The sequence below is a fragment of the Macaca fascicularis genome, chromosome 19, assembly GCF_037993035.2.
Source record: "Macaca fascicularis isolate 582-1 chromosome 19, T2T-MFA8v1.1".
NCBI lineage: Eukaryota > Metazoa > Chordata > Mammalia > Primates > Cercopithecidae > Macaca > Macaca fascicularis.
Window position 1 is genome coordinate 64,661,733 of NC_088393.1, and position 72,089 is coordinate 64,733,821.

The 72,089-nt window shown below is 43.7% G+C and overlaps 1 protein-coding gene across 45 annotated transcripts; it reads right to left on the reverse strand.

Annotated features, from left to right (window-relative positions):
• Nucleotides 1-3,594: 3,594 nt before the first annotated feature.
• On the reverse strand, nt 3,595-35,470 carry PEG3 (paternally expressed 3). Of its 45 annotated transcripts, XM_074024893.1 has the most exons (15): nt 35,332-35,470; nt 31,248-31,271; nt 30,324-30,410; nt 28,251-28,285; nt 27,589-27,719; nt 24,084-24,221; nt 22,244-22,309; nt 20,497-20,572; nt 18,383-18,545; nt 17,713-17,802; nt 16,878-16,961; nt 15,456-15,559; nt 12,398-12,500; nt 11,233-11,325; nt 3,595-11,065 (listed from the first exon to the last, which is right to left on the reverse strand). In XM_074024893.1, the coding sequence occupies exons 9-15, from the start codon at nt 18,396-18,398 to the stop codon at nt 7,158-7,160; spliced, it is 4,398 nt and encodes a 1,465-aa protein (XP_073880994.1). In that variant the 5' UTR covers nt 18,399-18,545; nt 20,497-20,572; nt 22,244-22,309; nt 24,084-24,221; nt 27,589-27,719; nt 28,251-28,285; nt 30,324-30,410; nt 31,248-31,271; nt 35,332-35,470; the 3' UTR covers nt 3,595-7,157. The 45 variants fall into 45 exon arrangements, with proteins under 45 accessions (XP_073880994.1, XP_073880988.1, XP_065391109.1 ...); XM_074024887.1 differs by lacking the exon at nt 31,248-31,271; XM_065535037.1 differs by lacking the exon at nt 31,248-31,271 and having other exon boundaries at nt 35,327-35,470.
• Nucleotides 35,471-72,089: the final 36,619 nt, after the last annotated feature.

The window sequence follows — 72,089 nt, forward strand, 5'->3', positions numbered from 1 at the left end:
CATGGACCAGACATTACTCACACACCTACATCTAGCTGCAAGGGAAGCTGAGAAAATATTTACTTCTTCTAAATAGCCACATAACCAGTCAACATTTAGTAAGAGCAGGAGAATGTATATTAGGAGATATATTGCTACTGCCTTCCTCCCCATACATACTTCTGTGGTCGGAATGTTTGTGTCCCCACAAAATTCATACGTTGATGTTCAAACCCCAATCCAATAGTATTAAGATGTGGGCCCTTTAGGGGGAGATTAGGTCATGAGGACTAAGCCCTCATGAATGAGATTAGTGCCCTTATAAAAGATGTGCAAGGGAGCTACCTAGCCTCTTTTGCCATGTGAGGATGCAGCAAGAAGTCATCATCTTTGAAGCAGAAAGCAAGCCCTCATCAGACTCCATATTTGCTGGCACCTTGATCTTGGACTTCCCAGCCTCCAGAACTGTAAGCAATAAATTTCTGTTGTTTATAAATTCCCCAGTCTAAGAAATTTTGTTATGGCAGCCCAAATATACACATATTCTTGGTTCCATGAGGGCAGGGACCATGTCTGATTTGCCCCCCACAGAATCCCAAATGCCCCAAACAGTACCTGACACTTACAAATGGCCCATCAATTATTGAGTGAATGAAGGTGGCTTGAGAGTTCAGAGTCAGAGAAATTTTAGGAAGACCTTGCATGGAGATGAGACCTCATGGTTCTTGAATAAAGGCAAAATATGGTTATAAACCAAAATGAAAGTTGACCTCTCTCACAGTGATCCCTGAAGACTAATTCAGGATGACAGGCAAATGACCGATGTATTTCTTTATGTGCTTCCCTATGATGGGATGGGGGAAAAAAGAGAATAAAGAACTTAAATCAGAATTTTTTGAGAAAGTGAGTTCCCATTTGTATCATGTTATGATTATACAGATAGAAACTTTCCATCTGTTCAGCTGTGATAGGACAGATTCCCTTGAAAAGAAGTATTCTTGAGTATGGAATGGTCATCAATATCTCTGACAGGGCAACAGCAACAAAAAACATCTAGGCCAGGCACGGTGGCCCATGCCTGTAATCCCAGGATTTTGGGAGACCAGGGCAAGAGGGTCACTTGAGCCCTGGGAACCATATTGAGCTCCTGTCTCTACAAAAAATTAAAAAATTGGCTGGGTGTGGTGGCAACTGCCTGTGGATCCCAGCTGCATAGGAAGGTGAGGCCAGAGGATCACTCAAGCCCAGGAGGTCGAGGCTGCAGTGAGCTGTGTTTGTGCCACTGCACTTCAGGCTGGGCAACAGAGTGAGACCCGGTCTCAAGAAATAAATAAGAAAGAATGAAAATTAAAAAGAAACCACATCTGTGCTAGGATTCTCTGCTTGCAAGCAACATAAATTCATTCAAGTTAATTTAAGGGGGAAACTGAATCTTACTGGAATAATATTGTATGGCTTAAAATAGTGAGTAAAGAGTTAATAATCAGTCCTTCTAGTAGGACAGCAATCAGAGAAGACTCGTTAATCTCATTGGGGGAAATAATAGACTGTCTCTTCTCAGTGTGGCCATAAGAATGACTGGGCTTTGAACACCTTCAATCCATGTATTGCTCTGCTGAAGATTCAAATTCTTGGGTAAGGAAGTCTGATTGGTCTACCCCAAACCACATAATTATCCCTTTGCTGGCATGAGGGAGGGGCAGAGATGGTGATCAGAAGGAATGGGGTCAGGATAGTTCACCAAAACCATGCAGTGTGCTGTTATTTAGTGGGTGCTGGGCATACAGAAGAGCTATCCTGGACAATTCACCCTTTGGCTTTGTGGAAGAAACAATGCAATTATCCTGGGGAATCTTCTTGAACTACTTTGGTTCGAGAGTAGTCTCCCCAGATTTTTTCTGTACTCCTTGCTGCTGTATATGGTATGTAAGTGGTACGAGGCATGCAGTAAGTTGGCAGACATTCGTGAGAGGCTGGCGGGCAGGAAAAGAAAAATCTAAGCCCAGGATGAATCTCTATTCCATAAGGCTAGAAAACTGCCCTCTCTGTGGTTAAAAGGGACTGGTATGATCAATCTGCTGTCTGGCTGGTGGGGAGATATGGTACCAGTCCTGGCTTCTTTCTCACTCCTGCCTTTCTAGGGGAGGAGTGACTTAAACTCGAGAGCTGGCTAGCCTGCAGACAGCATATATTCATTGCTCTTCACCCTGCAATGTTCTGATCCCCAACAATTAGTGTTTAGATTCAACATCCATTAATCCTTGAGAGGTTTGTCAAAAAGTGGATTAACCATGTAAAAGAAACCCAAGGGCAGGCAGTTCAGCCAGACTCCATAAGGCACTGGGGTGGGTGAGGCACCAGGAACCAGGATTCCCTTTGGCTTTATGGCCTATTTCCTTCTAGGTCTGTTTGTTCATGAGTATACCCAGCCCCAACCCGTATGACCACCTAGGTAGCCCTCACTCTCTTTTGAGTCTGACTGAACACCAGGAACCTATGGGCACCAATCAACTGACACGAGGGAGAGGTCAAGTCTAACAGAATAAGCATAGCAGTAGGGAAGTTAGTTACCCCTTCAACTGGGTGTGGGGTGGAGGAAGGAATTGCCCCAGAGTATAAGGACTGGTCAAACAACCCCTAACGACACCTACTTCATTCCCTTCCTTTACAGCCTTTTGTAACACATTATTTAGGGAATCCATCCTTAAAAAGTCCCGACCCTCCCACCCTGACCTATGCTGATGCCCCTTGTCACAGAATGACCATGGAAGCTGTGACCAAAATAGTCAGATGCCACAAGAGATAAAGTTCTAAGAACATGAAAGAATGCAGGACTCTGTCAAACCCTAGTTAGAATTAGTGGCAAGTACATTTTTATATCTTAAGAGCATAATCCAATCATGTGACATGAAGGACATGAATACAGTCATCTCCTCTGACTTATGAAATCGGGGACACAGCAGTCGCAAATTGGGTATGGTGCCACCCACTGTGGTCGTCAACAGCGTTCCAGTTAGCAAGTTGGTTGAAAAGCTCTGATCACTATGGAATCACAGCCATGTTTAAAAATTACTATCAGGGATGACAACCTGCTGAATTGCATGGGATGTTTCTGGTGGGGAAGTCAGGTTAAAGTATGGTTAATGAACTTGGGGGAAAACCGGTACCGAGATGACCCACTCAGGATAATTACCTTTTAACCTCAGGCAAGAGTCAGGAATAAACACCTGAGATTATATAATATAGTATTAACACTTTTATGTTAAGGGTTTATTATTTTCTGTGATTTTTTTTATGTTTGAGACAATCTCACATTTCCAATTAAAAATGCCCACTCAAGTAACTAAGATGTACTTGTGCTCATTATCAAGTTTAAAAACATTGTTGGAACGTATGTTTTAGTTTCATAAGGGCAGTTACAAATGTGACATCAGACAGTATTTTTAAATCCCTTAGAAGTAATCATTGAAATAGATAATACTTAAAAATAGAATAAGATTTGTAAACCAAAACTTTTAGGCTTAAGGAGGGACTAAGTTTTTGGATTTATAACTCTAACAAAAGAACATATTTAACAACCCCAAACACAAAACAGACAAAAGAGACTGGCAAATATTTATTTTTAACTTTATTTTTATTGTTGACACTATTACAGATAGATAGAACGACCACAACCATATTAACAAACCAAAAACCTGTGCACAGAAACAAGATGAAGAAAATATATCAAGATGTTAACCACAGTCTTTGGATGGTGAAATCATGGGTGAGGTTCTCTTCTACATTTCTGTAACTTCGAAGTTTCTATAATGAACACATATTTCATATATAATGGAAATATATGTAATAAAGGCGGACTACCAAAACACTAGAATGACGAAGACCTTTCAAGAAAACCGAGACAAAATAACCATAATCCCACAACAACTACACAACTATTTCTTGTTTTCCATCTTTCTTCCCATCTTTGACACTTATGCATACTTATCATTAACACCCTAATAATCACAGACTAGTGCACAGATCAAGATGTTAACAGTAATTGTTGTTGGGTGTTGGGAATATGAGTGAATTTTCTTTACTGAATTTCCAAACTTTTCTATGAGTATGTATTATATTTGTAATGGAAAAATACATACATAAAATTTATTACCACAACACCAAAGATTATTTAAGGAATTTGAGACAAAATATTTAACCAAGTTCCCACAACGACAACACTATTTTAGCTATTTTCCACATCTTTTCATTTTAGACTTTATGCACACATATTTAACAGTGTTATAATCACAAACTTGTGCACTGAAACAAGACGGAGGAAATAGATCAAGATGTTAGCAGTAGTTGTTGGGTGTTGGGAATATAGGTAATTTTTTAAAATAATTTACTGTATTTTCTAATTTTTCCTCTGGGTATGTATTATGCACACAATGGAGACATACATAATACACTGTTATCAGAACATTATTATAGGGAACATTTGAAAAAATTAAGGTGAAAGTATTTAACCATAATTCCACAAAGGTAACGTAACAAGCTATTTTGAATATACATTTTGACACAGTTATAATCATAAACCTGTGCACAGAAACAAGCATAAACAAGATAGAGGAGACTATATCTGTCTTTGGATGGTGGGAATATGATTTTTTTTCCTCCACTTTTCTGTAATTTCCAAGTGTGTGATAATGAGTTCAAATTATGTTCACAATGGAAATGTGATCATAAACTTTTTAGTAACACTACCATAAAGAACATTCAAGAAATTTAAGAAAATAATGCTCAACTATAAGCCTACAACACCACCACAACAGCTTTTGACTATAAGCATATATTTTTAAACAGTTATAACTGTAGTATAAATATACTTTCATGTCCTGCTCTCTCCACTTAATATTCTGTAAATATATTTCCACGTTGCTACATAACTCGTGATTATCATTTTTAAACAGCTGCATTAAGTGTCCACAGATAAGTTGAAGCAATCATTCTCTTGTTTACCATTTGTTACTACCTTTTCACTAACTTAAGGTTGGAACGGACACCCTTACTTATGGCAAGGTGCTTTCTGAAAAGGGTCTACCACTGCCAACAATGTTAACACCAAGTAACGAACCCACAAAGTTCACCCCGACATCAACATTGATTCTCGTTTCAAGAGTCCTCTTCCCATGTAGTACACCTCACTGCCCCTCAGCTTTCCCGATGTCCGTTCCAACCTCAGGTCTTCCTATGCAGCTAGCTCTCACCTATACCATACCATCAAAGGCTCCTTTTCCAAACTGCTCAGGACACCCCACTCAATTCCTTCTCAGCAACCTGGACTTCCACAGTTCTTGCCTCTGGTGTTTTCTTCTGTCTGTCTCCTCTCCCCTCCTAGATCTGGTGATATATTAGGACTCCCTTCTTTGGCTTACTCATTTCTGCTTCTAGCTCTCTGCTCTACAATCTTCCTAAATGTTGACACTCTCTGCATCTTTGACATACTTCCAAGCCCTAATCCTGCAGATCCAGAAGAGTAAGATTCAGACACATTTCCCCCAGTGGGTATTTTAATTTTGCTTGTTCAAATGATCTACACTTACATTTTGCAAATCTTTTTTTTTTAAATTTTTTAAATTTTAAATTTTTTTTTCCAGCCAACTCAAGGCCAAAAAAAAAAAAAAAAATCTCTTAATATAGTTATTATGCAAGGGTAGGGGAAGCAAAGGAGCACAGGTAGTCCACAGAATAGGACACAGGAAACCTCAAGCTGTGAGGTCAATTTGTGATTAAAAGGAATACTAAGATTAGATGAACGCGACACTCAGAAATACTCTAGGAGAGCTGAAAAAGAAGGAACAGATGTTAACAAAACAAATTAAGGCTGCTGGGGAACCTGAGTCCATGTTAAGCTTGGGTTGACTGTAAAGAAAGCAATTTTTTTTTTTTTTAATGCAAGTTAGACATGGAGTTAGAGGGTCAGATAAATAACGAAGAGAATTAAGTTAGCGATAGAAAGATCTAAGGATACTAGCTCCTGGGCACCTAGGGTGCAAACTGACTTGTGGCAGCATAGGCTGGTGCTGCAAAGGGGACCCAAGCCATGTTGCTACTTGTCACTTAAGGCAGCAAGCGCACAAAGGAAGTGATGAAAGGTCATTAGCCTGCATCATTATTTACAGCATGAGAGCCTCTCCTACGGTTCTCAACCTTCATTAGGCACTACTGTGATCTAGTGATGGTTGTAACCCATTCTTTAAAGGCAAAGATGTAAGATTTACAGGGAAAAGCTTCGGGTTTTATCAATTCACTATCATCAAACACATACTGAGTTGGTTTAAAAAAAAAAAAAAAAAATCCAGAAAACAAACTTGTAATATTTTTGCATGACAACCACTTCAACAAACGTAACGATGTGGGAACCAATCAATTTGGGTCACAAAAAGTCAATCCGTATATTGTAAAGCCTTACACAGTATTAGGTTCCAAAGTGATGGTGCAGATGAAATGGCTGCAGAAAGAAGCTAAAGTACTTCTCTTTTCAAACAGCAAAGAGTAAAAGACATGTTATCTATCATGCCCACACCTTCACAAGACTGTTCAAGGGTAAGAAACAAAACAATTACTTGAAAAAGATACTGACAGGGTTCAAATAATGCACAATAAATCTTTCTTGGGATCTAAGACACTTACAAATATATTCAAATTTGTTGCTCTCTTCCTCCTCCAAAAAAAAAAAAAAAAATTCAGAGTACCAGGTAAGGTACCTCTGTAAACTGTAACTGTATATCATATTAAATCCAAATCTATGTGATCACTGTTCTGCCATAATTTGCTATTTTATATACACCTCAGGAAACACTATATATACATTACACAAGTGTCATTTACAGTTGGTTTGGGCAACCTTTGTAGTATGGAATACTCATAGGGTTTTCTCAATCTGGTTACTTGGAAAGGTAAGATGTGTGCTGTGGCTTTCCCACATGCAGACACTGTCATCTGAAGGGGAAAGCTTAAGACTGGAATCTCCACATTCATTCTCTTTTCAATATGAGTTTGGAGATGTTAAGTCAGGTGTGTAACACACTAAGGTTAAGTCTCCTACTGACATTATCATGGATTGGTTTGAATTCTCTGTGGTTTGGTAAGGGTCAAGTCCTAGGTGAAGGTTTTCTAACCTTTACCCCATGCCCTCAGCCAGTGTGGGTATTCTGGTGTCTGGCGAGGGACAGGCGGTCACTAAAGAGCTGCCCACAGACGTCACATTTGAAGTACTTCTCATCAGCTTGATTGGCACCACCTGTGCTGGTGCTGGCATGTTCGATGTAGCCTGAGCACTCCCCAAAGGCATTTGCAGGCTCAAATATGATCATGCTGGCATGAGTTTTCAGGTGCTCACCGAATGCTGTGCTGGAAGTGAAGGTTTCTGTGCATTCATGGCAATCATAGTATGGTTCTTCTACCTGAATCTCTTCATCTTCAGCTTCTTCTGGGTCTTCAATTCCCACACCGTCAGGCTCGTCGGCATCTCCCTCTGGCTCTTCAGCTCTTTCTTCTGGGTCTTCAATCCCTGCACCATCTGGTTCATCGGCATCCCCATTTGGCTGCTCGGCCTCTCCATTCGGCTGTTCAGCCTCTCCATTGGGCTCTGCAGCCTCTCCATCTGGCCCTTCAGCCTCTCCGTTTGGCTCAGCCGCCTCCACCTCTGGCTCGGCAGCCTCCACTTCCGGCTCGGCAGCCTCCACTTCTGGCTCGGCAGCCTCTACATTTGACCCCTGAATCCTCAGAACTACTTGTGGAACGTGGACATTGGCTTCAACTTCCTGGGCTGCTGCTGCTGCAGCTGCAGCTGCTGCTTCATCATCATCATCATCATCTTCCAGATGAAGCTCCTTATGTTTAGTGAGGACTGTGCTATGAATAAAGGACTTTCCACAATCCTTGCATTCATAGAATGGTATAGCTCCTTTGAGGGGCTCAGTAAGAAATGAGGTGTGAGTATAGGTGGACCCATACTCATAAGGCTCATTCTTATGAACAGTTACATGATCTGCAAGTTCTGCTGGGTTGATGAAAGCCTCTCCACAGATTGCACATTCAAAGACTCTCTCTTCGGTCTGACTTCTCTGAAACTCAGTGAGGGCTAAGCCTGGAATGATAGCTTCCTCAGCCATCTGGCTCTGCTCCAGTAAATCATCTTCCCTGTGAAGTCTCATATGCTCATTAAGGGCAGAGCTATGAATGAAGCCTTGTCCACACAAAAGGCATCGAATGGCCGACCCAGCAAGAGCAGGATTCCTCTCTGCAGCACGATTCCTCCGTGGCTTCATGGGCAAGAGGGCAATAAAACCATCATCACACCCCTTCATGGAATACAACTGGTCTTGTTCATGGATTCTCTGATGCTCGAAAAGGAATGAGCTATGAATAAAAGATTCCCCACACTTTGGACATTCATACAGCTGCTCTCCAGTGTAATCTCTCTGATACTCGCTGACGGAATGGGTGTGAATTACAGAATGTGTGTACTCCCGACTGTCAACCAGGCACTTCCTGCTGTGGACTTTCTGATGGTCTGTGAGGTCTGTGAGATCCACAAAGCCCAGGCCACAGTCCTCACATTCATAGATTGCGTTATCAGGGTCATCCTTCTGCAGGTCTTCCATGTCTGAGCCTTGAATGACAGGGTCTTCAATTGTCTCCTGACCATGGGTCTCCTCGCCGTAGGTCTCCTCGCCGTGGGTCTCCTCGCTATAGGTCTCCTCCCCACGGATCTTCTCACCTTGAGACTCCTTACCATGAGACTTCTCTTGGTCATAGATTTTCTGGTATGTGTTCAGGTCTTTGCTGGTAGCAAAAAATTGTCTGAATTCCTTAAATTTGTTCCACGCTTGCTGTTTAGCATACTGCTCTTGGGCATAACTTGTTTGAGGGTCAGTAGGGGCCAGGCTGCGAATGACAGACCATTCGTAGTTTCTGCTTCCAGAGGGCTTCTCTCTATCATGAATCTTCTGGTGCTCAGTGAGGTCAGAGATACGCCCAAAGCACTCCCCACACTCCTGACATTCATAGAGCATCCCTCGAGGGCGAAATGTTTGTTCACCAAAAGGTAGAGAGTGAATTACAGAGGTCTCATTGCTCCTATGCTCAATGTATTTCTTTTTAGCACGAGCCTTCTGGTATTCACGGACATTTGAGCTGGGAACAGAGAATTCACCATCCTTCTTAAATTCACCAGATCCCTCTCCAGGAACACTTTTCTGAGGTCTGGCATGGGATACACTCTGTATGACAGAGTCTCCATAGTTGTGATCCTTACTGCCCCCTTCACAAGGGTTCTCTCTGGCAGGAATCTTCTGTCGCTTATCATTAAGGTCTGAGATATAAATGGAGCATTCTCCCTTCTCATTAGATTCCACCAATTCATTTCCACTGTGACTTCTTGGAGGTTTGGAAGTCACTAAGCTATGGATAACAGACCTACTGTATTCCCTTCCTTCAGACGTGTTCCCTCCAGCACGAACTCTCTGATGGTTGATAGCATCGAAGCTCTGAATAGTAGACTCTGCCGTTACTTTTGGTTTACTGGGCCCCGCTACACTGTGACTTTTCTGAGCTTCCACAGAGGCTAAGCTATGAATAACAGACCTCTCATATGATTTCCTTTCATAGACATTTTCCTTAGTGGGAATCTTCTGGTTTTCATAGGGGTTAGAGCTAATGGTGAATGCCTTCTCATCCTCATCACTTTCAGGAGGTCGTGTTATAGTATGACTCTTCTGAGATTCAGTGAAGGGTCCACTATGAATGACAGATTTCTCGTACCCTCTGCCTTCAAAGAGGTTCTTTCGAGAATGAATTTTCTGATGCTCACTGAGCTCTGAGCTTTGCATGAAGGCATCCCGGCTATCTGTAAAGTCATAGAGCTTCTCCTTATTGTAAGTCTTCTGACGCCTTTTAAGGGACTGACCAGGAATAAAGGTTTCCTCACATACCTTACCCTTATTTTCAAATGGGTTCCCTCTAGTATGGATTTTCTGATGTTCTTTCAGGGATGAGCTATGAAGGAAAGTCTCCCCACACACCTTACATTCGTACATTTTCTCTTTACCGTACATTTTCTGAAACTCATTAAGGGTTGGGCTGGGCCTAAAGGTTTCCCCGCGCTCACGATCACGTTCACGCTCATTATCTTTGTCATCCCCAAAGTGGATTTTCTGGTGCTCAATCAGGGCAGAACTATGAAGGAAGGTTTCCTTACACACCCTGCACTCATAGAATTTGTCTTTGCCATATATTTTCTGAAGCTCACTAAAGGTTGGGCTAGGCATGAAGGCCTCCTCACACTCCTGATTCTTACATTCCACAGGATATTCTCTAGCATGAATTTTCCGATGTTCAGCCAAGGCGGCACTCTTATTGAAGGTCTCTCCACAGTCCTTACATTCAAAACGTTTCCCTCCAACCTGACTTTTCTGAACTTCACTGACAGCCACACTGTGAATAAAGGACTCACCATACTCATAGAGGTTCTCTCTAGTATGCATGATCTGGTGCTCAACAAATTCTGAGATGACACTGAACGACCTCCCACACTCATCACATACATATGGCATTGCCCCAAAATCAATTGGCTGCGACTCACTAAACGACGGGGAGCTGAGGCTGCTCAGGTTGCTCATGCTCACGGCTTTTCTCATCTCACTACCACATTCAAAGGGCTTCTTCCTGGGACAGCCTTTTTGATCATGAATCGAGCCCTTCCCATCCGTGTCAAAATGATAGCGCCTCTTTCTTTCCAGAACTCTCTTTCTGGAAACAAGGGTTGAATTAAACCTAAAGCCTCCCCTAAATGCATTCCCTTCATAAACCCTCTGCTGGATCACTGACTCCCTCTTGTGCAATGAAACGTCCTTCCAGTTAGCATCTGACATTCTGGGGAATCTCTGTGACTGGTCGCTTGACTCCCTTGCTCTTCCCGATTTGGAACTGCGCGACACATCCTTGATGAATTTTTCCATTATCACTCCGTGGGAAGACTCATCTTCACAAATCCCCCGCCGGTGGGTTGATTTTTTGGCTTCAGGCATAGTTTTTAGACCTGGAAAGAAACCCTAAATGTAAATACTCCCTAGTCCCCACAGGAAGGACAGTGGGACTTGGAGGGGTGCACCCTTCTGTGATGTTTACGAATGCAAAGTGTAGAAGGTTCCTTGATAGCATCTTACTGGCTGTGTGGCTCCTCTGTGGGATGTGCCTCCTGCTTACCTCGACTGGTGCTTGGGTAGGCACTTCTCTTGGATCTTGATGAGTGGCCCTGCGTCATGTGGGAGTGGCCATCGTCTTCAGCAAGCTGCACTCCTGGTCACAAGGACAATATGGTGCCTCAAATTCAAGTTGAGGACCAAGACTCATCCCCATAAATTGATCTTCATCTTTCACTGAGCCTCTAAATATGAGGTGGCCCACATCTGATTCCTTGGATGTCAGAAGACATTTGCTGTCTCATTTTCCTACTATCTATTCCCTAATCCATTGTAATCTGCAAGTAATTCTTCTGACTCCACTCAGAAATGTGCACAAAGACCTCACATGTCCCTGAAATCAGTGCATTGTCTTTTAGTCTTCACCTTCTTGTAACCACTTTTTTTTTTTTTTTTTGAGACGGAGTCTCGCTCTGTCACCCAGGCTGGGGTGCAGTGGCCAGATCTCAGCTCACTGCAAGCTCCACCTCCCAGGTTTACGCCATTCTCCTGCCTCAGCCTCCCAAGTAGCTGGGACCACAGGCGCCCGCCACCTCGCCCGGCTAGTATTTTGTATTTTTTAGTAGAGACGGGGTTTCACCATGTTAGCCAGGATGGTCTCAATCTCCTGACCTCGTGATCCGCCCGTCTCAGCCTCCCAAAGTGCTGGGATTACAGGCTTGAGCCACCGTGCCCGGCCCTTGTAACCACTTTTTAAGTCCTCTTTTTCACTGGCCTTCTTCCTCTTACCTCACGACTGCTCTTCCTCCACCCGCTCCCTCGAGGCCCCATGGCCTTATAGACCTGCAGGACAGCCAACTGCCCACTACCAACTTAGGCTAGATGTCTTCCAGGAAAGTCCACATGGGAACTCAGGATTCCATCCTGAATGTCTACTTAAAAACCTCCAGTGCTACCGCTCTGGAAAAAGGTATCAACTCTTGTGGCAAGAAGCATCTCCCTGCTTGTCCCCACCCTGTACAATATATCTTTACCCAAAGCCAGAGGCATTTCTTAAAAATACACATTTCATCATTTACTCCCTCATTTGAAATCTTTCATAGATTTCTTACTACCCTTGAAGTCCAAATATATTAATGTGTCGGACTCTAACATCCAGCTTAAAAAGGAGCAAGATGACAAAATGCTCCAATGACTGGACTGGGAGTGACTGAGAAGCAGCTGCTTACCCAGGGAGAGCAGCTTCCTGTAGTTTTCCATGTTGTCCTGGATTGTGTTGTGAGGTTTCCTGTCCTCAGTGAGGTCTACCACATTTTGGTATGATTCAGCATCCTAAAACAGCAAACACAGACCTCTCAATGGAGTCTGTCCCCACCGATATCCAAAGACAGAATAATGTTGGCGACATGGGAGCTACATATATGAAGTTATATAGTAAGTGCTCACGGTATTGGGGTTCTGAGTGATCCAAGTCAAGTGTTACTAGGGGCCTACGTCGTACCTACCTTGGTGCTACACTCTGAGGCAGATCCCAAAGACGCATGACACATATTCCTTGCCCTCATGCAGCTTATAATTTGGTTGGAGAGAAAAGACTCATGAAACAATTAGAGAACAATAAACAATAAATTGGGGTACAGATAATAAGTGCTAAACGGGTTTTGTAGAGGGACAGTTCAGGATGGGCCTGAACAGTGTGCAAAGGTTTGTGGAGGGCAGGTGGGGCCTTAAGTGGCGGGTAAGGTTATGATACATAGAGAAAGGGATTGGTGGGAAAACTTAAACAGACTAAATCTCAAACAGGCATGGAGTACTCAGGGAACAGAAAGAAGACACACACATTCAGGCAGACGTCTGGTCAGGATGTGACTTAAACCTCCCTCCTGGTTTCTCCATGGCATAGCACGGCTATACTGAGGGAGTTTCCAGTTTGCAGAATTTCCAAATAACCCAGGAATAACTGTAAGCCCTGAGGGCATTTTTATAATTGCCTTTTCTGTTTTAATGGACATTTACCTAAAAAGGAATTTAAAAATTCCTCGAATTACTCAGGAGAACCTTCTACCAGGATCCTAAAGGACCTTTGCTTATTGCCAGAGGGCCGACTAGAACACTACTGGTTTCAGGGAGTCATGGTTCCAGGAAGAATGGCACTGAGGCTGGAGAGAGACTTGAGGAGGGAGACGGTGCTATGGGAAGCCCACAGGCTTTGGAGCTGGACAGAGATCTGGGTCAAAGGAGGATCGCACCAATTATGAGCTGTGCAACCTTGGGAACAGAAATCTTTCTGAACCTTTCTTTCAGGTTCTTCACCTGTAAAATGGGGAGAAGTGCATTTATCTGCTTTGCAATACCGTGGGTGAGGATTTTCGGCAATGTGATGCGTTGCTTAAATATTAAGAAAAATTATGTAAAGGAAATACATATGTTTTGATATTAAATCCACCATAGTTCTATTGCTGGGAAAAGGCATGGAGCAACATGAAAAATGTAGCAAAAAAGAAGGTTTGCTGAATAAGGTATATATCAAGAAAACAAAGAGGTACGGGCATCTGGGTTTAAGAGGGAAGCCTTATTTATGCACTGCCTGTGTCCTGCCACAAAAAAGCAAAAACAACGACAAAAACTAAGTAGGGCAAGGAAACAAAGCAGAGCTTCACAGATAAAATTCTTTTCTCACATGAAAGAAAAAGCACACTTTGATTTGAAATTAAAATCTAGGCAAGTAGGCAGCCCTACATTGGTTGTTCACTTTGTGTTTGTAATCAACAATGACATCTTAATGTATACAAACTGCAATCAAGTTCAACGGAAGAGATGCTGTTCTGAAAACAATGCTAGTATGGCACAATGTAATTTTCACAACATGATCCATACATGTGAACAATTAAGAGATTTACACATGATGCTAAAAGATGAGAGAATTTTCTGTTTTGTACACCTCCAAAACGTAATTTGTCATTTGCTGCTGGGGTTACTACTATACTGCATCAGTAGGAATCAGTAGCTTCCAGACTTTTGATTATGCAGACATGGGGCTTGGATGCCAATTCTTCACAGATTGTCAAGGAAGGGCATTTAAAAAGCAAAACAAGACAAAGCCCAACTACCAGGATACCAATGGCCAGGCCCACACATGCCTGCAGCCTTCTTCCTGTATCCCAGTCACTTGGCCCTTTGTTTAGTTCCTATCCCACAACTTTAGCTGAGCTCTCCCTAATGCCTGGGGTCCCCTCCCACAACACCTGACCCAGTCTGCTCCTTGCTCTAGACGGCAACTGTTAATGCCTCCAAGACATTTCCCTTCAATCCAAATCAAGGCCCTTGTTACAATTTCTTGTTAACTCTCTATTTTTCCTTGAGGGCACTGAGAACGATTAGCAGTTATATACAACATTTATGTCAATATTTATTTGTGCAACTGTCAAAAGCTTCTCAGGGCAGGGCCCCTCTCTGTGTTGCTCACTGCTGTGCCCCCCAGGGCCTAGGCCTGCTATCTGACATGGGGTAGGCACTGATACATAAAGGAAAGCAAGGTTCAGCCCAATGGCTCCTCCCTTCTTTGAGTCCAGTCAGTGCTGGGGTCTTCCTCCACACTCCACCATGTCTAAGTGACCCCTTTCCTCCTTCCTAAAAAACAAGCTCAAGTCCCACCTTTTTTTTCCCTTCATGAATCTCCCTGGCACATGCTGCCTCTTCAACCACAACTGCCATAACATTTAATGGTATGCCTACCATGTGCCAGGTACTTTATGTATGTGTATGAGTGACTTTTCACAGCAGCTCTGGGAGCAATCACCATACTCATTTTACAGATGAGGAAACGGAAATTCAGCTTAGTTGAGTAAATGGCCCAAGGCCAGCTAGCAAGTGGCAGAGCCAGGCTTTGAACCCAGCTCTTGTCAGCTCCAGAGCCTTTGCTCTCCCTGGCCAGTCTACTCTGCAGACCCACAGCTTTCCTGGCTCCCTCTTGAGGACCAGAAACATCTCCAGAGTCACTCTGCTTCCCCGGCCCTGTAGGGAACGGCAATGTGACCAACCTACCAAGTGACACACATGCTGAGGGGCAGTAGCTCCTCTGACCACATGAACGACACCGACAGCCAGCAGCAGCCTGGGCTACTTGTCACCTATGGGATGGGCCTGGGCTCTTCCTGGAGGGCTGGGGCTGTCACCCCAGGTGGGACTCTAGGGGCAGATAAACAAACACACCATCCGAGGAAAGAAAGGCATCTCTGCCACGAAATGAAGATGGCCTTTCTAGAAAGAGAGGAAACCTGAGCATACCTGAGATCGGGACTCGTAAGCCCTGGAGTCCCTGTCATCATCTCTTTCCATTTCAAAGCTTGTTTTCGCCATCACAGGAAGGGAAAGATCCCGCTGAGGCATCCCTGGGAAGACAAAAGGCATCAACAAGAAGCAGGGCCCAGTCCATCCTGCAGGTCCCAGGTTTGTCCTACTCAACTGTGAAGCCGGCTGGGGTGTGAGTGTATAACAGCAAGTGCCTTTCTCTTCTCTGTACTCTGTGGCAGCCTCTGAGGAGTCCCATAAAACCAGTGGCCCTACAAAAACACAGACCCAGAGCAGGGCCAGGGACCCTGCCTCATCCTTCTGCTCCCAGTCTCGCAGGTGGTTCAGATTGTGACCAAGCTGTGTGGGTCCAGTGCAGTGTCCACTAGCCTCATCCTTCGGGCACAACCTCTGGGTCTCCCCAGCTGCAATGTGTGACAGGGAGATGGCATCAAGAGACCGTCCCACAGGGTCATGTCTCTGAACAATGCCTAATGTGTTGTGAACCATCACTAAATGTCACTCACTCCTGATATCCTTCTCCTGATCAATTTTAGGGGTGCCCTGCTGCCCAGAGCAGTGCTCTCCAAGTCCAGGAAGAAGAGGAAATGATTTCCAGCAGTATGGACACCAACACCACATTGGTGTGATGATTGATTCCCTTTCAAATCTCAGGCCTGGTGCTCAGATGTGGCACTGCACTTTCCTAACACTGCAAGAAGTCATTGCAGACATTCCTAGTTAACAACATTGTTAAAATGTGTTTTTCATTCTGCTTTCTGCCTATGGCACTTTATACTAGTTTTCAATTTTTTTTTTTTTTTTTTTTTTGGAGACGGAGTCTCGCTCTATTGCTCAGGCTGGAGTGCAGTGGTGTGATCTCGGCTCACTGCAAACTCCACCTCCTGGGTTCACGCCATTCTCCTGCCTCAGCCTCCTGGGTAGCTGGGACTACAGGGGCCCGCCACTGCGCCCAGCTAATTTTTTTGTATTTTTTGTAGAGACGGCGTTTCACCATGTTAGCCAGGATGGTCTCGATCTCCTGACCTCGTGATCTGCCTGCCTCAGCCTCCCAAAGTGCTGGGATTACAGGCGTGAGCCACTGCGCCTGGCCTAGTTTTCAATTTTTAGAGTAGCATAATCTTTCATGTAGAAACTTCTAGCTTTTTTAAAAAAATGCACCAGCTTAAGAACACTGAGCAAATAGTTCAGATGGCAACAGGTCTATGTGGTGAAACCTGTGCTGGTGGCACTGAGTGGAACTTCACAAATAGGAGGCTCAGACTAAACTTTTGGGGAAGCAGAATATAGTCCAAATGGAGCAGCAGAAACTTTTGAGGCCCTGGCACTTTCCCCTTCAACCTATGCACAGCACATGCTCTATATCTCCTACTGAGAAAGAAAGTGGTTAAGACTCACTGCTTCTTGGGTTCCTGGTGTAGGACCAGCGGTCTCGTGGCTCCATGTCTCTGCTTCTGCCCCTCCGGTCCCAGTCCCGGTCACCTGAGCGGGTGAGACATTCCAGTGGTTAACAAAGCACTTCGACACACCTGTTTTCCCTGCATGTGCACAAACACCCCTCTGGAAAGAGATGCCACCCTCTTCCCACAAGGAATGTATCCAAAACAGAGAGCTCCAGATTCCCAGGCTCATCTGGCCCCTTCTTTATCATATACCCACAACATGGTTTCTGCAGGCTTTGCGAAAGTGGGGCTTGCTTCCAAGCAAGTTCCAAAGCTCAGTCCAGTAGCTAACCCCCACTTCAAATTCTTTGCTGGCTTCCCACTTCCTAAGGGGCTGAGTCCACATTCAGGAGAATGGATTGCAGACCGTCTACTGTCTGGCAGCCAATCTTAAAGTGCATGTCATTCTACCACAAAAAAACACAAAACCCAAGAAAACAACACACACACCCTCCCTGAAAGCAGTGCTCCCTATAAAAGCTCACTGAAGCATCTTTAATGAACCTTCCTGGGGAGGCTGGGGTACAGTTGGAAGCAGCCTGTTGCAAATTCCAAATAGCTTTAAATATTTTATCGTTGAATAAAATGAAACTAAGTATTTAAGGTGTCTGTTTAGATATAAAAATATCTCATTATGCCATCAATTACTTTACCCTCTCCTCAGATCTCTGAGTGAAGCTGACCACCTGGGGATGGCGGGGCATCTTCGTGGAGGCCCCGACCCACCGTGTCTCCACCTGGAAGCATCTGGCAGCGCCTGCCCACAGCTGACCCAGGGGATGAGTACTCACCACTGAAAGAACGGACTGAGTGAGGTGGTGAGGACTCTCCTCTGTCCCGGGCCATGTCGTCGTCACTGGTCATGTCACTGCTGTTGTCGTCTGAGAGGACACCCATCACCTGGTTACTATCGACCTGGTTACTATCTCTGGCCCATATTCTCACAGTAGTTCCCCCCAATCCCTGAGCTGCATCTCCCTGTCACACACACACATGGTTGGAGTGACCTGATCCTAACATTGTTGAGCTCAAAACCCTTTAGTGGCTTCCAACCACTCCTGACATACTAAAAACTGTGGGCTGTGAGCACCCCGACCTCACCCCCAGACACAAAAAGCCAGAAGGCAATCTCCTAGCACGCCACACCAAAAGGGCAGGAGCCGTAAGACGTTTTCTCCCTTCCACAGAGGTGTCTCCTTTCCCTCTCCTGACTCAGGATGGTGGTTCTGCGCCAGGGAAGTTTTGGCTGCCAGGGGATACCTGGGCATGTGCGGGGACAATTGTGGTGGTCACACCCAGAAAATCATGATGCGGCTCAATTCCACAGTACACGGGACACCCCCACCGCTGCCCAGGACAGAGAACAATCCAGCCCAGACCATGTTGGAAGTGTGGAGGCTGAGAGCCGCAGGGCGCGCCTGAGGCCTGCACTGACCACCATCACCCCATGGAGACTCTTACCTTCCGGTTGGTACATCTCCTTGTAATTCTCCAGCAGAGTGATGAGTTTCTCACAGTTCTCTGGCTTTTTTGCTCGCACCCAAGGCTTGAGCTTTTCAGGGATGATGGTCAGGCACTGCTCAAGGACCAAGGGCTCGATGGTCTCCTTAGTGCGAGTCTCCGGCTGCAACCAATCAAGGCAGAGGTTTCGGAGTTTGACCAGGGTCTTCCGAGGCCCAACAAATTCCACGTAGATTATGTTCCGAAACCTCTGATGAAAAAACTGAGAGTCAGTTGGACCTTCTCCTATGACGACATCCGGCTCCTTAGTCAAGTCACTGTCTAGCTCATACAGATTTGGGGCCCAGGACTTCTTAGGTGTGGTGGCAGACAAGTGCTTTGGAGGCAGCGTTTCTCTAAGTAAAATTTTCACTGGAGGAACCAAACATGAGTCAACGGGAAAGACGCGGCAGCCCCTGACCGTCAGTACTCAGGGACCTGTAGATCGTAAGGAGATATACACATGTCCCAGAAGTTGAGGACCAGGCAGCAGTGAAGGCCACCCTACCAGGGGCATCAACAATGCTTTGGGATATGGGAGTCGCCAGGAAATAGACAAACAACTGCACAAAGTTGGCCTCAGCACAGCAGTTACAAGCACGACCCCTGGGCTTCACATAGACCTACTCTTGAGGAGTTAGGTCTGCTACTAACTTGTTAGGTGACTGTGGGCAACTTGTCTAATGCCCTAGAGTCTGTCTCTGTAATCTGAGAAATGAGAATAACAGCACCTCCATCCCTTTCAGAATTGTGAAGCTGAAATAAACTAAGATACCTAAAAAGACTTAACTGCCCAATGCAAGGCACAAGAGAAGTGTTCAAGGCCCTAGCCAGTACTACAATCAGATGTCAGCACATTTATTAGCAAAAATGAAAAGGGAAGTAGGAGCTGGGGCAAATCCTCCCCTAACATTTCTTCCCTTAACACAATCATTAAAACACAGTATACAACATGTAAAAAATGGAAGACCACTCAAAAATATTAAAAGTACTCAACTCTAAGTAACATGACATTATTCCCTCAGACAGTGACAAGTGACCACTGAGCCTCTTGATGCTACTGCATGTTCTTTTGCCCTTCATCAATCTCATCAAAGATCTCATCTGTCTAAAAGAATCGGCTTTCTGTTTTGACATCCCTTTCTTACTGTTTCTTTACCTAGTTCATTTATTTCCTTGTCTTTATTTTATTATCTGCCCCCTTCCATTTTTTAAACTTTTGAGATTGGATATAAACGTAAAGATTTTCAATCTCTCCTCTTTTTTACGTAACCAAGTAAAGCTATACGTTTCCCTTAAAGCATTTTTGCTATCATTTACGTTTTATTACGTATTTTTATGACTTGTCAGCACAACTGGTGCAACTAAGTAGGGCAATATGGGAAAGAAATCGAGGTCTGGGAGCATAAACTACCTACTGGCTTTACTTCCAGAGAAGAAAAAAAAAACATATGCAACAAAAATTTTCTCCCTTTGTTTTAAAAGGAAAGCAAGTTTAAATTTTTTAATTTAAAAAAGTCTAAAGGAAAACGGAAGGTGTTTCCATTATTCAGAGTCTCAATTAGACATTATCACTTGGAAATTAATGTGATAACTGCGGTAAACTCATGTTTACTCGTCTCAGTGATGGGCTCCCACTTCCCTCACTATGCAAACTGCCTTCCCGCGCTCTCTCTTGTAAGTTATCCCATGGAGCTTGGGCACCATCCAGTGCAAATGCCTCGATCCTGAAGACCTTAGCGACTGGACTATTCCCTTGCTGCCCTTCTCCATAGGACTGAGACACCACAGACAGCACAACATAGATAATGCTCTGCTGGGCAGAAGAATCCCAAAGCAAGGGAAGGCAGCAGGCCAGAGAGTCCAGGCTCCAGATGATTGGTGTGACATTTCAGACATGGTCTCTCTAACCCAGGAAAGGCCAAGAGCAGAGGTCTGTGCCTGTGAGGGAGACAGGCAAGGACACACGGCCCAACTCTGCTACGTGGCAGACAGGCTCAGGAGAACACTCTGGTACCTGAGATGATACTAGCCCTCATCCTCAGGCAACAAAACAGCCTCAGATATGTAATCACCTGTCTGGGAACAGGATCCTTTCTGGAACTTCAGACCAAGCAGTTATCCACAGGAAGAGAGTCAAAACACAGGTACCTGCAGACGTTTTAAAGGAAGAAATACATAGACTAAGAATATGAAAGACATATAGAAGGAGTGTCAGAGAATTAACTCCCCAGATGACTGGGGACTCAAATAGCACTGGGGTGATGCCTTCTATACCTTCAGGGAAAGGTCATTCCCATGCTATACAAACCATGCCAGACAGGAGAAATAAAACGCTTTCAAACTGTCTTTATGAAACCAGAACAAGTCAAAAACGCAAGGCAAAGATATCACTAAGAAACCACGAACCAAACTCACGAAAGCAGAAATAAAAGTCTTAATGCTGCTATTTTTGAACATTATTCTATGGAGTTCTACCCAATTACAATAAGACAAGAAAAACACATCTGAGGCACAAAGAGATAAAACTAACATTCCCTTACGTAAGATCTATATACGTATATATGCTTCTATATTATGTGAATTTCTCTCCCCAAAAGACATGAATTGAAGCATAAAGTATCCTAGGTAAAAGCTATATATCAGAATGGTAGACTTATAGAGTTCAACAGGAAATCAACATTTTTTTTTTTGAAGAAAATACAAATAGCCGAATCTGACTCAAGAAGCAGAGAAAAATATGACCACTAGGGAAAAAATCTAAAAAGCTGAAATAATGTAAAGAGCAACTTCCCAAATAAACTTTCTGTGAATAAAATATTTACCATGCTATAAAAACCATTCTAGAGCACAGAAAAGAGATGGAAGACTTCCTACAATTAATTATGTGACCACTTGAATGCCCACATGAATCTTGTCACAAGGTGGATGCCAACTTCTGTGCCAAAACAACAACAACAACAACAAAAAAAACACATTGCTTTTCCTCAAGAAATTCAGGATTAGAGTAAACATACACAATCTTCATTTAACATGCTCAAGATTTTCAGACCAGGCCAATAGAACTTGGCCCTCGGTTAACAGAGCCATTGAAAAATTGAAGTTATCTTTTTAACAGAAAAACTTAAAAAAAAAAAAAAAATCAGACCTGAGCAACTTCCCACCATGGCAGCAGAAATTCATTTGGGAGTAAAGAAAGGGCTTTGGAAACAAAACAATCAATCATAAAGCTGGGCAACATATGTTTGTATGCGCGGGAAGACATAGGCACTCATATACTGCTTGTGGCAATGCAGATGTTAACAAAATTAGAAGTGCACATATCCTTCCTCTCCTATAAATTCTACTTCTACGCATTTACCTCAGAGATATGTAATGGCCTATGTGCAAGAATATATTCACTGAAGTGTTGTTAATAGACAAGATACGTTATGTTCATACAATGAATTACTGTAAAACCCTTTAAAACAAGGCAACCTTAAATAAATGAATATGAGATGATCTCTAACATAGTTAAGTGCAAAACCGGACACAGTGCTGTATATAGCATTCCAGGAAACTAAAAACAGATGTGCTTACACAGACGGTTTCTAGAAGGATATATAAGATGTATATAGCATTCTAAGAAACTAAAAACAGATGTGCTTACACAGATGGTTTCTAGAAGGATATATAAGATGTATATAGCATTCCAAGAAACTAAAAACAGATGTGCTTACACAGACGGTTTCTAGAAGGATATATAAGAGACTATTAATGATGACTAATAGCAGTTGCCTCTGGGTAAGGGAACTAGGGGCCAGGAAAGGGAGGGCAACTTACTTTTTCACTGTATATTCTCCCTTTGTTTTTCGTTTTTATTTTTATTTTACCATGAGCATGTATTACCTAGTCAAAAAAATAAATTCAAAGTTAAAACAATAAACAAAACTATTAGTAGAGGCCTTTAGAGGTTGTGCTACCCACGGAGTGGGTGCAGGCAGCCGTAACATCTTTACACTGGTGCCGAGCCCAGGCTCTTCTCCCCTCCCCTCCCCTTCACCATCCATCCGCAGCTTGAATCCATGGTCATACCCTAACCTGGCCATTTGCAGGGGACATGAGAAAGTCAATTTAGAAAACCCCAAAGAATCAACTTTGAAACCTCTTAGATCCAATAAATACTTATGATATTGCAGTTGCAATCTGAATATACCCCTCAATTATACCCATCAACTGTCAGTACATAAATACAATGCCATCCCCTATCTTGGCAATTCCACTTCTGAAATCTAACTCACAGACCCATCTGCCCATGTGCACAAAGACATACGGTTCAAAAGTGTGTTCACAGAAGCACTGTTTACAACAGCAGAGAACAGGAACAGTCAGGTAAATGCTCAAGCATAATTCCAGTGGCAGAGACCACTGAAAGGCCACCACGTGGGACACAGGAAAATAAAGATGGGCCCAACTTTTCTGCACTATAAAAACCAACCAAAGTAAAAACAAAGCAAAAAGTGAGGGGGAAAGTATTTTATAACATAGATGACAGTTAATATTTGAAATGTAAAAGGTTTTTGGCATTAGGAAAAATAGCCCAATATGAAAATAAACAACACTAATACACAGAGTTCATAAAATTAGTGATAATAAAGGCCGCTTACTTAACATCAGAAATCAAAGAAATGTAAATATTACAATAAACATTTTCTTGACCTGTCGAATGGGCACATGTTTAAAAGATGAAAATTTTTGCTAGTGAGGGTGTAGAGAAGCTGGCTGGTGCAGGCATGAACCACATTTCTGGACCCCATTTTGGCCACTGTTTAAAGCTACTAAAAAAACCACCTACTTCTTTTGAACCAGCAATTCTCCATTTAAGAACAAATATAGCCAAGTAGATAAAATGTTAATAAGAAAAAAAAAAAAGCTAAAACGTCAGCTGCAGCTGGGTGCGGTGGCTCACGCCTGTAATCCCAGCACTTTGGGAGGCTGAGGCGGGTGGATCACCTGAGGTCAGGAGTTCGAGACCAGCCTGGCCAACATGGTGAAACCCCGTCTCTACTAAAAATACAAAAATTAGCTGGGCGTGGTGGCAGTAATCCCAGCTACTCGGGAGGCTGAGGCAGGAGAATCACTTGGACCCAGGAGGTGGAGGTTGCAGTGAGCCAAAATTGCACCATTGCGCTCCAGCCTGCACAACAGAGCTAGACTCCATCTCAAAAAACAACAACAACAACAACAACAAAAAACAAAGTCAGCTGCACACTATGTTTTAACCTTTGTATGTACAGCTAATTTCTGGTTTGTAAAAGGTAAAACCTCGAGCACAAAATAATGGCAGGTAACACATTTTATACATGGAATGGTGGGAAGGGACGAGCACGACTGACAGGGAAACAAACGTGTTCTGTTGTGTTACTGCTATGTAACCACAGTCCTAACACAAGTCACATTAGAGCAACCCAGAGCCAAAGGCAGGAAGAGGAAGTGCTAGTCAGCCTTCTCCTGCAGGGCCACCTGACACAAGGTGGGCCATATGCAATTAGGTTAGCTGCCTTCCTGGCCGCGTGACCCAACCCTTAGCTTTGGATTCACCCCATCCTCTACTTGCCGCCCAAAGGGCAACTAACAATGGGGCCAGATGCTGAATTTGCACCTGCCAGGGCCACATACTTACCTTACCCTGCCTGGGGAAGATCAGATCCCAGGTGACCTTCTGTGACAGCGAGTCTGGCCATCAAAAGCATAACTGCTCTACCCACTCGGCCCCCACTTCCCCAGGCCAGCTTCTCCATGGCAACAGCCACGCCTACCACTGAAGAAAACAGAAGATATGTGTTTGCAGGTGCTGAGAGGAAGAAAGGTCTAAAGGCTTGTCTGATGCTATCAAATGAAACATTAAGGCTGAGGAGTTAGTCTGCCCGAGGATGGCCTAAACGGGCCATCAGTAAAAATGTAGCCTATTAATCAGAGCTGTGCTTGAAAATGTATGAATCCAACAGAACAACAGAGTACCTGTATTTATACCCCACTGCAAGGCCCCATGGGCAAGGACTCTGCTACCTTTTTCATCTCTGTATTTTTATAGGTGTTCAATAAACATTTGCACATAGATGCAAAAACATTTGATAAACCCAATCTAACAAAGTCCAAATAATAGCCCATGATCTTGAAAGGCTATTCCAGGAATACAAGGAGGATGTCCCATAAGGGTAAACTGTTATACAAAGGATGAAAGGGGAAGGGGAGCCCATGAGCAGTATTTCAAGTTAAAAAAATTTGCAAACTTCAACAGCCTTTCCTCATAAGTTCTTAGCAGAGTAAACGCAGGAGACCATCTAAGCATAATACTTATCTCAAAGAAATGCAAACAAGCATGTTATTAAACCCTAAAGGTGTTCCTCTGGAAGTGGGGACAAGGAAGGGACAGCTACATCACAACTACAATTTAACATGACTCTGGAAGTCCTAGCTAGTGCAACTGAAGAAAAAAGTATAAATATGGGGACAGCATTATTTTGAACTACAAAACCTTATGAGTAAATACAGCAAGAGAAATAATTCCCATTAATAGCAAAACAAATAAATAAATCTCCATAAATCAGTTTAACAAAGTTATCTGCAACTTCAAACAAAATTTCAAAAGTTTACAGAGGAACACAAAAATTAGCCAGGGGTGGTGGCATGCGCCTGTAATCCAAACTACTCGAGAGGTTGATGCAGGGGGAGCCCTGGGAGCAGGAGGGTGCAGTGGGCTAAGATCATGCCCCTGCATTCCAGCCTGGGTGACAGAACTAGACCACATCACCAAAAAAAAAAAAAAAAAAATTACAGAAGGGCAATAAGTCTGAAATAAATACATGAAGACATGTGTATCACATTTTAAAAGTTCCTTTTTATTTTGAGATGGGGAGTTTTGACAAACCGATAATCCAGTTCTTCTGGAAGAATAAATGTACAAGAATATCAAGACAACCGTGCATAAGGCCTATATGGAGTGGGAGGTGGTTTGTCTGTAAAATGACTCCAACACATGAAAATAAAGTGTTTTTTCCCATAAGGATATAAGCACAAGGACAAATATACCACTGGGACATAACAGAGTCCAGAATTCAACTGTGTGAAAGTCTATAGACACATGGGGACTTAATGTATAATAAAGGACTGGAAAATGACTCCTTATTTAAATACAAACTAGGAACTTTCTTACAACTACATGGCAAAGGGTAACTTTAACAAAAAGGCCATGACAGGACCGCTGACACTTCAGTGTTTGGTTACTCAAGCATGCATTTCTAGAATTAGAGTTGGCCTTTGACGTTAGGAAAGGCCAATATAACCACTGCTGGCACAGAGCATCCCCTAAGAAATTAGGTATTTCAACTACACATTTCTGGAAAGCTAAGGCCACTAGGGCCAATGACAAACATACTTTGTTCTAAGTAAGTTACTGCACCCAAAAAACCAGCATCCCTCCTGAGTTTTCATTAAACAAGGAATGAAAACAAAGTATTTAGCAAAATGTTACATAACCATTAAGTCGTGTTGTCAAGAAATGTTACAGCTTTATTTTCTGATTATAAAAATAAAACACAGCACTACATTCAGGTTTTGACAAACCTGAATTGCAAATATGGTGAATTGCAAAACATTCACCATAGAAACTGCAAGCCACACCTACTGATTAAGTTTGTTGCTATTAATAAATCTTAAAATCTATACATATGTTGTTCTTACTGCAAATATTCCCACTTATGTGTACACAGAGAATGATAGTGTCCACACAATGGAATATAATGCAATTTTCAGAAAGCAAAGCTATAGATGGAGACCTTGAGTGTGAAATGTTTGATAAATGGCATGATCTCATGTATGTAAAAAATAGTTAAACATATGGTAGTACATACAAATTAAACTACATACAAACTAAACTGGAAGAAAACTCACATACACTTGTACTGACTATTTATAAAATAGGGGAAATCTATTGGAATAAATGATTAACAATAACAAGTCTGTTTCTTTTTCCAGCTCTATTTAAAATGTTATTTTAACTTCCCAATCAGGAAAAAAACTAAATATAAAAATGAAGTAAATTCAATGACTGTTTCCTAGGGGGTTTGTTTTCCTTCCTGCCCAGCTTGTTGCAGCACATCAGGCCCTCCCCTTTCCCTGCTGGGGTCCCCATAATACAATCTCCCTCTGACCCTTAAGCACTCCCACCGAGGGTACCCTGTGGTCACCATCTGTACCTCCCCTCTCCAGTGACTGTACCATGGAGGGGCTAGTAGGCATTAGGCTCCACACCCAAATCCTCACTTCACTGACAGCTGTCTAGCCATCATATGGCTCAAGACTGAACTCTGGCCACAGGGCAAATCCATCTCCTTCCTGACTTGAAGGTGGGCTCCCACACACCCCTCATTACTAAAGCTTCCACATCTCCCTCTGCTCTCTCTTCAGAGCAGGACTCAGTGTTAAGTAGTAGCCAACTGCAGTTAGCAGCACAAAAGGGCTAGCTGACTCTGGGCCAGGGGACAAAGAAAGGTCACCAACTTCAAGGGGAGGGAGGAGAGGCGCCAAGTGATGGGGCCACTGATAGAGGATCCCTCTACACAGCCAGGCAGGAAGAGTGCTTCTGGGAATCTCGCATTCTTTGATCTCCAAAGGATCTGTTCTTTAGATATCTACACATGAAACCTCTCTGTATACAGAATAAGCTTGGCGCTGCCTGCTGTAAGACAGCACTGCCAATTGAAGTCTGGATGGTGGTACTGATGCCATTCTTTGGATATTTTATGACACTTTACTTCTATTCCATTAAAATGAGTAGAAATTAAAAGCATGGATCTCACAATTAATATAATACATAATAAAGATGAAACTCATCAGGCATCCTTGCCATTAAGTCGGGGAAGATCTATGGCTTTAATCAGAGAAATGATGGGTCAGTGTTCAACTGAGCAGGGAAGAGCTTAATTAAAGAACACATCATGCACTAGAAAGCATCTGGGACCATGTGTGAGAAGAAATCCTGTGACTCCAGTTTGGCCTCAGGCTCCCACATCCCATCTGACGCAGGAGAAAATCCACCAAGTCTCCTTCAGTCTCATTTCCATTTACTTACTTTGGTCCCTCACCATAGTGCACCTAGATTCAGCCCCCTAACTCGTTCTACCTACCTCATTAAAAGGGGGCTGGAATTGAGAACTTTAAAGTCAGGAACCGAGGAGGTTACTCTCTTCGTCTCTCAGGGACAGCGTGGTGTGTGGTCGCCTCTCTCTTCTTGTTTGCTCCATTCTCCTGCCTCTCTCTGCAGACCGACATTCTCTACTTCAGCATGCACATGGAGTAAGATGCTATCCCAGCCCAGGCCTACCTCACCTCCCAGTTTAAATGCCTGACACGCAAGTGTCTTTTCATCCAAATTCTCAGTATGAAAGTGCATGCTACAGCCTGATTCCTTCTAGGGCAGTGGTTCTCAAACTCAGACGTGCAGAAGAGTTGCCTAGGGTGCTTATGAAACACGAAGCTACGTTTCCAGGTGGGATGACTCAGGAGGTCTGTGGTTCCCCAGGAAAGAAGCATTCCTACCACCACTCCAGGAGCTGTTCTTTGAGAACCACTGCTCTAAGGTATCCAGTCTGGTCCCATCACCTATGAATAAGGTACATGTGGGACACAGGGGCTTTAGAGGGAACAATTTTATATGGGAGCAAGGAGTAAATGACCACCAACTCCATCTCAAAGGCCACAACCTCCACCCTCTGGTCTGTTGGCTGGCTTCTCTCAGATAATCTCAACATCCTGGGCTTACTTCTACCACATTAAGCTTAGCACTTACCACACTGCAGCAAAATCTCCTTGTCGTTGTCCATCCTTGAGAGATTTCCCCAAAAGTTTAGAAAAAGAGGAAATAATATCTAAGAGTTCAGTCTTACGACCAGCACAAAATGGTTCGAGACAAATAAAGCTACTTTAAAGAGACAAAATGTCTTCCAGAACAGTATGAAATTATTTGACTATATTCTAATAACAATAATTGGCTGATCTTATTTTTTTTAAGGGGAGGGAGTACTAAAAAGTAGGCCACAAAGCATGGTCCATCCAACCATCCACAGGATAGTGAACAACTCTCATCAGACCTAACTCGAATGGAGTTTGGGGAGGGCAAGGATGTTAGATAAGGGGCTTGTGGTGTCTTGGTAACCCTAAGCAAGGGTTTCACTGTGACTACATGGCTGCACCAGGCTGTGTTACAAACCAGTGCTATGAAAGCTCACCCACATCCTCTTGGTTCTGATTCCACACTCACCAAGCAACCTTCTCACTATGGCTGTGTTTCCCATGTAGGTCTGCCCACAGGGAGAGAATCTGCTGATCATACACACTGCTGAGTACCTGGGTCCCTGCTACTGTTGATCTCCTACCATAAATTAATAAACCAGAATTGTGGGAAAAAGAACCTCCTGTTATAAGCCATGTTAGTACGGGTTTAAGTCTCTCGAGCTTAGTTAAATGTGGATCTACCAACACGAGCTCTCAGGCAAAGTAGGTTTCCAAGTCTCCACAGGGTTAAGCACCATAATGGATATCTTGAGCATTCACTGAGGCCAGGAATACACCAACCCATCCCAAGGGCCCACCTGGTCATGTTAGCTTCTCCCCAAGCAGTATTCCACCACCACCTTAGCCACCTATTTTGGTAAACACATCCTTACTCTTCTTGTGATGGGAGTAGTTTCCACTCAGTAGACACTGAGGCCAGGGATTATGCCTCTCACTTCTAGAGACTCCAAGCCTGGCATGATCCTGTCCTGGATCAGGCCCAGCATCAATGCTTGCTAACAAATAAATAGACAACCCCTGGCTATGTGCTTGCTTCCCTGTACCATGTGACTGTGTCTGCTCTGAATCAGTCAGCAGGCCATGAACAGAGAAAGTGAGTCTTGTGGAGTCTCCCTCCTATCACCTCTCAAATAATCTACCCACTTCGCTCCTCCCTGTGATATGACCACAAGCCAAGCCACCATCTCTCACCCAGGCCCAAGGTGGCCTCCTCACACCCACTGCGTCCACCCTCCCCTTCTGCACCCTGTAACCAGATGATCTTTTTAAAACCACAAATCTGATTATGATACTCCCATGGTTAAAAGGGCTTCCTGATGCACTTTAGGTCAAGCCCAGTTACTTACCACGATTACAAGTCTTTTCACAATGAAGCCGCAACTTACCTTCTTCCTACCTCAGTCAGATGCCACTTAATGACTCCCTTGCTCTAGGAATCCTGGATTTTCAGTTCCTCTCTCTCTGCATCTCTCAAGAACATCCCTGTCCCCTCTGCTGAGACTACTCTCCCCATGACACACACCATTCACACTCCTTCAGGGCTCAGCTTTAATGTTCTTGACCATCTCCGGGAGGCCCCTATGTGGCCTCTCCAAGATTAAGTCGGCTGTTGCTAGCAGATGTTCTCTTGCAAAAGTATAAATCAAACAATTATGTTTTCCACAGCTTTAATTCCCAAATAGACTAAAAACTCTGTGAAAACACTTCCTTTCCCCCATGGGGGCTATGTCCCAGTACCTGGCACAAAGTACACACTTGGTCAATATTCACAGACGAGTGGATGAATCTCTCATGCTTCTTTAATCACCAGGTAAGAGAAAAAGAGTAGGCCTGAAGCAGTAGCTGAGTATGAGAAAAAGAGGGAGAATACTGAAATGGATGGTGTGAGGCCAAGGAGAATTTCTAGGGAATACAAAATCCACCAGAAGAGTCTGGGTATTCTCAGAGGGCACAAATGGTGCTGGGGTGGCTATGTGGAACACGTGTGCAGTAGGAAGTGTCAGAGTAAGGAAGTGTGGTGGTCACTTCAAAGATGGATGTGGCACTGTGAGGAGGAAATTCAACTCACCTGGACCCAGCCACCTAGCGTTTGGACCTAGTCCCTCTTCCTCTCGCCAGTCGTCTCCAAGAAGGATGGAAGATCAAGAAGGCAAAGCTGTAGAGGAAAAGAAAATGTGATTCACCATGTTTATTTTGCAGTTGCTGGGTTCCTCAGGGGGGAACAACAGCACAACAGTTCCACATTTATCTTCTATGATGGCACAGGTCAAACGAGACCATAAATAGCATCCCATCTAGGATGAATGGCCATGGGTATAGCCCCCTTAGGCCATGTCACACCCTGGGATGTACTCATAGACTTTCTCCAACAAGGGTACATCAAAAGCATTCAAGTCAGTTTCTGGGGTGTCTTACAACCTTCCCTGCGGCTCTAGATTAAGGAATCAATTCAAGAACCCCATTTATGGCGCTGGCCATCCCTATGTTAGGACTGCTATCCTATCATTATTATTACATAATGATACTCTTAATCATGTGAAATATTTTAGGGTTTATCAACATGCTCTCAGTGGACTAGTAGGACATAGTTCAAGTCCCACTGCACCTCAGAGTATGTGTTCAATCAATTAGAGGTCACTGGGGGAAGGACCTTCATGATTACCGGGCTGGTTTATATTCCAAGAGTCAGGTGAGCATATTTTGGTGAGGTTAAAGAGCTTATTAAAAACTATTCAAAGGATGGGTGCAGTGACTCATGCCTGTAATCAGCACTTTGGGAGGCCAAGGCGGGCAGATCACCTGAGGTCAGGAGTTCGAGACCATCCTGGCCAACATGGTGAAACCCCTGCTCTACTAAAAATTTAAAATTAGCTGGGCAGGGTGGTGCGCGTCTGTATTCCCAGCTACTCAAGAGAGGTTGAGGTGGGAGAATCACTTGAACCCGGGAGGCAGAGGCTGCAGCAAGCCGAGATCGCGCTACCGCACTACTTGCCTGGGTGACAGGGCGAGACTTTGTCTGAAAAAAAAAAAAAAAAGAAAAGAAATGATGACAGGCTAGGAAGGCGTCATATGTGTCACTTTCCCTACCTCAAATAAAACAAAAGGGCTGACTTAAGATCTCCTTGGGTGGAGCCAGGGCTAGGTAAGTGAGCTCTAGGACTCTGTAGGAGAGCTAGGGCTGGGAGGTCCCCACCCAAACTAAGCTTTGGAAGCTGTGCAGCCCTCTAGCGGCTCTGCTCATGAACAGTTTCTCCCAAGGACCCACCCTACCTTTGGGGCAGCCCCTTCAAACACACCCCCACCTGCCCAGGGCAGCCTCCTAGTTCCAAGGCACTGCCCCTCCCTTCAGGACCACCTGCAGCCCTGAATTTTTCCAGCTCCACTTGTAGGATTTTGAGAGAAAATCCTTCACCACCAGAGTCTCCAAATCACCTAGACCCCAAATCTTAACCCACAGTGCACCTCCTCCATTTTCTCACTTAAAATCCCACCCTTCCCCAAATCTTTTAAAACTTCTGAGTTTGGCCTTGGACCTCACTGTCCCAAGGCTGCGCAGCTGAACTCGCCGGCTTCCCGAGGCCTGGCTTTGGCGCCCCCTGGAGGAACTACGGCGCCACCAGCCATGAAGGCGCGCTGCCCAAGACGGTAGGGGCAGGGCTCAGCTGGCACGCCAGTGCAGCCCGCGGTCACTCAGGAAGGCTCCCGCGCAGGCCCTACCCCGAGCCGGCAAAGATGGCACAGAATGAATGAACTAGGCTCTACGGCCCCGCCTACCTTGAAATCCCCTCAGCCCCCTCCAACAGCCCTGCTGTCACTCAAGATGGCGCCTGCGCAGTACGCTTCTGCTGCCCCCGCCAACGTCCCACACACACGGTACTAGGGTGGGCGGGGCTCACGCCCACTCCTACAGCCAACACAGTTGTCATTCAAAAATGGCGCCTCTGCAGTGCACCCGTCACATTGAATGAAGGCTGCTCCATCAGACAAGACACACATGCTATGGCCCCCCTCAATCACTCAAGACAAAGCAGCTCCTCCCTCAGGCCCGCACCTGCAGCCAGCCTGTCATTCAGGATGGTACCTGCACAGTACACCTTGGCTGCCACCTAATGGCCAGCCACGATGATGCCACAGGGTGGGCGGGGCCATGCAGCCCCCGGGTCACTCCTCTGCACCGGGCCCTACAGCCAACCCAGCAGTCATTCAAACCAGTGCCTGTGTAACTGCCCTCACGTGCCCCACTGCAGCCAAACACTGCGCCAGAGTGGACCAGGCTCGGCAGCTCCCAGTCACTGAGACAGCCCTCCCTCATGCCCGCCCTCGGGCCGACCCAGGTGTCACTCAAGATGGCGCCTGCGCAATCAACCTCGGGCGCCCCCCTGCGGCTAGCACAGACAGTACCGTGGAGGCGGCGGGGGGCAGTGGAGGTAGGGGTGCTCTCAGCCCTATCAGTCCCGAAGAACGGTCCTGGGCCCCTGCCCCTAGCCCTGCCAGCAGGGCGCCTGCGCAACCCGCCACGCAGCTCCCCCGCCAAGCCGCCCCCAGACACAAAATGGAGCCACACACATCCTGAGGTGAACAAAGTCTTGGTCAGACAACAACAGGGGAAGGGGTGAGCCTCTGACACCGTTAGCCAAAAACACAGCGAGCACGCTGACAACCGTCGCCGTCTCCTTGAGGACAAATGGCTCCGCGGCCGCTACGGCAAACTCTCTAGGCAGGTCTCCTGGCTCCCCCAGATGCGGGGACCCAGCCAGTCCCACTGGCAGAACAGCTCGGCGACCAGCACACACAACCCAACGGGCGTGGCACTCCACAGCTTTCCACCACCGCAGAGAAGGCAGCACAGCAGCCGCGGCCCCGCCCCTCCCTGTGGACAACCCCACACCTAGGCGGCAAACCGCAGCCACCCCCATCAACAATGGCGCCCGGGTGGGTGGGGCTTGAGACCATCATGCCCATGCCACCCGCAGCTACTTCAGCCTTGCCCGGCCACATCTGCCGCCAACCAATCTGGGCAACACCTGCACAGCAAACCTCAGCTGCCCCCATCAAAGATGGTGCCCAGGCGGGCGGGCCTTGCCTCGCCCAACCAACCAGGACAGTGCCTGTGCAACAAATCTCAGGCGCTTCCATTAAAGATGGCGCCCAGGTGGGTGGGGCTTGAACAAACCACTAGGTCCAATGCCACCCTGTCACTTCAGCCTTGCCCCGCCCCATCTGCCACCAACAATCAGAGCACCTGCGCAGTAAACCCCAGCAGCCCCTATCAAACATGGCACCTAGGTGGGCGGGGCCTGAGCAGATCTTCACATCCAATGCTACCCAGTCACTTCAGCCTTGCCCCGCCCCATGTGTCACTAACCAACCAGGGCGGCACCTGCGCAATAAACCTCAGCAGCCCCCATCAAACATGGCATCTAGGTGGGAGGGGCCTGAGATCGTCACATCCAATGCTACCCAGTCACTTCAGCCTTGCCCCGCCCCATCTGCTACCAACCAACCAGGGCGGCGCCTGCACAGCAAACCTCATCAGCCCCCATCAAACATGGCATCTAGGTGGGCGGGGCCTGAGATCTTCACATCCAATGCTACCCAGTCACTTCAGCCTTGCCCCGCCCCATGTGCCACCAACCAACCAGGGCGGCGCCTGCGCGGCAAACCTCAACAGCCCCCATCAAACATGGCACCTAGGTGGGCGGGACCTGAGATCGTCACATCCAATGTTATCCAGTCACTTCAGCCTTGCCCCACCCCATCTCCTACCAACCAACCAGCGCAGCGCCTGCGCAGCAAACCTCAACAGCCCCCATCAAACATGGCGTCCGAGAGAGTGGGGCCCGCAGCCCCCATCAAACATGGCGTCCAAGCGGGTGGGGCGTGAACAGATCGTCACATCCAATGCTACCCAGTCACTTCAACCTTGCCCCGCCCCATGTGCCACCAACCAACCAGGGAATCGCCTGCGCAGCAAACCTCAGCAGCCCTCATCAAACATGGCGTCCAACTGGGCGGGGCCTGAGCGGATGATTACATCTAAAGCTACCCAGTCACTTCAGCCTTGCCCCGCCCCATTTGCTGCCAATCAACAGGAACAGCGCCTGCTCGGCAAACCTCAACCACCCTTATAAAAGATGGCACCCAGTGGGTGGGGCTGCAACAGACCATTACAGCCAATGCAACCCAGTCATTTCAGCTTTGCCTCGCCCCATCTGCCGCCAACCAACCAGAACAGCGCCTGCGCGGCAAATCTCAGCCACCCTCAGAAAAGATGTCACCCAGTGGGTGGGGCTTGAGCAGACGATTACATCCAACGCCACCCACGGTCACTTTAGCCTTGCCCCGCCCCATCTGCCGCCAACCAACCAGGGCAGCGCTTGCGCCGCAAGCTTCAGCCGCCCTCCTTTAAGATAGCGCCCGAGAGGGCGGGGAAAGAAAACCCCTTACAGGCAGGACAGCCCTCAGCCCCGCCACCTTGGCGGCCTTCGCCCCTCCCACCACCACTGCGGCAAACAGGCCCCGCCCCCAGAGGGTAGCCGGGCACGCCAGCGCCGTGAGGCCGATGGGAGCCCGCAGGAAGGGGCATTCTTGCAGCCCCCAGACCCAGTCCAGGCAGCCCAGGGCTCCCGAGAGCCGCACTCCACCGCGGCAACAGGGATGGCACTGGTGTCTACCTTGCTGGACTCGCCGTGACAGAGCCCCTGGCTGTCTGCCCTAATGCCCCCGGGTTGCTGCGGTGGACCCCGGCCAGTCAGGAAGGCGCGGAGGACCCGCAGCAGCCCCTTAGACCCCGGCCCGCAAGATGGCGGCACCAACGCAGCAGCCCAGGCTGCGCCCACCCCTGCCCCAAAAACGCACCAACCATCCACAGCCCGGCCGCCACTGTGCCCACTCCCGGACTGGGCAGTGGGCGGCCATGTACCAGGTCCGCCGGACCGCCCTGCCACAAGGGTCGCTGGCTTGCCGCGGGGGTCTTGGGCTTGCGGCAAGACGGCCACTCCGGCACAGCACCGTCGTTACACCAAGGTCCGGCGGACAGGAGGTGCACCGGGCGGCCGAGGGCGCACTCACCTCACCTCAGTGCAGCGCAGCCTCGGGCGCGAACAGCCACCTAGCGCACCCACATGGCGCCTGGCGCCCGGCGGCGCCACCAGCCCAGGGTGGACATCTCTCGCGCCTCCCAAACCTCTCCACCCGCAGCTCCCAGGCTTCTGCACCGAGGTGCCGCTCGACGCCTCCTTGTCAGGGCTTCTCTGCAGAGGCGGGGCTTCTGTGCTAGCCAATCAGCAGCCTCGCCGCCCTCTCCGGGCCCCCTCACCACGGCCCTGTGGTGTGCCAATCAGGCTGCGGTTGCCACAGCAACGGCTTGGCGCGAAGGCTGGGGGCTGACGTCAGGGAGTGGCCGTGAGGGACCCCAAAGCCGGGTCTGGAAAAGGGGGGTGGGTTGGGTGGTGGGGGTGCAGCCCCCAAACAAAGAAATGGGGGTCGAAATGGAGGAAACCCTACTGAGATGCTCAAATGTAAAACCGCCGGAGAATAAAGGGACAAATGTACACAACTGTCTAAATGAAAACAATGAAAATCCTGGCCGCAAAAACATATACATTAACGTCTAAAGACCAACAGGGAAGACAAGACTTCTCCGCCTGGGACACATGAAAGACAGCGAGCTAATTTCCTTAATAAATGAAGAGCTCCTGGAAACCAACGAGATAAAGACTAAACCAAGCCAGAAAAAATGGGCAAAGGGGACAAAACTGGCAATTCGCAAGAAAATCCAAACGGCTGGCCGACCTGCGAAGGAAACATCACGACCTATTTGCATAAAGAAATGCAAACCTGAAACACCGGGCACGTGCGGTTTATGGGAGCGGGCAGTCTCACACACTACTGACTTGTTTCCCACCAGCCGTCAATACAGACCTTCCACTGCGTGAGCCCACTACATTGCCATTTAGTAAAACAGCGAGAAAATGAGAGATAAAAATAATGAGGTAGAGTTGGATGGGATTATTAAGGACCGAATTCTCAATAGATTTAGTGAAATATACAAGTTACTGAAGTTTGTAGAAACGAACTGGTAAGTAAGTGTTTTCTCATATATTTGTTTTTTAAGGATAAACCCAACTACAGGTAAAACTGCTGGAAGGGTAGGCAAGAAATTGTTAATGGGTTACTTCTAGGGACAAGGAATGTGGGGTGGAAGAGGGATTCTTCCCTTCTGCCATCCATACTGTGAATTTCCTTGGCAGAAATACTTATCTCTTCTCTGGCAGTAAAATCAATGAATTACTAAAAGTTCACTAATATACTCTTTGGTCCAACTATTCCACTTTCAAGGAACTAAAAAAGCAAAGGAAATACAGAGATATACAGAAGATTCTATACAGAGATATTCACGGAGCATCATTTTTATCACCAAAACTGTGCTCCATAGAAAAGAATTAAACTGTATTCTGGTAAATTTACACACAGCGATTTTAAGTGGCTAATAAAAATGCTGTATGATTTTAACTTTAAAGGAAAAAATCTGCAAGATGTGGTTAATTACCAAAAGGTGTTTACCTAAGGAGCACACAGACTTTAATACCCCAAATTAAACTTTGATTATACTCAAGGAGTTATCAGTGATTGCTTGCTACACTGAGAAGCTGCTTTACGTGTTTTAGATTCCCTAGACCATCAACAGTCTCTTTTCGCCCGGCAGTGCAACATAAACATAATATATGAATGAAAACACTGTGCTTATGAAAATACACATTCAAAACAAGTTCCCAGCAGGAAGACTGAAGGTGACTGTGGCAGTACCCTGACTTAGGTTAGAGATTTTCAAATCTGGCTCACCTGGAGAGCCGTTAAACAATGCGGGTTCCCAGTGTCCCACAGAGATCTTTGTTTTTCAGGTTCCCAAGGGATCCTAATGTCTGGTTTAGGTTTTGTAGGTGATTTTAACATATTTTAAGGATTCCGTCATCCCCCTCTCTCCTCAAAGGCCTCTATCTGCAATACCAGTTTCTCTCTGGATCCTGAATCGTTAATTTCCACCAGACACCACATGCTCTCAGAGCTCCTGCAGTTACCACTCCTTTGCTCAGCACCTCTTGGCCCTGAAAATGCCTCCTGATAGAGCAGTCTACTGTCGCTGACTCAATGGTCTTACCATACATTCTCTCCTGCTAACATATATGCCCCAAAGGCTTCCATCCCTTCCAAACCCACTGAAATTGCTTGACAAATTTCAGCAATTCCTTATGTGACCAAGAAACTTGCTCTTAATCTCACTTTATCTCTCAGTAATACTCAACATCCTCATTAAAACAAGCAAACAAAAACAAAATCGCACGCTATCTTATTTTTGGTGACAATTACATGGTCCTGGTTTCCGCCCCCCTATCAGTGGTCTCTTCTCAGTCATAAATGGCTTCTGCTCTGCTCACCATCTATACACTGGAGGGTCTTGCCTCAGAACTTAGTCACTAGTCTTCTCCATCAATGTCCACTCCCTAGGTAACAACCCTTCCCTCCTCACCTAGTCACATAATTTAAATGCCACCTGCATACCAATGGTTTCCAAATTCCAATCCTCTGTCACAGGACGGTCCACAAAAGTGCAGTCTTTTGCTTGGAAACTGACTGATCCCCTTGGATGTCTATCAGGTAACTCAAAGCATTTCAAACAAATATTAATTTCCCCTTTCCCCATTTCTATAAACAGTACCAGTTGCTGAAGCCAAAAACAAAAACCAACAAAAATAAAAACAAACAAACAAAAAAGCCTCACGATTGTTCTCGTTCCTTTTTTCCTTACCACCAGCATCCAATTTATCAGCAAGTCTTGCTGACCCTATCTAAGGCAAATCCCAAATTTGTCCCATGATTTCCCTTTCCATGGTAGTCCTAAGGAACATTATCTTCCTACAAAAACCCTTCTTCCATTCCAAACCCTTCCTCCAGTATTAAGGGTGATCTTGCAAAGCAAAAAAGATGTCATGTTTCAGCTTGAATGACCTCCTGCCCCCCATCCCAACTGCATTTAAAGTCCAAAAGCCCAAAATTAGAAGAGCCAACATTATCTTTTGTCTTAGAGGACAATTAAATAGGTGCTGTAAAATTTCACAATCTTTTCCTTCAATGCCTAATTTAAGAAATTCTTCCCCACACTGATGTCATAAAGATACTCAAATAGCTGTGCATTTTAGTTTTCTTTATGGTTATTTTTGCCTATGTTCTGTGTTAGGGATCTAATTTTCCCCTGACTTTGTATCATATTTCTGTATATGAGCAGGTCTGTGCTTGAACTCTCTATCTCTGTGCATTAAGGCACCATATTATTACAGCTTTACAGTATCTCGGTATCTGAAAGGGTGACTGCCCTGCCTTGTTTTTCAAAGTGTCTGGCCCTACCTTGTCTTTCAAAATTATCTGACTCTTAGCCCACCATCTTTCAAATGATTTTTAGAAGCAGCTTTTAAAGTCTGATGAACTATCCTATTGAGATTCTGACATTTTATTAAATCCACACAGCAATTTAGAGAAACTGAAAACATTATATCAAGATCTCTCATCTTTGACCATCCTCTATATCAGTATTTACTCGTATCTCTTATGGCCATCAACGATACACTGTAATTTTTTTTCCTATAAAGGCCTTATTTGACTTTAAGAGGTCCTTTTTCCCCCCCATTAATTGTATAATTGGTTATTTAATAGTTTCAGAATTACTAAAAAGTTGCAAAGATAGTACAAAACTTCCCCACCCCATTTTCCCTGATGTTAATACCTTCCGTAACCTTGCTACTTTGTCAAAAAGAAGAGATAATTAGCAGAAAACAAACTACAGACTTTATTTTTATTTCACCCATTTTTCCATTACTATCTTCCTTCTGTTCCAGGATCTCAGTCTGGACACAGCATTACACTTAGTGATTAAATCTCCTTAGGCTCCCCAAGGCTGTGACAGCTTCTCAGTATTTTGTAGAATACTCAGTTTGTTTGATATTTTCTCACAACTTGATTTGGGTTATGAATTTTTGAGAAGAGTATCTGCTATTGCTTTTTTTTTTTTTTTTTTTTTTTTTTTTTTTTTTTTTGAGACATAGTCCGGCTCTGTCACCCAAGCTAGCAATGCAATGGCTCAATCTCAGCTCACTGCAACTTCCACCTCCCGGGTTCAAACAATTCTCCTGCCTCAGCCTCCTGAGTAACTGGGATTACAGGCATGTGCCATCATGCTCGGCTAATTTTTGTATTTTTAGTAGAGACAGAGTTTCACCATGTTGGCCAGGCTGGTCTCGAACTCCTGACCTTGTGATCAGCCTACCCTGCCCTCCCAAAGTGCTGGGATTACATGCATAAGCCACTGCACCTGGCCTGCTATTGCTTTTTATATGCTGACTTTGGATCCAGTGAACTTGTTGACTTTTTTTTTTCTACAGAAAAAAATGTTCCTATATCTTTAAAATATTAACATGCTAATTAATGACTTCATTTTTACTTTCATTGACAATCGTATCTCACTTCATTAACATAATGCATTGGCTAGGACTTCTGGGGTGATATTGAACAAGTCTTGTCCTATATTTGAAAGGGGATACTCATCTTTACTAAGAAGTAAAAACGTTCATTGCAAACTTGTTTTGTACAGTCTCTTTATTGGGGGTTAAGGAAATTCCCTTAAGTTCTAGGTTTTAAAATTTTTATCATAAGTTTAATTTTATATAATGACTTCTCTGCATCCACTGGGAAGATTATATTATTTAACATCATCTGATGATATGGTGAATAAAGCAGGTTTTATGTTGAAAACTGTATTCCTAAACCCTGCTTGATCTTGATTATGAGGATCTGATTAATATACACATGCAGCTGGGTACTACTGAGTTATACTTTTCCATTACACTATCCTTGTCTGGTTTTGCTACCAAGGTTATAACAGCCTTATAGAATGATTTGGATTGTTATCCTACTTCTTATATTCTCTACCATAGTTTATAATCTCCTCTCCATTGAGAATTATGCCCCTTTTTCTATTACTAATATTATTAATCTATCCATGGTTTCTCCATCAGTTTTGCTAAAGATTTGCCAGTTCTGTCTTTTGAAAATGACTTGATTTTGTTGACTATATTCTTCCTTCTTTTCCATGTAATTAATTTCTGTTCTTTTTCTAGTTCTTTCTTGTTCAGTTCTGTATTTCACTGTTTCCGTTTCCATTAGATTTCCTCTTTGCGACATGAAGAAACGTGTTTAGGGGTCAAAGATCTTGGGGGAAAAAAACTATCTTTTGAATACAGATTTCCAAATTAACTGCATTATACTCATATAGTATGGCCCATATGCTACTATTTCACATTTGTCAAAGCATCCTTGGTGACCTTAAGATATGGTAAATTTTAATTGTTCAATATATTAGAAAAGAATGAGTATTCTCTAATTGTTAGGTATCAATTTCTATTTATGTTCATAGGATCAACTTGTTAACTGTGTTCAGATTTTTAATATTCTTGGTAATTTTTTGTCTGCCTGATCTATCTGTTCTAGATATAATAAAATCTCCCAATATTCCTATGGTTTTTATCCACCACTCGTTATAATTAATAGTTTTTGCTTTATATATATTTCAAGGCTATGTTTTTAGGTGCAAACAAGGCCATGACTCTGTTGAGAAACACAGGAAAGTTAATCTGTTTACATTTTTAATTATTGATGTATTTGTTTAATATGCTTTTTGTCACTTATTTTCTCCTTTCCTGCATTCTACGGAATTGATCAAGTTTTGTTTTCCTTCTGCTTATTTGGGAGGTTTCAATTATATTTATTACTTCACTGTCTATCTTTAAGTTCCTAATTTCTACACAAGCATATATATTTTAACAGACTATAAAGTACTAAAGCAAACATGCTGGCACACGTCAGCAATTCACTGGATTTCCCATTCCCACCTTCATTAATATTGTCTAGAATTTTAATTATACCTTTTTTATAAACAAAGGAAAACCATTTTCACAGTTAATGATTAATTATATTTACTGGCTTAGTTCAAGAATTGATTCACTCATTCTTGTTTCTTGAATCTCAGTTCTCGTTCCTCTAGGTTTACTTTTTCTCATTGCAATAAATCCTTAAATGTATCTTTCAGGAAGTGTATAAGGTAGTCTATTTGTATTTCTAAAAATGTCTTTATAAGACATTTTTGAATGACATTTTAGCCAGGTATGGAATTCTTAGGTAACCTTTATCTTCTCTCCTAAGATATTATTCCATTCTCTTCTAACAAACCTGATGAGGAGGTCTGCATCAACATAACGTTCCTTTATAATAACACCTAGTTTTCGCCCCGGTAGCTTTCAGAATAGATGTTATGTATAGATTTTTGTTTATCCTGCTCAGGATTTATGTGAAAACGAAGGTCTTTCTTCCACTCTGGAGAATTCTTGGGCTAGTGTGTCTTTAAATATAACTTTTCTGCCATTCCATTTCTACTCTTTTCAACCTATAAATTATAATGACCCATCTTAATCCATCCTCCATTTGTCTCAATCTTTCTATTTTTCACATTGTTTTCTGTGCTGAGTAACTCCTCTTTTTAACGGCATCTGGTAATAGCATTTCCCTAGATGTTTTAAATACAATAACTATATTTTCTGTTCTATAATTTCTAATTGGTACCTTTTTTTAATATCTACCTTTCTCAAATGGATGAACATTTCATGGACACTATTCTTTATTGCTTCAAAAATCGTAAAGTCACACTAACACTATTTTGAATTGCATTTTGAAAGGACTGAATTCATGTCTCGATTGCTGGTTTTGCTGTCTTGTTCATTTTAAGATTTCCTAACTTTAACCCAGTGCTTTGCAAGTTTAGTTTCTAAGTGTTTTTCCTATGGGTTATCGTTTCCCCTCCTCTCTGAACTTTTCTTCCCTCCACGTCTTTTTGACTGTCTCTACCTCACCCATGAGAAGCATAGTCCAGAGACAATCATGTATTGTCAACTGGGGATTTTGTGCCATGTGAAAAAAGGAGCGTATTAGTCACTGAGCAAGATTAAAGCTTAGGCTGGATCCTCTCTGCATGGCTCTGTTTTTTCACGCCCCTGCCACCACTCGTAAGTAAAAAACCTGGGTAACCATCACTGTTTGTTGTTGTTGTTGTTTTTCCAGGTTCCTTTTATGTCAGGAGAGTCCCAATCTGGTGCCTGTTTGCCACAATGAGCCTGGGACCTCAATATGCATGGGGTGCTTCTGGACCTCATTACCCAAGAGCAGTCAGATTCCTAATTTCCTCTGCCTTTTTCAAGATCATTAGTTCAGAAGGTTTATGTTTTCAATTCCACATATCCTTGCATTTTGCTGTTCAAGTTTTGACCCATATGGATATCTTAAATATTCCTATTATTGCAAGTTTATATTAAAAGGAGGGTAAATTGTGAACTCACAAACTCATAGCATCATAGTACCATCTCAATCAAAAGTATTATCTTCTATGAACTACAACAGTTTTCACTTGTTTCCCAAGTGTGGAGTGGAGTTTGCCTGAGGCTGTATGACCTGTGATATCATGACAAATTGAAGGCCGAAGCAGATGAGAATCCAGCTGTTTTGTATTAAGTCAGATGCTAAGGAGATTTACAAAGATGTGAAACAATGCCCTTCTTCTCAGTAACCTTTGGTTTTGAAAATTGTTATTTTTCATTAAAAATGTTGCTTCCATTAACCTGTAAGTTTACTACTGTTATTTTAAATAAAATACACATTTTAAATATTTAATTTTTTCTTAAGATATAATTGATAAAAATTGTATATATTTATAGTGTACAACATGGTGTTTCAATATACATATACATTGAAAAAGGATATCAAGCTAATTAACATATCACCTCACATATTACTTTTGTGTGTGAAGAACACTTAAGATCTACCCTGTTAGCAATTTTCAAGTATATATTAACTATAGTCACTATACTGTACAACAGATCACCAGGACTTTTTAATCCCATCTAACCAAAACTTTGCATCCTTTGGCCAACATCAGCTCATCTTCTCTGGCCCCTGACAACCACCATTCTACTCTCTACTTGTATGAGTTCAACTTTTTTAGATTCCACATATAAATGAGATCATGCAGTGTTTGTCTTACCATTATGTCCTCCAGGTTTACCCATGTTGTCATAAGTGACAGCATTTCCTTCTTTTTAAAGGCTGAAAAAGTATGCCATTATACATATATACATTTTATTTATCCATTCATCAATCCATGGACAGTTAGGTTGATTCCACATCTTGGCTAATGTGAATAATGCTGCAATGAACATGGAAATATATACTGATTTTCTTTAGATATATAACCAGAAGTGAGATTGCTGGGTCATACAGTAGTTTTAATTTTTTAAATGAATTTCCATACTGTTTTCCATAATGGCAATATTAATTAATGTTTCCACCAACAATGTACACAGGTTCCTTTTCTCCATATCTTTGCCAACACTTGAAGCTTTTTAGTTTGATTCAATCCCTTCTATTTTTTGCTTTTTCTGCCTGTGCTTTTAAAGTCTTATCCAAAAATCATTGGTCAGACCAATGACAAGAAGTTTCTTCCATTATGCTTTCTCCCAGTAGTTTTACAGTTTCAGGTCTTAAGTCTTTAATCCATTTTGAGTTGATTTTGTAATATGGGGTGTCTAATTTCATTCCTTTACATATGGATATCTAGTTTTCCCCACTCACTTATTTAAAAAAAAAAAAAAAAAGTCCTTTCCCTGTTGTGTGTTCTTGACACTTTTGTCAAAGATTGACTGACTATAAATTACGGATATATTTCTGGCTATTTTGTTCTACTGGTCTCTATGTCTGGTTTTATGCCAGTATCATGCTGTTTTTATTACTGTAGCTTTATACTCAATTTTGAAATCAGGTAGTGTGATGCCTCTCCAGTTTTGTTCTTTTTGTTGAAAGTTTCCTTGGTTATTTGGGGTATTCTGTGGTTTCATATGAGTTTTAGGAGTATTTTTCTATTTCTGTGAAAAATTACATTGGAATTTTTAAAGGAAATTGCACTGAATCTACACATCACTTTTGGTAGTATGGAGATTTTAACAATATTTTCCAATCCATGAACACCAGATATTTTCCTTTTTGTGTCTTCAACTTCTTTCATCGAAGTCTTATAGTTTTCAGTGAACAGGTCCTTCATCTTTCTGGTTAAATTTATTCCTAAATAATTTGATGGTATTGTGAATGGAATTGTTTCCTTGATTACTTTTTCGGATAGTTTATTGGTAGTAGTACCTGGAAACAATATTGGTTTTTACTGCAACTTTACTGAATTTATTTATTAGTTTAACAAGTTTTTGGCGGCATCTTTAGGGTCTTTTATATATAAGACCACATCATCAGCAAAGACAATTTCACTTCTTCTGTTCGAATTTGTATGCCTTCTGTTTTTCCTTATCTTGCTCCTGATCTTAAAGGAAAACGTCTCTGTCTTCTACCACTGATAATGATGTTAGCTGTGGGCCTGTCATATATGACCTTTAATATTTTGAGGTACGTTCCTTCTATACATAATTTGTTGAGTTTTTATCATGAAAGGAAGTTGAATTTTGTCAGATGCTTTTCTGCATCAGTTGAAATTATCACGATTTCTATGGTTCATTTTGTTAATGTGGTGTATCACATTTACTTATTTGTGTACGTTGAACCATCCTTATATCCCAGTGATTAATCTCACTTAACCATAGTGTATGATCCTTTCAATGAGCTGTTAAATTTAGTTTGCTAGTTATTTTGTTAAGGATTTTTGCATGTATGTTCATCAGAGATATTGGCCTGTAATTTTCTATTTTTGTAGTGTCTCTGCCTGGCTGTGGTATCAGGGTAATGCTGACCTCATAAAATGAGTTTAAAAGTTTTCCCTCCTCTTTAATTTTTGGAAGAGCTTGAGATGGCTGTGTGTTAATTCTTCCTTAAATATTTGGTAGAATTCACCAGTGAAGCAATCACGTATCAAGCTTTTATTTGTTGGGAGGTTTTTGATTATAGATTCAATCTCCTTACTCTTTATTGATCTGCTCAGAACTTCTATTTCTTCATGATTCAGTCTTGGTAGGTTGCATGTTTCTAATAATTTTTTCACTTCTAGGTTATCCAATTTGTCGGTGCATACTTGTTCATAGTAGTATCTTATGATCCTTTGTATTTCTGTGGTATCAGTTGTAATGTCTCCTCTTCCATTTATAATTTTGAGTCTTCCTTTTTTCTTAGCCTAGCTAAAGGTTTGTCAATTTTATTTTTTCAAAAAAACAGATTTCACTATTACGATCATAGTTTTGTTGATCTTTTCTATTGTTTTTCTATTCTCTATTTTGTTTACTTCTGCTCTGATCTTTATCTTTCCTTCTTTCTCTAGATTTTGGTCTTAATTTGTTCATCTTTTTCTAGTTTCTTGAGGTGCAAAGTTAGGTTCTTTGAGATCTTTGTTTTTCTTAATATAGTATTTAACACTATAAACTTCCCTTTTAGAATTGCTTTCTCTGCATCCCAAGTTCTGGCATGTTGTGTTTCCATTTTCATTTGTCTCAAAATATTTTTTATTTCCCTTATGATTTTTTCTTTGACCTACTGGTTGTTCAGGAGTGAGTGTGTTAATTTCCACATATGTGTTGTTTTCCAATATTCTTCATTATTGATTTCTAGTTTCATACTGTTATAGTCAGAAAAGATACTTCATATAGATATCAATCTTCTTAAATTTGTTAAGGCTTGTTTTGTGGCCTAATATATGATTTGTCCTGGAGAATGTTCCTTGTGTGCTTGAAAAGAATGTATATTCTTCTGCAGTTAGACGGAATGTTCTGTATATGTGTCAGGTCCATTTGGCCTACAGTATTGTTCAAATCTACTCTATCCTTATTGTTTTCTGTTTGGATAATTTACACATTACTAAAAATGAGGTACTGATGTGGTTTCGCTCTGTGTCCCCAACCAAATTTCATCTTGTGGCTCCTACAATTTCCATGTGTTGTGGGAGGGAGATAGTTGAATCATGGGAGCAGGTCTTTTCTGTGCTGTTTTCATGATGGTAAATAAGTCTCACAAGATTTGATGGTTTTGAAAATGGTAGTTTCCCTGCACAAGTTCTCTTTGCCTGCCGCCATCCACATAAGACTTGACTTGTTCCTCCTTGCCTTCTGCCATGATTGTGAGGCCTCCCCAGCCACGTGGAACTGTAAGTCCATTAAACCTCTTTTTCTTCCCAGTCTTGGGTATGTCTTTATCAGCAGCTTGAATACAGACTAATACAATAAATTGGTACCAGTAGAGTGGGGCATTGCTGAAGAGATACCCAAAGATGTGAAAGCAACTTTGGAACTGGGTTAACAGGCAGAGGTTGGAATTGTTTGGAGGGATCAGAAGAAGATGGGAAAATGTGGGCAAGTTTGGAACTTCCTAGAGACTTGTTGAATGGCTTTGACAGAAATGCTGGTAAGTGATATGAACAATAAGGTCCAGGCTAAGGTGGTCTCAGATGGAGATGAGGAACATGTTGGGAACTGGAGCAAAGGTGACTCTTCTTACATTTTAGCAAAGAGACTGGCAGAATTTTTCCCCTGCCCCAGAGATCTGTAGAACTTTGAACTTGAAAGAGATGATTTAGAGTATCTGGTGGAAGAAATTTCTAAGCAGCAAAGCATTCAAGAGGTGACTTGGGTGCTGTTAAAGGCATTCAATTTTATAAGGGAAGCAGAGCATAAAAGTTCAAAAAATTTGCAGCCTGACAACACAATAGAAAATAAAATCCCATTTTCTGAGAAGAAATTCAAGCCTGCTGCAGAAATGTGCATAAGTAAGGAGGAGCCGAATTTTAATCCCCAAGACAAGGGGGAAAATGTCTCCAGGGCATATCAGAGGTCATCACAGCAGCTCCTCCCATCACAGGCCTGGAAGCGTAGGAAGAAAAAATGGTTTTGTGGGCTGGGCCCAGGGTCCCTGTGCTATGTGCAGCCTAAGGACTTGGTGTCCTGCATCCCAGCTGCTCCAGCCATGACTAAAAGGGGCCAAGGTACAGCTTGGCCCATGGCTTCAGAGGGTGCAAGTCCCAAGCCTTGGCAGCTTCCACGTAGTGTTGAGCCTGTGGGTGCACAGAAGTCAAGAACTGAGGTTTGGGAACCTCCACCTAGATTTCAAAGGATGTATGGAAATACCTGAATGTCCAGGCAGAAGTTTGCTGCAGGGTTGGGGCTCTCATGAAGAACCTCTGCTAGGGCAGTGCAGATGGGAAATGTGGGGTCGGAGCCCCCATACAGAGTCCCTACTGGGGCACTGCCTAGTGGAGCTGTGAGAAGAGGGCCACCATCCTACAGACCCTGGTATGGCAGATCCACCTACAGCTTGCACTGTGCACCTGGAAAAGCTGCAGACACTCAATGCCAGCCCATGAAAGCAGCCAGGAAGGAGGCTATACCCTGGCAAAGCCACAGGGGCAGAGCTGCCCAAGACCATGGGAACCCACCTCTTACATCAGCATGACCTGAATGTGAGACATGGAGTCAAAGAAGACCATTTTGGAGATTTAAGATTTGATTGCCCAGCTGGATTTTGGACTTGCATGGGTCCTGCAGCCCCTTTGTTTTAGCCAATTTCTCCCATTTGGAACAGCTCTATTTACCCAATACCTGTACCCCCATTGTATCTAGGAAGTAACTTATTTTTGATTTTACAGGCTCATAGGCAGAAGTGACTTGCCTTGTCTCAGATGAGACTTTGGACTGTGGACTTCTGAGTTAATCCTGATATGAGTTAAGACTTTGGGGGACTGTTGGGATGGCATGATTGGTTTTGAAATGTGAAAACATGAGATTTGGGAGGGGCCATGGGAGGAATGATGTGGTTTGGCTCTGTGTCCCCATCCAAATCTCATCTTGTGGCTCCCATAATTCCCACGTGTTGTGGGAGGGACTCAGTGGGAGATAGCTGAATCATGGGGGCGTGTCTTTCCCATGCTGTTCTCATAATGGTGCACAAGTCTTATGAGATCTGATGGTTTTGAAAATGGTAGTTTCCCTGCACAAGCTCTCTCTTTGCTTGGTGCCATCCATGTAAGACTTAACTTGCTCCTCCTTGCCTTCTGCCATGACTGTGAGGCCCCCCAGCCATGTGGAACAGTAAGTCCATTAAACCTCTTTTTCTTCCCAGTCTTGGGTATGTCTTTATCAGCAGTATGAAATCAGACTAATGCAAGTACTGAAGTCCTCTGACTTTACTTCTAGCTTTGTTTTATTTTTTGTTTTGTTTTGTTTTTTGAGATAGAGTCTCACTCTGTAGCACAGGCTGGAGTGCAGTGGTGTGATCTCAGCTCACTGCAACCTCTGCCTCCCAGGTCCCGTTTAAGCAATTCTCTTGCCTCAGCCTCCCAAGTAGCTGGAATTACAGGCACGTGCCACCATGCCCAGGTAATTTTTGTATTTTTAGTAGGGATGGTGTTCTACCATGTTGGCCAGACTGGTCTTGAACTCCTGACCTCATGATCTGCCACCTCGGCCTCCCAAAGTGCTGGGATTACAGGTGTGAGCCACCATGCCTGGCCATATTTCTACTTTTTAAAATATCTAAAACTATACATATCAATAGGTATAAGCTACGTAAGCAAAAGTTCTTTAGGGTCCTCATTTTCATGAGTGTAGGTAGGTTTTGAGACCAAAAAGCTTGAGAATCTCTGGTCTACAATAAATCTGTAATAGTATGGGTTATTTGAGCAGATTGGATGGAAATCTGTCTTTTTCACTACTATGATCTCAAGGCCTAGCACAAAGCTTAGTACACAGAAGTCTCTCGATAAGTGCTTATTTAGCTATTGTTTCAGCAAATATTTGAGTACCTACTATCTTATTAGGTTGGTGCAAAAGTAATAGTGGTTTTTGCAATTACTTTTAATATAAGACCCAATGCTAGGTCAAGTTCATGGTTCATTGTAAATCAAACTGAAATGGCCCCTGCCATAACTTATTTATTTAATATGTCTTTGGAGTTTCAGTCCAGCTGGGAGGAGACATTCAACAAACCTTTAAAGATTATGGTAAATGATTTAAACAAACAAACAAACAAAAACCAGGATGCCGAGATGAGGATGGTTGTGTTTGTATGGTAGATACAGAATGGTCAGGGATCTCTGAGGAAGAGAAACTAAGACTAAATTTTGAAAAAGCCAGCCTGGGGAAGAGGAAGGGAAGAACATTTCAAAAAGACAAAACAGGCAGGGCGTGGTGACTCACACCTGTAATCCCAGCACTTTGGGAGGCTGAGGTGGAAGATCATCCGAGGTCAGGAGCTTGAGACCAGCCTGGCCAACATGGTGAAACCCCATCTCTACCAAAAACACATAAATTAGCCAGGCATGGTAGTGCATACCTGTAATCCCAGCTACTACTCAGGAGGCTGAGGTGGGAGAATCGCTTGAACCCAGGAGGTGGAAGTTGCAGTGAGCCAAGATCGTGCCACTGAACTCCAGCCTGGGCAACAGAGAGAGACTCCATCTCAAAAAAAAAAAAAAAAAAAAAAGAACAAAACAGCAATATACAAAGACAATAAAGGAAAAAAACAGAAAAGACATCAGAGTGGCTAGAGGATAATGAGGGGTGTAAAATGAGGTTGTACAGGTATTCAAAAGCCAGCTCTTCAGGAACTGTAGATTAAGAGGAAGAGCTTGAACTTAATCCTAAATGTAATGGCGGCCATTAAAGATTTTTAAATAAGACCTGACACCGTGCATTTTAAGATGATTCATGTTGCTCTGTGGAAAACTAGGGGACTGGAGATACTTAACAGAGGAGGCAAGAAGACCAGTTAAGGGGTAGCAAAGGATGGCAGGGCTCTGAACTAGTATGGTGGCAGTAGAGACAGGGAGAAGTGAACAAATACAAGATATACTTTGGAAACAATAGAGACAGATCTTGCTGATGATCTGTGTATGTGTGGCAAAGAAAAAAGAATCAGGAATGAGTTCCACATTTCTGGTTTGGACAACTGGGTGCACAGAAGTGTTATTTGGTGAGTATCTGAGACACAGGTTTCAGGGGAAGAGCACAATATCAAGAGCTATGTGGGACATGTAATATTTAAAATGCTTACACTAAAGCAAGTAGAGACACTGAGCAGGGATTCTGGAGAGGTCTCTGCTAGAGCTCTGAAGTCCTCCACACATAGCTGATTTGTTACATGAATAGTCAGATTAAAATAAACACTACTTTACAAGATAAAGAAACCAGTTCTTCAGTATTTAGAACTCGTGTGTATATATTCAGTGCTGCTGGATAAATATCTTCATATTCAAATTTGTACACCGTTCCTCAGTAATGCAAATCTAACAAATTTTCCTTAAGGAAAACTTTTATTTTTTTAACTGTCTCAAGTAGGAGTTTCAGGACAATATAAAGCCAAACATTCATATTAAAGTAACCAACCCTTTCACAGAAAGTACTACTAAGTTCAAATATTAAAAGAACAGCTCCTAAAAGCAATGAATTACATACAGGATTTGAGACAGGCAAAAGCCCACTCCCATCATGAATCAGGTATGATAAAGGGAAAATATGTCAAGTCTGGCAGACAGCATTAAGGTTCAGAACTAAAGTTCAGCTTATATGTCCCTGTCCAAAAGGGCACTGGGCACCATTTCTCATAAGAAGCTAAAACATTCAGAAATCAAGCTATAACATGGTAACCAAAGTAGTACACGTAGAAAACGCAGGGTTACTCATCCGCTTTTTGCTCAAGTTGGTTTACCAGCCAGAAAGCTCTAACCCTGAACTGGCAAAATGGTAGACGTTCATTTATCCGACCACCTAATAAACAGGTAATGAGTATCAACTACATTCAGACACTAGAGACACAGTGATAAACAATGGAGACATAGTCTTCTGCCGTCATGGGGCTTATAGCTCACTGATGAAGCCAAACAATCAAATAAGCATATAAATAACATAAGTAACAAGCAATAAATGTGATGAAACAAACATTGTACTATAACACATATATCAGAGAGCCTGACCCAGTCTAGGTAGTAAGGAAAGACATTCTATGCCTAATTAACAGTGTGCACAAGGGTTATGAGGCTGCAGGAATACAGAAACCTGTGTAGCTAGAATATAGAATGGCATAAGATAAAGGCTACAGAAGCAGAGAAGAGTCAGACCTTGTAAGACCCTGTAGGCCATTTAATGACTGGAGATCCCAGACAACCCACAACTGTAGCACACCACAATAATTTCTCCCAGGTGAGATCGGCACTCACATCTCAACCACGTCCCCTGAAAAACAGCATGATTTCCACACATACTCACATGTCAATGCCTGAGAACATGACCAGAATGATAAGGAGAGCTACTCTGGCTTCCACAATGCAGATCATCGTGCAGATAGAGAAAATGCATTTTTATCTGGTTGGTTTTTAAGGCCCATCATGAGATAAACCTAAGAAGAATGGAGAAAAAGGCAATAATTGATATAAACGTAAAACATGAATCAGAAAGCAGAAAAACAGCTGGAGGTAAGAGATACAGATTTAACAGTCTAACAATAAGTAAAATGTTCACAAAGAGGAGACTGGATGAATAAATTATGGCACATACATTGAACAGAAAAATCTACAATGATAAAAAAGCAAGCAAAAAATCTTATGGAACAACCGCCAAGATACACTGTTAAATGAAAAGCCAAGGTGTTAAACAGTAAACACAGTATACTTCATTTATTAAATAAAAAGAGAAACACACTGTATACATATTTGCTTCTATATGCATGGAATAACACTGGAAAGATATTCACAAAACTATTGACATTGGTTATCTTTTTTTTTTTTCTTTTTCTGACTCAAACACATCTGAGACACTGGTTATGTATAGAGAGGGAAACTGATGGCTAGAAGATGGGATGTGGGGAGCAGGAATTTTCTCCTTTTTGAATTTCAAACCACACAAATATATTACCTATTAAAAGTTTTAAAAAGTTAATATTCAGTATGATTTTAGATGAGTACTTATGAAAATTTTAATGAAAAGGAACATTTTCAAGGAAAATAAAAATTAGCAAACTGACTGCCAAAGGAATGGGGGGGAAAAAAGGTAAGAAAAGCCTTCTTACAAAGAATCCTGTATGTTAAAACTTTCTAGTACATTTTAATAATCTAGCCCCTACAGGCTCCATGAGATAAAACTAATATTTATTGAATATTTCCTGTGTGCTATATACTGCATCAAGCATTACATGTATTTGCAGCTCATCCTCACAATTCCTGAGATAGGTGACCTCATCACCTCTATTTTACATATAAGGAAACTGAAGCATACCCAGTAAGTAACTCCAGAAGTCAGACTCTGCAACCACTATCCTACATTAATTCTGTATTAATAAGCTGGAAAACTTTAAAGAAATGCATCATTTTCTAGGGAAACAGAAATTACTTGAAATCTATTTGACCGGCAGTGTTCTTCCAATGCCTAAGGAACAAATTATTCTTAGTCTGCACAGATAGTTCCCAGGACATTAAGAAGAAAAAGACAAGTGCTTGCCAATTCATTGAACTAAATTAGAAGAGTGGCTTTCAAGAACATATTTCTTACAATGAAAATGTGTTACAAGAATAGCTATCTCGTATGGGACACTCACCCTGTGCCAGGCACTGGAGTAAGTGCTTTATAAAAGATCTGGGTGCCACTTAGAAAACAATCTGGCAGTTCTTCAAAATGTTAGAGTTACCACATGACCCAGTAATTCTACTAGTAGGTAGAAAACTTGCACATGTTCACACAAAACCTTGCACATCAATGTTCTTAACACCATTATTCATAATATAGTCAAAAAGGGGAAAAAACCCAAACGGTCATTAGCTGAATGGATAAATTATGTATATCCAAACAACAGAATATTATTTGGCAATAGAAAAGAACAACGTTCTAATACATGCTACAGCATAGATGAACTTTGAAAACAGTATGCTAAGTAAAAAAAGTCAGTCACAAAAGCTCACATCTTGTATGATTCCATTTATATGAAATGTCCAGAACAGGCAAATCTATAGACAGAAAATAGGTGAATGGTTCCCTACGGTTGGAGGAAGAGGGGAATGAGGAGTGAAGGTTTTTTTTTAGGGTAATGAAAATGTTCTCAGATTGATGGCAGTGATGGCCATACAGCTCTGAATATACTAAATACCACTGAACTGTATACACTGTAAACAGGTGAATTGTAAGGCAGATGAATTATATCTTGATAAGGCTGTTATTAAAAATATGTATCTAGGTGTATTGTCCCAACAACCTTAATGAAACTGAAACTAATATACTTATTTTGTAGACGAGAAATCTGCAGCTCAGAGAGGATGCTATCTACTCACGGTCATAATCTAAGTAGTTGAGAAAGTCAGAATTCAAATATGAGTTTTTCTGTCTATATTGCTTACTATCTCCCAACACAATCCTATGCAAATACACTGAAAATCTTCAATAAATGGCCCCCTTTTTTCTTAGAAAACAAACTTATGACTAACAGGTTCATGAAGGCAGCCTCCTAAGAACAAATAATTCATATATAGTTGAAAATCCTAAATCCAAAAAAATCAGAAATCCCAAACATTTCTGGTGTCAAGCATTTCAGATAAGGAATACTCAACCTATAATGCTATTAAGCATTTCAAACCTAAAGTAAGAGGGAAGCTGTCCATTTAAGAAGCTAGCAGATGGCTTCCAAGTGCATCTGAATTCAAGAGTGCCCCGGAGAATAATAAAAATAATAGCTATAATTTATTAAACTTTTACAGTGGGTAAGGCCTGGCACCAAGCACTTTATGTGAATTATTATGTTTAATTATCATAACAACTTAATAAGGTAGATGCTATTATCATCCAGGTTTTACAGATGAGAGGCAAGCCTTAAGAGGTATCTTTTCCCAGGTTACAAGCTAAAGGGTGGCAGAGCTAGAAATCAAGCCCAAATCTGTTAGATTCCTGAGCCTCGGCCCTCAACCACCACTAGGTACATTTCTAGGCTATTACATTTGAAAGCCATAATGAAATGGATCATTCTTGAAAGGAAGGGAGATAATAAAAACTTGGCAAATGTCAGGGGAGTACTTTCCTCAAAAAGTTCTCCAAGCCTTTGCCATTTATAGGCAACTTTCTTCACATTTCCAAAGAACAAATAATTCTTATGCTTTATAAATTGTGTAATTTCCGCAAAAAGAGACAAAAGTGTTTCATTTGAAGAAAGCACATGGATTTTCAACCCCAAATGTATCTTATTTTGACATAAGAATGTGTATGTACCAGGAATGTGTCTGAGCACTTTGTAACTGTTAGCTTCTTAAATCTTCTTAAATCTTCATGACAACTATCTAAGGTAGGTACTATTAATAATCCCTATTTTACAGATGAGGAAAGGGAGGCACAGAGAGGGTAGATGACTGGCACAAAGTCACATGGCTAGAAAGTGGCCAGGATTAAAAACCAAGTCATCTAGCTCTACTCTCTTAAATCTACACAACCAACTCTCAAAAAAGAATATGCTATAGCTAATATATGAGTCACTGGACTCCTAGCACTGTGGATTATCACACTGACTCCCTTCATATGTATTATTCCAACTGACAACCAAAAAGGTAGGTAAGTTTACTGCCTATTGTAAGATGAAGACCATGAGGCTGAGTGATGTGCTAATTTGCCCAAATACACCCAATTAACACATATCAGACCCAAAATTGTATTAAACCCATGTCTTTCTGACTCTACATCACACCACTAGTCACTATGTCATGAAATACTATGGTAGGGGTCAGCAAACTACAGCAAGCAGGCCAAGTCCAGTCTGCTGTATTTTTATACAGTTCACACAGCCTACACACAAAAATTTGGTTGAATCAAAAATAGATGGGCCGGGCGCAGTGGCTCACGCCTGTAATCCCAGCATTTTGGGAGGCCGAGGTGGGTGGATCACGAGGTCAGGAGATCGAGACCATCCTGGCTAAGATGGTGAAACACTGTCTCTACTAAAAATACAAAAAATTAGCCAGGCGTGGTGGCTCACACCTATAGTCCCAGGTACTCATGAGGCTGAGGCAGGAGAATCACATGAACCTGGGAGGCGGAGGTTGCAGTGAGCCGACATGGCGCCACTGCACTGCAACCTGGGCTATAGAGCGAGACTCCGTCTCAAAAAAAAAAAAAAAAATTGATGGTTGGAAAAAAAGTATTTCATGAGAAAATTAAATGAAACCTAAATTTCAATGTTCATAAATAACACTGGCTGTATTTTATTGGACCCAGACACACCCATTTATTTACAGCCGCTTTCACACTACAAGGACAGAGCTGAGTAATTTTGACAAGACATCAGTATATCGCACAAAGCCTGAAATATTTGCTGTTTGGCTCTTTACAGAAAAGATTTGCTGACCCTCTTTGTTATCATATTTAAAACTCTTATTAAAATGGAGGAGTAGTACACAGAAAGTACAGTCCCCCCCTCCACCCCCTCCCCGGGAAAAAGCAAGAGAAAGCATGGCCTCAAAAGGTGACTGGAGTAGGAATGGAAACTAACCTCCAACTTTCAAGGAACAAATAATGTCTCCGTTCCATAAAGTGTTCCAAGGCCTAGAAAACAGTGGAGGGCTTCCCAGTTCATTTTAATTAACTGGTTCACAGAGGTTTACAATCCCTAAGCTGTTTTAATTGGAAAGAACTCTGCAGAATGGAAATAACAACAGCTGGCAGTTATGGAACTTTCCCTATGCTGCCAGGTGCTGTGGTTAAGTAGAAGATTTCTATTTAATCTTCCTGACAACCAGGAAGGTAGGGTGCCATTGTTTTCCAATTCCACGGATGAAACTGGGTCCTCGGGATGTTAAACAAATTGCCCAATGCTCCACATAGAGCTCAGCATTCTAACCCTCATTTCTGCCCTCCAGAGATTAGTCTTAACACCACACCATTTACTTTTATCTAATACATCTGCAAATATAAGGAAATACATAATTTACTGAAAATATATAAAGTACCAAAAGTAACTATCAAAATAATCTTGGTGAGCTGTATAAATTTCCTACCAACTCCCAGGAAGCAAATAAATATGTGCCACAAATTGATCTGGGTCATAAGAAAACAGACTTAGCAAGTTTTAATACCCTAGCCCACTGGGTTGCAATAGCACTCATCTCTAACTCATCACCATTAAAAAAAATAAAAAACACACCATTAAAAATAAAAAAACCATGCAAGATAATGATAGCTAACATTTTTAGCTGAACTATGTGCCAGACACTAAACATTTCCCATGCAATAACTCATTTAAACTAGGAATAAGTGTCCCCTGTAGACTAAGACCATAAGGAGGTTGAACGGTTGTCCAAAATCACACAAGCAAGAGGGCCTGGATCCAAATCCAAGCTAGCAAGGGAACAAACCCGGCATCCGTAACAGACTTTCAGCTAATAAGTCTGAAAATCCTAATTATACATGCTCAATCCAGGGAAAAAAGAAATTGACAAAACTCGGTCAAACTTAAGGAGATAAAGGGGTGCGTGGTATACCTACAGCTTTCAAACAATGTCAACAGTCTCCACGATTCACTCAGCAAAGCAGTTCTGAACCAAAACTATCTTCCTCTAAAAGAGGCAAGACCAAACTCCACATAAACGTTACAATATGGATGAACTTCAGAAGTGTTATGCTAAAGGTAAGAAGCCAGCCGCAAAAGATCATAAATTGTACAATTCAGTTTTCATGGAACGTCCAGAAAAGGGAAATCTCAAGAGGCATCAAGTGGATTAGTGCTTGCCTGGGGCCGATCCTCAAATGGGCTCGAGGGAACTGGGGATGGTGGGATTGGTTGACGTAAACATTCTAAAAGCGGACTGCGGTGATGGCTGTACAACTCACAAATTTACTAAAAAATACTCAGTTGTATACTGGGTACATTTTGACGTAAACTGCATCTCCACAAAACTGTCTAAAAGAGGCTGGGTACCCCAGCTACCGCTTCTTGTCGAAAGCCATTTCCTATACTCCGTGCTAGCCGTCTCACAGGTTTTTTCCCAGTCAAATCAATGCTAATAATCGGACATAGCAAGTTCTGAGAAACGCTAGCGTAGAATGGGCCCCAGACTTCAGCAGCCGTTCCGGGAAGTTGCTCGCCTTTCTCGAAGCCTCTAGCGGCGAAGCTGGAAGCCGTTGGTGGGGACCGGCAGAGAAGAGACCACGTCTGGCGAATGAGGCCTGTGATGGTCAGGTCACCTGGGTAACGCCTCATCACGACGGGCTGGGTCTCAGCGCGAGGCCTGCAGCCTGGCGCGGACTGGAACCCCCAGCACTTCCGTCTGGAGGACATCGGAGGTATCTCCCGGAGAGGGGAAGTCTGTGTGTCGAAGAGGCGCGGGGCGCGAGCCCACGAACCTGGCTGACCTCAGGGAGACGCCGAGCCTCCAGCCCTCAGCGGCCCAGTTGCGCCAGAGTCCCAGGCCCTCTGCGCATGCACCCCACCCGCCTTCGAATCTCGCCCGTTCACCGTCGTGGTTTGTTCTCCCGGTTGCTCTGAAGGAGTTGGTCAGTAGAACCATGACCTCCATTGACTATGTCCTCAGAGTCGCAGCTCTCTTCAGTCGAGCTCCGGTCACAGAGGACTGCTGTGGTGAGAACCAGGCGGAAGCATTTCCGGTCAACGAGGCCGCGGGTAGTGCGCATGCGCGCCGTGCAGGGCCGTGAGCAAGGACGCCTGGGGAAACCGTGTGTGAGGTGACACCCGCCCTGCCCTCAGGGAGCTCACGGCCGACTGGGAAACAGGAGAACGCGTCAAACGGGTCAAACGTGGGACGTCTGTCAGCTATACCCAAAGGTCTGTGATAGAGCTTGGAGAAATCTGCATTTGGACACGTTATTTTTACATTGTGATCTAGACAGTGAGGTAATCTTTTAAAAAACAAGTTTTAGAATTCTATTAAATTTCAATTTTAGAATTATATTTCATTATATTTTTAATATTTTGAAATATTTTGAAATTTCATAATATTTTTGTTTTTTTCGGTTTTTTTGAGACAGGGAGGTCTCGCTCTATCACCCAGGCTGGAGTGTAGTAGTGTGATCACGGCTCACTTAGCCTTAACTTCCCAGGCTCAAGTGATCCTCCCTCTTCAGTCTCCTGAGTAGCTGGGACTACAGGCAAGCGCCATTGCGCGCAGCTAATGTTTTATTTTATTTTATTTTTTGTATTTGTGTAGAAATGGAGTTTCACCATGTTGCCCAGCCTGATCTCAAACTCCTGGGCTCAAGTGATCCGTCTGCCTCGGCCTCCAAGATTTCGTTATGTTGTGGGGAAAAGATGCATGATTCTATGACCAGAATGAAAGCTCTGAGAGAGCAGCCAGTGATGAGTGTAGGTGCCGTATCCTCTGTGCCTTGCATAGTAATTGGCATGGAACGGATGCTCCTCGAGTATTTCTCAAATGACTGACTGGAGTCTTTGAAAAAGGCACCCTGAGTTACTGTTAACGGATAGATTCGCTAATAATTAGCTACTGTTAATCGAATAGATTAGCTAATAACAAGCAGCTTTTGATTTGTCTCAGAGTGACCTAGTGTGAAAAGTAGGGTTGCCAGATTTAGTAAATAAAAAATACAGGATAACCCTGTCAAATGTGATTTTCAGATAAACTAAACAAATAATTTGTTAGCATAAGTTCTGTCCCGTTTGGATACGCTGGGTGTCCTATATTTTATTTAGCAACTTAGAAGACATGTTAAGGTGGGGAGGAAAAATGATTGTGTGCCTCTTAGAAAAAGAACTGGAGGAGAAAAGAATTTGTATATAAGTACTTCCAAACAATTCTAAAGCAGGTCAGAAAACTACACTTGAGAAACTGTGTTTTATAAAGTGTGTGGTAAGTGTTGTATTTACATCATCTTAACTGAAACCTCCTACACGGTAGGGTGATTATTTTTATTTTATAAGTGCAGAAAGAAGCTCAGAGATAGGAGTTTACTTGTCCAAGTTCTAATATTTTCACTGTCACCCCAAAAAATATGTATTATGGCCTCTTGGTGGCTCACGCCTGTAATCCTAGCACTTTGGGAGGCTGAGACAGGCAGATTGCCTGAGCTCAGGAGTTTGAGACCAGCCTGGCCAACATGGTGAAACCCTGCCACTACTAAAAGTACAAACCATTAGCCAGGTGTGGTGACACTACCCTGTAGTCCCAGCTACTTGGGAGGCTGAGGCAGGATGATCACTTGAACCCGGGAGGGGGTGGTTGCAGGGAGCAGAGATCGCACCACTTCACTCCAGCCTGGGTAACAGAGTGAGTCTCTGTGCCAAAAAAATAAATACATAAATAAAATAATTATTATTTATTGAGAACTGACTGTGTGCTGCTGGTCTCGGATTTCTATTCCATATAATCTGCTTCCAGAGCTGGAAAATTCCAGTGTCTGACCATTCCTCAGCCTCCCTCCCCTTCCCCACTCCAGCTGCAGTTTCTATGGTAACAAACTGAACCTGCCTCTGTAGCTAACAAGAGCTAAGGGTTTTTGAAAGGGAATAAGCCAGAACAATTGACGTCAGCCTACCCTGGCTGGGGGATGGGAAGGACTGCTCGAAGCCCTAAAGCCTTCTATTCCTTCATCAATGGTTTATGCAAGAATTTTGTCTGTGTCAACATCTGTCCTTGGATGGAGTCTCTGCAAAAGAACAAAAGCTGTCTACGTAAACCTCTGCAGACCCCATGAATTCATAAGTTTTCACTTCAGAAACTGCTTCAAACACTGGTGACATAAACTTTATGCATACTTACCATTTATTAAAATGTATTTAGTCATTATTCAACTAATAATGATTGGGGGCACTTCTGCATCTCAAACAGTGCTAGATCCCAAAGATGTAATTACTATCAAAACAGACACAGTTGGCCGGGCACAGTGGCTCACAACTGTAATCCCAGCAATTTGGGAGGCCGAGGTGGGCGGGTCACAAGGTCAGGAGATCAAGACCATCCTGGCTAACATGGTGAAACCCTGTCTCTACTAAAAATACAAAAAATTAGCCAGGCGTAGTGGTGGGTGCCTGTAGTCCCAGCTAGTCGGGAGGCTGAAGCAGGAGAATGGTGTGAACCTGGGAGGTGGAGCTTGCAGTGAGCCGAGATCGCGCCACTGCACTCCAGCCTGGGGGACAGAGCGAGACTCCGTCTCAAAAAAAAAAAGAAAAAGAAAAAAAAAAAACAAACCAGAGTCTCTATTTTCCTGTTTCTTAGAATTCAGTGGAAGAGACATTTGTTTATTCTTCAATATACTCTGAGGTCCCATATGTGTGAGACATGTATTAGGGACTCACAGATGAGTTCAAAACAAATCGTTGAGCTGCATGGAAATGATCCTGGTGGGATGGAGGTCAGACATTAAATAGATAATCACAAAACAGCAAATATTTACTGAGCAGCTACTGTGGTGCCAGGCACTATTTTAGGCAAGGGGATGACAGCAGGGAACAAAATAGACTTGGTATCTGTTCTCATGGAACTTACATTCTGATGGAAAGAGAGGGAAAATATATAAATGAATTCATTTGCTTTTAGTTAGAAGAAAAAGGATATTAAACTCAAATTGACTTAAAAAGAAGAATTTATTGGCCTAAGTAACTGAAAATGCCAGAGATATAATTGATCTCATCAGATATAATTGATCTCATCAACAATTTATGTTGTTGCAGATCTCTGTAATTTTTCTGCCCAACACGCCTTCCACAGGCTTCCTGCCACAGAAGCCTTCTTTCCTACGGAGAACTGGTTAGCGTCTGACCTAGGCCTGGTCACTTCGTGCTGTTGCTATGCCCACAGTGATTGGTTCAGGAATGGGTACATGACTCCAATGGGCCAGTCAGAGACTTACTTACCTGGGACTTTTCCTTGGGAATTATGAGAAATAACATTCCCTTTGCTGGGATGCTAAACTGGTCTGAAGTGTGTCTGGCCTATAGCCATCTTTTTTGCCTATCTGAATAAATCAAGAAAGAGCATCCCACTGTGTGTTTTAAGCTTCTACTAGATAATGCATGTAATGTGCTCAGCACATAGTAAATTCTCAATAAATGTTAGCCAGCGTTGTTAGTGATTTACAAAGGAATGAGTGAGAAGAAATTATTTGCAGGAACTGAAAGATTGTGGATTTGTTAACTGCTTCAAAATGAAGGTAAATCAGGAGTTTTTGGAGAGCATGGAATGAAAACATGGAGGTCCACAGTATAGAGGAATGTTTCCTCTGAGCCACAGCGAGGTTTTATGAGCTCTCCAGGGTTCACTGAAGAATATACTTGCCTGGATTCAAAATGCTTGGACCAACCCATTCAGACATTCACTGACCCCTTCCCTGGGTAAGATTCTGTAGAAGAGAAGGTGCACAAGGCATGATCATAGCCATTAAGGACCTTGTACTCAACTAGGGTAGCAGAGAAGTGAAGAACCAGTAACAGTAAGGCCAGAGGAGTATGGGGCAAGCTTCAGATCCACATTCATTTACATAAGAAATACACAGGAACGTATATAACATGTCAGGCATGGTGCGAGGTATAAGAGATATTGTATTGAACTAAATTGATGCCTTTTGTATTGGAACTTATAATCAAGTGCAGTGGTTAGCAAAACTTCAGGAACAGACCAGACAATGACTATTTTAGGCTTGTGGGCTGTACAGTCTCTGTCGTAACTCTGCAGCTCTACCATTTTGTGTAAAACCTGCCATAGACAATATGTACATGAATGAACATGGCTATGTTCCACATTATTTTGGGACGCTGAAATTTGAATTTCAGATGATTTTGTTACATCAACAATATTCTTCTTTGGATTTGTTTTCAACCATTTAAAAATACTAAAACCATTATTAGCTCTTGAGCCATACAAAAACAGGCCGTGAGGCTAGGTGTAGTTGCTCATGCCTATAACCCCAGCACTTTAGGAGGCCAAGGCAGCAGGATCGCTTGAGCCCAGGAGTTCCAGACCAGCCTGTGCAACATAGGGAGACCCTGTCTCTACTAAAAATGGAAAAATTAGCTAGGCATGGTGGCACATGTCTATAATCCTAGCACTTTGGGAGGCCAAGGGGATAGGATCACTTTAGCCCAGGAGTTCAAGATCAGCTTGTGCAATGTATCAAAACTTCATCTCTACATAAGTATTTTTAAAAGTTAACCAGGTATGGTGGCATAAGCCTGTAAGCAACTAGCAAGGCAAAAGCAACAGGATCCTTTGAGCACAGGAAGTCAAGGCTGCAGTGAACTATGATTGTATCACTGCTCTTCAGCCTTGGCAACAGAGCAAGACTCTGTCTCTTAAAAAAAAAAAAAAAAAGAAAAAAAAAACAGGCAGTGGGCAGAGCGTGGTAGTTCATGTCTGTAATCCCAGCATTTTGGGAGGCCCAGGCGGGCTGATCATTTGAAGTCAGGACTTTGAGACCAGTCTGACCAACATGGTGAAACCCTGTCTCTACTAAATACAAAAAATTAGCTGGGCATGGTGGCTCTTGCCTGTAATCCCAGCTACTTGGGAGGCTGAGGCAGGAGAATCGCTTGAACTTGGGAGGCAGAGGTTGCAGTGAGTCGAGATTGCACCACTGTACTCCAGCCTGGACGACAGAGCAAGACTCCGTCTCAAAAAAAAAAAAAAAAACAAACAAACAAACCACACACGCACACACAAGAAAACAAAAAACAAACAAAAACTACATCAGACTCTTTCTAGGGATTAGGAATGTATTGGTTAAAAACCAGGTGAGGCAATTGTCTCTGGAGATGATGTCTTGAAATTAAAACATGAATGGAAACCCAGTGTGGTCTACCCATACAATGGAATATTGTCCAGCCTTAAAAAGGAAGAAAACTCGGACACTTGTTACAACATCGATGAGCATTATGATGTTATGTGAGGTGAAAGAAGCCAGTCACAAAAGGACAAGTACTGTATGATTCCACATGAGGTACTTAGAGTAGTCAAATTAATAGAGATAGAAAGTAGAATGGTAAGTGCCAGGGACTGAGCTGCAGGAAATGGGGAGCTGTTGTTTAATGGGTTCAAAGTTTCAGTTTTTCAAGTTGAAAGAGTTCTGGGGCTGGATGGTGGTGATGGTTGCACAAAAATGTGAGTGTATTTAATGTCACTGAACTTGAGGATTAAGCTCTGATTTTTTTTATCTTGCCCAAATTCCTATCTAAGGGGTCTGGAAAGTCACGCCCTACAAACTATAAATTCTCATCAGATAGGTTTTGTTTAACCCTATATATCGTAACTTACTTTCTCATCTGACTCTGGCATAACATTACGTGACGAAGAAGAAAGTAAAAATATTTTACCCCAAACATGTTTCTTTGCCATATTTTGAAATGGCCATTGAAAGCTGCCCTTTGTGGGAGAAAATTCGCATCTGTAAAGAATCTCTAAAAACATAGCTAGATCTTTTTCTTCTAGGCCCTCCCAATCCTGAGGAGATTAACTAAGACTCTAGCACCTTTTAAAGGTCTGAATATGAAACATTTGTCATCTATTGTCTCTAAGGGCAGCCACTATAAGGCTTCAGAAGAACCTTGGGGCTGGGCGTAGTGGCTCACGCCTGTAATTCCAGCACTTTGGGAGGCCGAGGCAGGCGGATCACCTGAGGTCGGGAGTTCGAGACCAGCCTGACCAACATGGAGAAACCCCATCTCTACTAAAAACACAAAAATTAGCTGGGTGTGGTAGCACATGCCTGTAATCCCAGCTACTTGAGGGGCTGAGGCAGAAGAATCACTTGAACTTGGGAGGCAGAGGTTGCGATGAGCCAAGGTCACACCATTGCACTCCAGCCTGGGCAACAAGAGCCAAACTCCATAAAAAAAAAAAAAAAAAAAAAAAAAACAACTTGTCCACAATCTTGTATCTTAACCTGAACATTTTATTTCTGTAGATTCCAGGTATTTAGACAAAGTCAACCAGAAAATATTTAAATTTACCTGTAGCCTGGAAGCCACCCCCCCATCTCATGCCTCCCTAAAATGTGTAAAACCAAGCCGCACCCCAACCACCTTGAGCACATGTTCTCAGGACCTCCTGGGGGCTGTGTCACGGGTCATGGTCACTCAGATTTGGCTGAGAATAAATCTCTTCAACTATTTCATAGTGTTTGACTCTTTGTGTAGACAAACCGTACACTTAAAAATGGTTAAGACAGGGCCAGGCACGGTGGCTCATGCCTGGAATCCCAGCACTTTGAGAGACTGAGGCAGGAGGATCACTTGAGCCCAGGAGTTCAAGACCAGCCTGGGCAACATAGTGAGGCCCCAACTCTACAGAAAATTGAAACCAGAGCCAATTATGATGGTGTGTGCCTCTCTAGTCCCAGCTACAGTCAGAGGCCACGAGAAGATTGCTTGAGCACAGGAGTTTGAGGCTACAGTGAGCTATGAGCATACCACTGAACTCCAGCCTGAGTAACAGAGGGAGATCCTGTCTCCAACACTTTTTAAAAGCAAGGGTTAAGATGGTAAATTTTATGTTACATATATATATATATATATATATATATATATTTTTTTTTTTTTTTTTTTTTTTTGAGACAGAGTCTTGCTCTGTTGCCCAGGCTGGAGTGCAGTGGCGTAATCTCAGCTCACTGCAACCTCCACCTCCCGGGTTTAAGCAATTCTCCTGTCTCAGCCTCCCAAGTAGCTGGGATTACAGGCACTCACCACCACACCTGGCTAATTTTTGTATTTTTAGTAGAGACGGTGTTTCACAATGTTGGCCAGGCTGGTCTTGAACTTCTGACCTCAGGTGACCTGCCCACCTTTGCCTCCCAAAGTGCTGGATTATAGGCATGAGCCACTGTGCCCAGCCTGTGTTATATATCTTTTGCCACAGTTAAAAATAATTTTTAAACATTAACACATAAATAAGCCGGGCATAATGGCTCACACCTGTAATCCCAGCACTTTGGGAGGTCGAGATAGATAGATCACCTGAAGTCAGGAGTTCGAGACCAGCCCATTCAACATGGTGAAACCCCATCTCTACTAAAAATACAAAACTTTAGCCAGGTGTGGTGGCGGGTGCCTGTAATCCCAGCTACTCGGGAGGCTGAGACAGGAGAATCGCTTGAACCTGGGAGGCAGAGGTTGCAGCAAGCCAAGATCGCGCCATTGCACTCCAGCCTGGGCAACAAGAGCAAAACTCTGTCTCAAAACAAAAAACAAAAAACGGGAAAAAAAACCACATAAATAAATGACACCTACCTTGTAAGCTCATCCTCCATGCCAGGAACACATTTTTGCCTCTTGGCTTCCCAAGGAGTATATTACCCCAGAGTTTCAGAGATATACACATTCATGTCCTCACCTAAGCTAATTCCATTCCAGTCCAACTCTTCCAGTTTTAAATGGCCCCCTTGTAGGAACACCCACATCACTCATCTGGGAATATCATGATTTGGCAATTTAAAGAGCTCTAGGCAAAGACACTGTAGAGATTTTACCCGCTGGTGTGGCTTGGAATGCTGCCTGTGGTGGCTCAGTGCTGTGCTCAACTTGGCAGAACCAGAGTGATGTTTCACAGAGTCCGCTTTCTGTTACGTTTCTTGGCTGGGCTTGGCCACCAGAGGTGTTTGCCTGGGATGGAGAACGCATGGGTGGAGTGGCAGCTGTGTGTGCTTTGTGTGTGTGTGTGTGTGTGTTTAGAGGTTACAGTAGAACCAGGTGCTGTATGTGTGTGTGTGTGTTTAGAGGTTACAGTTGGACGAGGTGCTGTGTGTGTGTGTGTGTGTGTGTGTGTTTAGAGGTTACAGTTGGACCAGGTGCTATGCAGCTCATGCATGTCCCTGCCAGCTGCCAGCTCACTGTGTATGTGTGTATGTATGGGGGTGTGTGTGTTTAGAGGCTACAGTTGGACCAGGTGCTCTGTGTGTGTGTGTGTGTGTGTGTGTGTGTGTGTGTGTTTAGAGGTTACAGTTGGACCAGGTGCTATGCAGCTCATGCATGTCCCTGCCAGCTGCCAGCTCACTGTGTATGTGTGTATGTGTGGGGGTGTATGTGTTTAGAGGTTACAGTTGGACCAGGTGCCATGTGTGTGTGTGGGGGCGGGGGGTGTGTGTTTAGAGGCTACAGTTGGACCAGGTGCTGTGTGGGTGGGTGGGTGTGTTTAGAGGTTACAGTTGGACCAGGTGCCATGTGTGTGTATGTGTGTGGGGGGGAGGTGTGTGTGTTTAGAGGTTACAGTTGGACCAGGTACCGTGTGTGTGTGTGTGTAGGGGGGTGTGTGTGTTTAGAGGTTACAGTTGGACCAGGTACTGTGCAGCTCATGCATGTCCCTGCTAGCTACCCGCTCACCTTGTGGCCCATGGGGACATTCCCGGCTCCCACTGAACCGCCTTTGCAAAAATTATATCAGTGAGAAAATGTTGGCAGTGGAGGAGATCTGATCTAGCCAACCCTCCTCTTGCCTTTAGTTTTCAAGTTACCTTAATTATCACTGGGCTTAGGCTGAGCTAACTTTGAGAGGCATTTAGGTTATAGTTTAAGTAATAACAGCCCTTCTCCAAAACTCGACCACCTTTGTAAAGCTAATGAGAGACCACCAGAGTAGGGGAGGGGAGAAGACTGAATTCTGCTAAGGTGTAGACTTAAAGATTGCCAGCCATTATTCTGGAGGTCCTGCAGGTAACATTGCTATTGTGGACTGGCCTTTTGACATATCTTTTCAGGTTTTTTGCATGTCTGACACCCCTGGCTCCACCTAGACCCATCCACAATGGCTCCTGTGGCCATACCCAGAACCAACTCAATGTAAGAGGATGGTTTCAACTCCCTATGATTTCACCTCTGACCCAACTAATCAGTAGCAACCACCCATTGCATAACCACCCCCGCCCCTTATCCCAAACTACTTTTGAAAAACCCCCAACCTACAAACCTTTGATGAGACTGATTTGAATAATAACTCCATCTTTTGTATGGTGCGGCTGGCCTCACATTAATTAAATTGTTTCTTTACTGCAATACCATGATCTTTATTTGTGCAGCAGATGGGAAGAAACTTTTGGGTGGTTACACCACTAGCTTCTCCTGGGCTGTTTGCATGTTTTTAGCTCACACTGAAGGACTCCAGGGTCTCCTGCAAAATGCCGCATCCTCACAGGCCATGAGAGACTGATGGAGGTTCCAATTCATCTCCATGGGTGCTGGCAAGACCTCCCAGATCCATTTGCACTTGTTCTTCTTCGCTTTCCTTTCTCAACGGCAGCACCAGCGCCAAACACAGGCTCCAGGGCTAAGCTCGACTGCTGAGCCACCTCCCACAGTTGCAGAAGGTTAAGTCCCTATTTTAAAGCAAAAGCAGAAGAAATCCTCGTGCCACATCACTCCTAGTGATTCCAGCACCTTAGATTGGACCCTGTGCAGATCTGCCATCTTTTTCTCAATGTCTCCTGTTCCTCTAGTCCGGGTCTCTCTTCCAGCCTCTGGTCATGCATGAATCCTGCTTTCACTGGACATTTCCACTTTGGTCTGGTTCCAGTTGGTCTCAGTCCTTCGACTCCAAACTCTGAATTGTTTCTTTTTCAGTGTTAATCAGATGTGCTCAGGGTGCCAGCACCCACCCACTCACCAGGTCAGAAGACTGGGGACATCTTGGGTCCTTCTGCCCCCTCAAATCCATCACTTGCATCTCCAACAGAAACCGTGGTTTGTCCACACCTGTCTCCCACTGCCTCCTTCCCCATGCCACCTTCCTTAGCTACCAAGCTTCTGTCATCTCTTCCCTCTTCAAGAATGACCATTTCCTTGTATCTGCTTCCTCACTGCCCCTGTCCCATATGTTCATCACATACAGCCAAGGTCACCTTTCCAAAAAACATACTGGTCATGAGTACATTGGGCTGCCTGGGAAGAACCAGACCCCAGCAGGAAGCTGCAGAAACTGTCAAGGCAGGCAGGACACAGACCTCCTCTGTCTCCACTCTGAGTAGGGGCAAGGAGGGGGGCCATAGAAGGTGAGTCAGGATGCTGCCAGGGGAGGCTGTATCTGCTCATCCCCCTCTTTCTCCTCTGCCTCTCTAGAGACCTCATAGTTCTCAGGGTGGGCAGCAAGGGGAGAAGGCCCCGAGATGCTCGTGACCCTGACCTGCTTGGTCAGCCTTTCTTCCCTCTCCAGAATTGCCTTTTTTCTTCTCAGAGGGTGGAGGCCATTGGCTTTGCCTGAAATTCTTTGCTTGCTGAACAAACCTGTTCCCTGTCAGTCGCCCCAGGCAGAGATAAAGCCGGAGTTCTTAAGTGCTCCTGTCTGCCCAAGTTCAGCCAATCCGTTTCCTGTGGCTGCCAATTTTACCTCCTTTTTCTTTTTTCGTTTTTATTTCTTTATTTTATTTTTATTTTTTTTGCGACGGAGTCTCACTCTTTCACCCAGGCTGGAGTGCAGTGGCCCAATCTCAGCTCACTGCAAGCTCCGCCTCCCTGGTTCAAGCGATTCTCCTGCCTCAGCCTCCCAAGTAGCTGGGACTACAGGTGCCTGCCACCATGCCCAGCTAATTTTTATATTTTTAGTAGAGATGGGGTTTGACTATGTTAGCCAGGCTGGTCTCAAACTCCTGATCTTGTGATCCGCCCACCTCAGCTTCCCAAAGTGCTGGGATTCCAGGCGTGAGCCACCACGCCTGGTGCAAAAACGCTTCTTCTTGTCCCTTCGTAAACCCTCTATCCTCATTGTCCTGGCCCCACCTTCTTCCAGCTCTCCTTCTTCTGCTTGCAGGTACTAAAGCTGAAAGCGTGCACACCCTTTGACCCCGCCATTCTTATTCAGGGAGCCCAGATGACCACTCCCCAGATGTGCACCGAGCGAGGAACAATACTAATTCCCCATATGTATGGAGTGCCCACATTAGGCCAGTCACACGCCCTGTCCAGGAATGCACCTAGACGAACAATTTATATCTCCTTCACGTTTCCCAGAGCTCACAGTCTCATGGGGGCCCCAATTGCCAAAAACGTGGAGAATAAGCAAGTTCTCCCAAGCTTAGGAGAAGATAGATTAGTCAGCAGCCAGGGAAACAGGGAGCTATCAGAATCAGTTTTAAGGTCGTACAACTGACCCATGGCAGCCCGCCTCAGTGAACGCGCCTTTGCAGGCCAAACAATCATTTGGTTGGAGGGACTCCCTCTGATACACACGTCTGTGAGTGCCAGCCAGTCCACAAGGGTCCCACTCGAGAGATCACCGTCCTGCAGATGATGTCAACCCTTTGATGTCTATGGAAGCCCCACAACCTCTGAACTTCACATTGCCCCAACACCCTCCATCAAACCAGACCGTTCTGCACAGAGAGACTGCCGGGTTAGCATAGCTCTCCCTTCCTTATTATGGTAAGAAATCGATTCAGCATTGTTCTTTTATTTCAGATATTGAATTGTGTTAGCTCGGGCTGCTGTGACAAAGGACCACAGACGGAGTAGCTTAAACAACAGAAATGTATTTTCTGACGGTTCTGTAGGCAAAAAGTCCAAGATCCAGGTGTTGCTGGAGTTGGTTCCTGCTGAGGCCTCTCTTTGGCTGATACCCGGCTGCCTTTGCCCCATGTCCTTACAGGGTTGTTCCTCTGTGTGTGTCTGTGTCCTGGTCTCCTCTTCTTAAAAGGATAGCAGCATATGGATTAGGATTCACCCTAATGACCACATTTTATTTCCCTCTTTAAAGACCCTATCATCGGCCAGGCACAGTGGCTCACGCCTGTAATCTCAGCACTTTGGGAGGCCGAGATGGGCGGATCACCTGAGGCCAGGAGTTCGAGACCAGCCTGGCCAACATGGTAGAAGCCCGTCTCTACTAAAAATACTAAAATTAGCCGGGTGTGGTGTCGGGCGCCTGTAATCCCAGTTACTCAGGAGGCTGAGGCAGGAGAATCGCTTGAACCCGGGAGGTGGAGGTTGCAGAGCCGAGATCGTGCCACTGCACTCCAGCCTGAGTGACAAGAGCAAAACTACATATCAAAATAATAATAATAATAATAATAACAACAACAACAACCCTGTCTCCAAATACAGCCACATTCTGAAAAACTGGGGGTTAGAACTTTCAATATATGAAGGTGGGGGTGGGAGGTGTGCCACAATTCAGGCCATAATGGAACACTAGTACTAATCATTGTGCTTTGGCAAAGTAAATACGCCACCTTTATGGTTACAGATGACTCCTGCATTGGTAGGCTCTCTATGCTTTCCCGGGAAGATGTTTCTTTCCTCAAGTGTGAGAGTTGACGTCCTTACACCTGGCTTTTGGACACATGCCGTGTGTTCTCTGTAGGACCTGAATCTGTCCCATGTGAATCCTCCGTGTTCTGGGTTTCCCACACACCGCTTGCCTGACCCTCCCGCCTAGGGTAGTAGCTACTGGTAAGATTTAATGTTCTTGAGCAAAGACAGTGGAGAATATTGAACCGATGGGTAAATCGTGCTCTGGCCTTCGCCTTGGGATGCTGTTAGCTCCAGGGACTTGGGGTCATGTCTTCCTAGCATCCTGTCCTCCTAGTTAGAACATGGAGAACCACCCTGTGCATCCACAAGCTGAGAACAAGCTCTCTGCCCCAGCAGAGGCCTGGTGGGGGTCCCAGGTTGTTCAAATCCAGGCAGGCTGGTAGCAGGTGCCCTCGGCCCCCCTGGCAACTGGGGAATGGAGGGCACTCCCGGCTCTCACCTCCAGGAGAGATTGGTTCTTACAGCCGCCTCCCCAGCTCACCTCCTGGGGCCCCACTTCCCCAGAGGAGAGTAGAGATGGCCTCATGCTGCTCCCAGGCCTGTCCTACTTGAGCTGGTCTTCCTGCTTTGTAAGGATTTGATTTCTTGTTTTCAGATGATAACCTTGGCTGGTCACTCACCTCAAAAGTCTCTGGAGATCCAAAGTCCCACCTGCATGTCTTGGGGAAAGGAAGTGCCTGGGAAGACTCAGGGATGCACTCAGTGCTCTCCACATCCAGGCTCCACATCCCACCACCCAGAGAATCCTGTCTCTCATGCCTCAAAATAGCTCCTTCTCCAGACCAGTTCTTGTCATTTCCTCTGAGCCTGGTGGCAAATGCCTGTAATCTCAGCTACTCAGGAGGCTGAGACAGGAGGATCGCTTGAACCCGGGAGGTAGAGGTTGTAGTGAGCTGAGATCAAGCCATTGCACTCCAGCCTGGTAACAAAAGCAAGGATCTGTCTCAACAACAACAAAAAAGTTTAAGATGGTAAATTTTATGTTACCTGTATTGTTCCACCATTAAAAAACAAAACGGGCTGTGTCTCTGCTGTCATGCTCTTGTTTTTCTGCACTTCTTGGAGGCTGCACTTTTAGTAGCCAGACTTCAAGCTGTGGACCTCTTGGCTTGAAACACTTCCCCCTTGCCATTCCTTCCTGTTCTGCCTGCACTTTTCAGGACACTTCCTCCCAGGAGACCTCTGACGCCTCCCTCCCATCCCCTTCAGAATAGGGGTAGCCCCAGTGGTGGCTTCCCCAGCCTCATGAGATCCAATTTTGTTCATCTCTTCCCAACTGCACGTTCGGTGATATCACATTGTTAGCTTGAAGTCAACCACAGCGGGAATATTTGCACCATGGAAATGGGCAGACTCTACAGAGCATGGTTTTGTTCCCCTGAGAGCTAGTTGTTAAACATTTACCAGCCCACCATGGAATGGTCACCCCTTCCGTGCTGCTCAAACATCCTGTCCTCTCTGATGTGGTGTTTGTCTTCCCTGTTAGACGATAAGCTTCACCAAGGCGGGCGCCAGGCCTGTAGCTGGTGAGTGGTGGAACCAGGGTTTG

Coding starts and splice junctions, on each gene's coding strand:
- PEG3 (XM_005590482.4), bottom strand. Junction 15,560..16,877: donor CACCAGGAACCCAAGAAGCA/GTGAGTCTTAAC, acceptor TTGTCTTCCCAG/GGATGCCTCAGCGGGATCTT. Junction 12,501..15,455: donor CTTACGAGTCCCGATCTCAG/GTATGCTCAGGT, acceptor TTGCTGTTTTAG/GATGCTGAATCATACCAAAA.